Below are 70,570 nucleotides of genomic sequence, written 5' to 3' on the forward strand. Positions count from 1 at the left end.
CGGCCCGCGCATCCCCGTGTGGTGGTTTCTTTGCAGGAAGCCTTGGGCCTCGGGCTCAGCGGTGACAGAACATAAACAGGTGACTGTCACTGTGTTTCTGCAGCCTGTGTGACCTGGTCCTGCTGCCACCATCCAGTGTGCAGTCGGGAGGCACAGAGGGGCTTCTGCTGGGCGTGTGCTCTGTCCACGGGGCTGCGTGGACCCTGCGGGGCTCGGTCTCAAGGGCTCACACAGGACCCCGGGCCTTGGAGGAGCAGGGCCCAGTGAAGCCACCTCACCCACGGGTACTGGGGTCCACCCTGGGGTCAGCACCCAGGTGCCCACACCCGGACCTGGCTGCTGGACACCACAGGTGACAGTGGCCTTCAGCTGCGTGGAGCGCGGCTGTGCCGAGTGCCCAGGAAGGCTGGCGTTCAGGCCCTGCCCTCACCTCCCGGTGGGGAATGAGCACAGGCACCTGCAAGGCCCTTGCAGATGGGGGACCTGGGGGAGGGAGAGAGGGACAATGTGGGCGTCCCACTCTCAGTGGCACAGGGCCAGGAGACTGGGTTCCGATCCCGTCTCTGTGCAGAAACCAGCGTGAGCTCCCACTATACCAGTCGGGTCAGCTCATGACCCTGCTCAATATCCTTCTGTGGCTCCCTATTGCTCAAGGCTAAAAACCCAAACTATAAAATAATCTAAAAAGCCCACATGTGCCAGCTCCCGCTGCCTTTCCAAACCTCACGTCACACCAGTCTCTGCCCCCAAGGCCCCAGCCAGAGCCATGTTGCTCTTCCTGTCATTCCTCGCTTTCTCCACTCTCCTTCCAGCCTCAAGGTCATTGCTGGGAATGCCCTTCCTTCTGCCTTTGTCTGGTCATTTCCCACTCCCCTGCCAGGTCACCTCTCCAGGGTTCCTTCCTCTGAGAAGCCTCCCTGGATCTCTAAGGATTTTTTCCCTAGTTTCTCATGAAACCCGGAGGTCCTTGGCTGGTACTTGTCACCTTGCAATTGGACAGTTAGAGGTGCAACTAAGTTCTGGGAGGGCCGGGACGATGCTTTTGCTTCTCCCTGGGTCCCCAACACCAAGCAAAGGCCTGGCATATAGTAGGCGCTCAGTGATGCATGTTGGATGTATGAATGAGTGAAATGATGCTGTTATGATTTGGGGCAAGACGACCTCTCAGGACGGATACCCTCAGTGACGATTTGGGGAGCTACTCCATGCCAGGTGCTGGGGAAGCAGAGATAACTGTGCAGAGGGGAGGCAGATGTGTGAACAGGCCCCAGGCCACAGCTGGATGAGACTATGCTCCAAATCTGGGCACAGTGGTGCACGCCTATAATCCCAGTGACTTGGGAGGCTGAGGCAGGAGGATGGAAAGTTTAGGGCCAGCCTCAGCAATTTAGCAAGACCCTGTCTCAAAATAAAAACCAAAAAGGGCTGAGATGTGGCTCAGTGGTAAAACGCCCCTGGGTTCAATCCCCAATTAAGAAAGAAAGTCAGTGAGTCCAAAGGGCTCCACGTGACCTGAAGTTGGGAAGGTGGGACCAGGCTGAGGATGGGGGGGGGAGGGGGGGAGGGGGGGGCCAGGACAGAAAAAAATGGTGGCATTCTTGACCCAGGACCGAGACGGGAAAAAGGCCTGGGTGAGCGCCCCAACCCTGAGGTTCAGTGAGGTCCGTGACGTGGGGCCTCAATAGTGAAGTCACGCGTGCCACTGTGGGGTTCCAGACAGGGGTGACAGAAGTGTCCTCTGGGTAAAAGGGGAAGCCTGGCGGGCGGCTGGGCCCTGGCAGCACTGGCCTGGGTCTGGGAGCCCAGGGCGGGGGCCTTGCTAGGCCAGGACGGCCCCTGCCTCCGAGGCCTGCAGAAGCCTCCAGAGACTAGTTTCCCTCCCTGACGTCAACTTAAAGGTCACACGAGTCCCAGGTTTGCTCCAGGAGTGCCAAGACCCCTCGTCCTGTTACTTTACCCGGATCCCTTGGGGCCCCGGCTCCTGGCCAGGACCTCGCTGAGCCGTGGGAGCAGGGCTTCCCTGTCCCCAGCCCACCCCGCTCCAGCCACACAGGGCCCAGCGCCCACGTCTGGGGACTCAGAGAGGAAACGCGCCCTCAGAGGAGGGTGGGAGGGGAACTGGGGACAGCCGACTCCCGAGGCCCCCACACCACGTCGGCCGCCCCCTCCCCAGGGCTGGCCCTCTCTGGGCCCCAGCCCCGTGCTGATGAGCTGGGGTCGAGCCAGGCCGCTCCCTCCACGGCCCCGCGCTCCCTCAGGGACCCCAAGGCAGCAGACCCTTGGACGCCAGCCTGACCCTCCCTCTGGTCCTGGCCCCATGACTCCAGAAAACCCGCTTCCCCAGGCACCTGGGCTGCGGACCTTCCCCAGCTCCACCCAGACGGTGGCTCAGGTCCAAAGCCTGAAATTCGGTTCCCTTCCCTCTGTCTCTAGCCACAGCCAGCCTTCAGCAGGGCCTGCCCACCCTGCACATGTCCCCCCTTCCCCTCCTCTGTCTCCATGGCCTTTCCCCTGGGCACTTGCCATCCGCCCTTTTCCACCCCCAGCTTCTCCTCTCCGCCTGTCTAACCCACTCTCTACCTGCACCAAAGGAACAAAAACTGGGACCCAGAACCCAGAACCTGCAGCTCCCCCTCTGAAGAATCTCCAGGGCCTTCCTGTTTCCCTGAGGGGGGAAGTTTATAAACTCATAAGCAGAGTCTCACAGAGCACCACAGGGTGGAACACACTACGCCTCTGCGCTATCTCAGCCCTCTCCCTCTCATTCATTTCACAGGGCCACTCTGACCTTCTTTCTCTTCTTCATACAAGTCAAGCTCAGTCCTGTCCCAGGGTCTTTGCACACACTGTTCCTGCTGGTCAAAACGTCGTAGCCCACCCTCAGATGGAGTCATTCCGCTAACTTACTTAACCTCCACTTTTATCATCACACCAGACTCAGCCCAAGCGCTTCTCATGTTCTGAATCATTCGTTAATTCTTCTCATAGTGGGTTCTGTTTGTCATTTCAAATGTCACCTTCCCGTGGAGGCCTTCCCTGACCACCGTCCAACACAGACAACATAGCCCTGCTGCAAAGATGCCCCTGACTAAGTTGTGAACCTTAAAACACACGATTTTTATTCGTTGGTTCTATGCCAATCAAGCCAGAGCGTCCTTAAAACCAACCCCCTTGATTTAGATCCTTCATATATTTTTTTTAAATTTCTCTGTGTGTGCATTTTGTCCGTCTCTCCTGCTACAGGCTGAAAGCCCTGTCTGTCAGCTTGGCCCTCCTGTCCCTAGAGCTGGAGTGAGCTGCTGAGTGAGTGGAGGGTCACCTGCCCCAGGAGGCTTCTGAGGGGGGGACCCTCTCTAAAGGCCACCGCGGCAGGACAGACAGCCGGGAGGAATGGGTGCAATATTTCCTGTGGACACTGCCCCGAGGCCCAATCAGGGGAAGGGTTTCTAGAAGGCCGGGGTCAGGTCTTGTCCATCATCACGTAAATCCGAAAATAACAACTGGCGCGTTTGCCGCCAGCAGCCACCGGGCGGGCGGGCGGGCGGGCGTTCAGAGGCGCTCCCCCGGGAACTCAGCGGCCTCCCGCAGCTGCTCCGCGAGGCCACTGGACCCCGCTTGACAGATGTGGACAGTGGGGTTCCGAGAGTGGGGGCCGCACAGCGTGTGCCAGAGCCCGGCTCAGCCCCGGGTCACTGCGGATGGGTCCGGTCTCCCCTGAGGTCGGCTTCCACCCGCACACCTGGCCTCCGTATTCAGCAGGGGCTCAGTGCAGACAGCGCAGGTACTGTAGCCAGCAGGCACGCTTGGAAGTGCGCAGGTCGAAACCGATTGCTCTGGAAGGGCCAGTCCCCAGGGCAATGGTGTTTCAGAGGCTGAGGAGTGGGGACAGTGACACTGATCAAAGAAGCCATGAGCTGCGCTTCAGGAGCCCTGGGTGACAACAGCTCTGCCTACACCTCCCCTGTGCCAGGCAGTGGACTGAGAGTTCTCCATGCCTCCCCATGTCAGGTAGATGTGAACACTACCCCCTTCTTATAGGTGAGAAGGTGAGGCTCAGAGAGGTTAATTCACCTGTGCAAGGATCCCAGCACACAGCCGTGGCCAATCCTGCCACTTATTAGTCCTGGCACTTCTGGGAACTGCTGGCTGACTTTGAAAAGCTCCTTGCCTTCTCTGGGTTTTAGATTCTGTCTGTAAAGCTCAGGTTCCGACCAGATTCTATTTGGACCTGTCCAACTCTGACACAGTGGGGCAGGATGTAGCTGCTACTGTCTCCGGGGCCCCTCACTGCCTGGGTGCCACGGAGCCGGGTGGCCCTGTCCTGCCCAGGAGGCAGGGTCGACTGCCCCAGGTGACCAATCCTCGGGGCCCACACTCCTGGGCTGGCTGGAGGACAAATATGAGGCCACACAGGAACAGAGAGGGCGGGGGATCTCAGAGCACCTCAAGATCAACAGGGGACTCCTCATATCACAGGGGACTTGAAGGTAGGCAGAGCCTCTGAGTCACCCCACCCCGCCAGAGCGCAGCCAAAATGAGCCTCGGCAATCGGCCCCACGCTCTGAGCTTCCTGTGGTAATAAACCTGGTGTGTTCTCTACCTGTGTCGGTTCCTTTTGGGACAGGATCTTCGCATCTACCTGTCTACAGACTGTGATGGCCCAGCCCAGGTGCCCGCCCCACGACGGGTGGGCCTGCCGGATGCAGAGGGTAGGAGTCAAGGCCAAGTGCTCTCCGGGGAGTCTGCGGCGCTGCCCAGAAGCCAGCAGGTGGGGCAGTGGGCACGCCCTGGAGTGGGGGAGGGGACTAGAGAAGATAGACGCGTGGGACATGACCTCACCCCTGCAAATAGTCGAGTGGTGGCTGGAGGGGCCAATCGGTTTTAGGGCTGTGGCAGTACCTTTTGTCCCACTTTACCAGAGGTGTCACCTGTCAGGAAGGGCAAGCTGTCAGTGGACAGATGAATCCGGAACCACATGCCCAGCTTGGCGGGAGCTCTTGGCCTCAGGAGGCACAGGGGCCGGTGGCACTGGCTGACCTCGGCTATGAGGGTCACCTTGCCTCAGTTTCCACCGAACTCCTACCTCCCTGGGACAGAGGCAGTGGCTCTGGGGATCCATTCAGGAGACAACACGTGGTGGACGGAGCCTGGTCCCCTGTCACACCTTCCACGCCCCGTGGCCATGTGGGCTGGAGCAAGTGTCCTTCCCCCTTGGCCTCATTTTTTTTTTCCAGCTGTAAAATGAGGGGTGGGGTGACATCAGTGAGCTGACACTGTGCTGGGGGTCTCCAGAGGCATCTCAAGGGGTTACCAGGAGGACACACTCTGGGCACCCAAGTCCCCCCCACCCCAGTGCCTGCTCAGGGCTCTGCTCTTCCCTGGACATGAAATCCAGGTGGGGTTCAGGTACGACTTCCTCAAAAGAGCCGGGCGCAGTGGTGCAGGCCTGTCTGTAGTCCCAGCAACTCAGGAGGCCGAGGCAGAAGGATCACAAGTTCAAGGCCAGCCTCAGCAACTTAGGGAGGCTCTAAGCAAGCATCTCTGGGTTCAATCCTTCCTACTCCCCCCCAAAAAAATCCTCAAAAAGAAAAAGTTGTTTGCAGCCTGCCCCTGCTGGTAATGACTTGGGACATCCATTTGTCCTTCACAGTCTGTACTCGGCAGCTGTAAGTCCTGCCGGTGTCCTCGCAGGACTGGGGATGGAGCCTGGTCGGAGGGGGTCCTCTGGAGCCAGGATGAAGCCATCACCCTCCCTCTCTGGACACACAGTGTGGGGTGCTTCCCTGCTCTTTCCCAGCTATGTGGGGAGCAGAGGGCCGTGCTGCATTAACCACTGGATTCTTCTAGAATTAAAAGGTTTTTCTCTCTTTTATTCATGATTGGTGGAGAGGAAGCAAAAGGGTGGAAGAGGGATGGGAAATGAAGCATCCAAGTCTATAAAAGTAAAAAAAAAAAAAAAAGTAGTCATGCTGATCATCAGACGTATAACAACGATGAACCAGAAAGAAACACGGTTATCCAGAACACCAGGCTTTCACAAGAAACAAGGACAAGACGTCAAAACGATAATAGAGGAGAGATTTTTTTTCTTCAATCTCTTCGTAGACTTAAAGTGTCAGATCGGCCCACACTCACTCCAGTGGACCCTCTGGCCCTTACTCGTCCCTGTTTCCTAACAGAACATCACGCAGCCAGCCACCTCTCTGGCTGCCAATCATCAGAGAACCACACAGCCGGGTGGTGCTCTCAGGTGTGTGCACCTGTCATGACCACAGCCGCAGCCACGCATCAGGAGGGCCCCGCTGATGCTGACCTGGACGCATCGCCCAGAATCCTGAGCGGCAGGAGGGAGAGGACATTCTTCCTCCAGAAGGACGCACCTCCAGGTCCCAAGCCTAAAGGGCGGGGGAGGACGTGCAGGGCGCTCGACTCTCGGCCCCCAGTGACCTGGAGATGGAGGCAGGCCCAGGGGCCCCTCCCTGCCGACGTGCAGGCAGGCCTGCGGTGCACGTGGTCATCTGCCTGTCCGTGCTGCCCCGCCCTTCCCCACTGCCCCGTCACTGTCCTGGCCACGCTGTGACAGCTCACATAGCTATGCAGGGAGTTGGCATCCACTTATACACGCTGCCCGCTGCGACTCGCGGGTGGCTCTGGGCCAGGTGGGCTCATTGCATTTCCTCCCCAGTTGGGGTTGAAAGTGGCAGCTGGCACTGCCCCCTCCCTGCCTGGGCTCCAATCTCATTCCAGGCTCCAGGGGGCTCCCCAGAGTCTGCATCAGGATGAGGACAGGTGAGCAGACCCTTCTCCCTCCTTGGCCACCAGTTCCCTGCCAACAGGGACATTCCCACAATGCCTGGCCTGTGTACCTGCCACACACGGACAGGTGGCAGAGGCCAGAGGAGGAGCTCACTGTGAAGTGAGCTGGGAAGGGTGACCCGCAGGACTCTGCTGCCAGTCAGAGGCTCTGCCCCTCCCGGCCTCCCCTCCTCTCTGCCATCCCCGGCCCTGCCCAATGCAGAGCCTGCCCGGCTACACAGGGGGCTTCTCCCGCTCCTCACCAAGGAGCTGAGCCATCTGAGCTGGGGGATCCCTTCCGGCCCTGGGTCTGGTGGCTTAGGGCCAAATGCCAGCCACATGGTTCTGGACCCTGGTCCTTGCCTTGGTCCCCAACGTGCTTGGAACCAACCTCATGGGAGCTGGGATTCTGGAGGGTGAGGCCCCAGGACTGTAGCCCGTGCAGGGCACCTAGGTGCCCACACCGGAGCCCTCGTTCTCTGTGGCACTGGCTGCTTGACTGTCCACCACTGTACCTGGCCTGCTAATGCAGCTTTCCTGACCTCCTCAGGAGAGGACATGTCACAGAGCCAAGGCTCCAGGACTGCCCTGAATGAGTGAGCAAGTGAGCGGGAGGGACAGAGAGGTCTAGCCCCTGCATTCCCAGGTGACTGGCTCCAGCACACACTAGCTCTAGGGCCTTGGCCTCGTTACATAACCTCCTTAAGGCCTCTTCTCCTCAGTAGTATCCCCCACACGAAGCACTTATGAAGGAAGAATGAGATCATGCAACAAGTCACAAGTCACAGTGCCTGGCATGCAGTAAGCATTTAGTCTGTGCCGTTATCATTATTAATTAATGTCCTCTGGCCCTGGTAACAGCACTCTCCCTGGACAAGACTCATGGTCATCATCCATCTTTGGTTTCCCTGTTCTGCCCCAGGGTAGCCCTCAAATCACCATGGGGCAATGACCTTCTGGTGGCTCAGAGCTGGTTTCCAGTCCCAGACCCAGCATTTCCCAGCCCTGTATCCTTGAGAGAAGTACTTGAGCTCCATCCACAGTAGCCAAGTTATGGAACCAACTGGGTGCCCTTCCGTAGATGAATGAATAAAGAAAATGTGGTCCATAAAGAAGAATGAAATTATGGCATTTGCTGGTAAATGGATGGAACCGGAGACTATCATGCTAAGTGAAATAAGCCAATCCCCCTAAAACAAAGGCCAAATGTTCTTCCTGATACGAGTTGCTAACACAAAAGAAGGGGAGGAGAATAGAAGTTCATTGGATTAGACAAAGGGAGTGAAGGGAAGGGAGCAGGCATGGGAATAGAAAAGAGTACAATGAGTCAGACAGAATTTTCCTCTGTTCACATATGAATACATGACCAGTGAAACTCCCATCATGTACACCCACAAGAATGGGATCCTAATTAGAATAAGTTGTACTCCGTATGTATATATAATATGGAGATTCCTCAGAAAACTTGAAAAAGAACCACCATTTGACCCAGCTATCCCACTCCTTGTTTTATACCCAAAGGACTTAAAATCAGCATACTACAGTGACACAGCCACATCAATGTTTATAGCAGTGCCGCAGTCTGGCTGGGCACAAATCACAAGCCACTAAAGCAGGAACAAACTATTTCTGAACTCCACCAGCACACTCCACACACGCTCCCCGGGAACTCTCCCAAACGCCATTCACTTGGCTCCTCCAGGAACCACCAACTGGAAATCCCTCCTCCGGTCCTTCCCCAACCTGAGAACTCCAAAGTAGCAGGCCAAGGCGGACAGCAGGGGTCTAATATACACAGCTTAACCTAACCATTATCATCTCAATGGCTTGCTGGCGTCACCTCTCAATCACTCCCTTCTGGCAAAAATGCCATGGGTCATACTGATTGGCCCTGGCTCTCAACATAGCAGCTCAATTCACAGTAGCTGAACTATGGAACCAACCTAGGTGTCCGCCAATAGATGAATGGATAAAGAAAATGTGGTATATATATTTAATGGAATATTATTCAACTTTAAAGAAGAGAGAAATTATGGCATTTGCCAGCAAATGGATGGAGTTGGAGAACATCATACTAGGTGAAATAAGCCAATCCCACAAAACCAAAGGCGGAATGTTTTCTCTAATATGCTGATGCTAATTCACAATAAGGTGGGGGGGACACTAGGGAAGAATAGCCTTACCTTACTTAGGTAGAAGGAAGTGAAGGAAGGGGAGGGGAGGGGATGTGGGGATAGGAAAGACAGTAGAATGAAACATACATTATAACTGTATGTACACATGTGACTGCATGACCCATATGATTCTGCAACATGTACACTCAGAAAATGAGAAATTATATCCCATCTATGTATGATATATCAAAGTGCATGTGCATTCTACTGTCATGTATGACTAATCAAAACAAGTAGAAAATACTCTACTGTCACGTATATATAAAAAGAACAAAAAAAATTTTTTTAAATTACTCTGAGCTTCAAGGTCCTCATCAGGAAAAAGTGGGTCATGTGAGTTCAAAGTTCAGAACAGTGTTTCGGGCTGTAATGAGGGGCAAGGTGCCAGAAGGGACGGCAGAAGGGACCTCAAGCCACCACGATGGTGAAAAAGGAATCCTCTAGGGAGCGGGCGGGGGAGAAGCTGGGGTGTGACGAGGAGCAGGGGCAGCCAGAGAGGCTCTGGGAGAAGAACCGAGGGCTGGTCCGCGGTGGCGTGCCCCACCTCGCCGTCCCTCCTGACTGCCCCTTTCCTCCAAAGTACTATCCTACATGCTTTAGTGTCACCATGGGAACCTCCTCTGAGGACGGTCAGGGCAGTGCTGAAGGGGGCAGGAGCAGAATGCCCTCCCCTGAACCAGGGAGAGAACTTGTGTCCTCAGTCGTCTGGGACCGGATCCACTGCGGCCGTGGGCGGGGCTGTCCGTGGGCGGGGCCGGCCGTGGGCGGGGCTGTCCGTGGGCGGGGCTGTCCGTGGGCGGGGCTGTCCGTGGGCGGGGCCGGCCGTGGGCGGGGCCTTGTCCTGGGAGGTGAGAGGCAGAGGCTCTGGGCGCCTGGCCCTCTTGGTGCTGAACACCTCCAGCCTCTGTGCCTGCACCTATTTCTCCGGCAAGACACACCAGTCCGTTCCCTGCCCCAAGCAGCAGCCCTGGCAGCCAGCCAGACGATGGCCACAGGGATCAGATCAGAGCTGCCCTCTCCCCGCTCCCTGGGACCAGCCCTTCCAGGGCCCCCGGAGCTTCCGCAGGGGCTTCCTGCCTCCCCCAGGCCCCACCTTCAGCTTGTCCCACCCAGAGTTCTGCATCCTGCCTCTCCCTGCGCCCTGTGCCCTGAGGGCAGTGGCACCGCCATCTAAGTCTTGGCCTCCAGTCTGGCTCCGGCTCTTAGCTGTAGACCCTGCTGTCCCTGTCCTCATTCACCCTTTACACCAAAGCTTTGCACAGGAGGGTCACGAGACACCCCTTTGGAGACCACTTCCCGCGATTCCACAGCCCTCCCAGAGCAGAGGCTCTTCAGGGTGGCATCCAGCTCCACCCCGGCTTTGCTTTCCAGCCTTGTCTCTCCCTGCATCCTCCAGGTGAGCTTGTTCCAGCCATTCTAGACCACTCCTCCTTTCCCACAGTGGAGAGGGGGAAGCAGAGAGACAACCACCAGTCCTTCAGGTGCCCATTCTTGGATCATGCCGTTTCCTTGTCTTGTGTCCTTACCTACATTTCCATTTCCTGAAAACGTGCTGGTCATTCAGGGCCTCCCTCCAATGCCACTTCTTCTGTGAAGCCCCCCTGATCCTCCCTCACTTCTGCTCTTGTATTTTCTGCTTCTGTTTGGCATGTCCCTAGCCCTGGACAGCAGACCCTGTATCTCATCACCTTGTACCCCACAGCCCCTCACAGGGGCCTGGAGCAGCTCTGTACCCACTGGTGGGCCCTGGACTCTAGCTGATGTGGCCCGTGGACAGCCCAGGAGTCCAGCCACATGTCCCTGGGCTCTGCTGCTTAGTCGGGGTGGCAAGTGGGAAATGAGGGTTTACTTGGCTCCCCCAGCTGTGGGGTTTGCCCTGACGGGCAGGGTCCAGGAACGGGATTCTGAACAAACCTATGGAATCATCACGGGGGCATGACCCTCAAGAGCTGCGATGGAATGGCCATTTCTTTCTCCAGTCCTCCTCTGCTGGCCTCTCTGAGGCAGAGAGTCCAAAAGACAGGGAGAAATGACGCCACGCTGGGTGCCACTGTCTACCTGTGAGTCTACCTGGCTGGGTAGCTGTCCCACTTCCTCCTTTTGACTGACCCCAGGGTTCCATGGGCAATGGAGCTCCTGTGAAAATCCAGAGTCACCCCCGTGCCAACCGACATCTGCTACTCTATTCCCTCTGAGGACATGGTGAGACTTCAGTAGAGGGGACTTGAATGTGGCCTCTAACAAAAGTTCCACTCTCCAGTGGCTCCCAGCCCACATGGTGGCAGGACGGAGGGAGGTAAAAGGAGGGCAAGTCTTTCTTCATAAACCAGGGTCCCAAGGCTCCAGCCCTAAGTATCACCAGTGGGCTCCAATGTCCCCTGAAGGGGCCACCAGCACCCCTTCTTATAATTATTCCATGGTCCATGGCCCTTTGTTTATATCCACAGCCCTCTGCAGCCTACCTTCTACTAAAGAAGTTCACTGGATTAGACAAAGGGGACTGGGGGACAGGAAGGGTGATGAGACCCGGAAAGACAGTAGAATGAATGGGACGGAACTTTCCTACGTTCACATGATACACGACCAGTGGAACTCCCATCATGTACACCCACAAGAATGGGAAGTTATGTCCATGTTTGTATAATATGTCATTCTACTGCATATATACCTAGAAAGAGCAAATTAAAAATTAAAAATAAATAAATAACATACAATTGAGGTGACGTATTAAAAAATAGAACTGGGTGGCAGGTGAGCCTAACCCTCCCCAACACCTCCCATGGGGACAGCGTCCACCCTGTCCAGGAATTTTCTCAATAACTCCAGAAAGTCTTTATTTATACCTAAGAGATGAGCCAATGGAAGCTGAGGGAGGAGGTGGCGTTCCACTGGTGGAGTCCTGGGCACAGAGTACTGGGTACAAAAGAGGGCCCCTCACCCACAGTAAGTGCTGCTGCCCATCATGGGGGACAGGCGGGCATCTTGACCCATGTTGTCTGTTATGGGTAGCACCTGGGTGCTACTGCCACCGGAGCCACAGAACACAACAGCACCTGCCCACTGCCATCTTCCCGTCCAGTGGGGTGTGTGGAGACATTCCGGCAGATCCTGCTACTGGCCTTGAATGACTTCCCACATGACGTGCAGGTTGACTGTCCCCTGCCGTCTGTTAGATGGCGTCTACACCCTCACGTTACCATGGTAAAGACTGATGCTCGGACCAGCAAGGAGCTGCTGGCCGAGAGTCTGGCTGCTGCTTCTCACGGGGGCAGAGCAGTAGCAGGGACAATCCTGCGAGAGCTCAGGATACAGGGCCACCTGATGTGCCTGGGGGACTCATGGAAGGTGTCTAGAGTTGGTGACACTCACAGGGGCAGAGGATGGGCAGGGGGCAGTGTAGTACACAGGGGATCCAGTGTTGGAGTCTAGTGGCGCCTAAGCAGGCTTCGAGCCCTGGTCCTGGGTCCTAGGAGGACTGGCGTTGCGGCCACCAGCCCGAGGTGACTGGGAAAGGTCAGTGACAAGCAGAGATATGTCCTTGTTGGAGGAGAGTCAGGCCTGAAAGGTTCCTTAATATCTAATCCAACCACATCCCCTGATTGAACCCATGATTTAAACATGTTTTGTCTTGAAATATTTCAGATACCCAGACAGGCTTAAAATAATCTACCATTTGCCATAAAAGGAACGAAGTACTGACCCATCCTCTGACACGGATAAACCTTGAAAATACTGAATCCACAGAGACAGAAGGGAGGTCCGTGTCGGGCGGGAGGAGGGAACAGAGGATGGAGGGTGACCTCTAAAGAGAATGGTGTTTCTTTTGGGGGAAATTAAAATGTTCTAAAAATGCCAACGATGATGGTGGTACTCTGTGACCATACAGAAAACTGTTGAATTGTACACTTTAGATGGATGAAGTGTTCGACAGGTGAATTATATCCCAATAAAGTTTTCATAAAAAATGTATAACAGACCTGAAATACCAGCTAGCTAACTAACTACCAATACACTAGAAACCCCCGTAAACCTCAGTCTCCTCTTTGACCCTCCTCCCCATCAGATATGGTTGATCAGTCCTATGTACTTCTTATATGTTTATGACAAGCATGTATTTCCCCCCAAAAAAGTGCAAGGCCTTTTTTTGTGTGTGTGGTACTGGGGATTGAACCCAGGAGTGCTCTTCCACTGAGCTACATCCCCAGCCCTTCTCATTTTTTTTAAATTTTGAGACAGTCTTGCTAAGTTACTGAGGCTGGCCTTGAACTTGCGATCCTCCTGTCTCAGCCTCCCCAGTTTCTGGAATTTCAGGTGTACCCCAGCTGTCATACCCAGCACTTCATGTTTTTGACTTTATAAACAAATCATATTGTAAATATTCTCTTGTCATTGCTTATTTTCCTCCATAGGATGAAATTCATCCATAGAATATCTTGATGGTAGGTCTGGTGATTTGGGTTCACAGTGGTGGTATTTCTTTGATAAAAGTTCAGCAACTTAATACCCCCCAACATGTCTGTCCGTCTCCTGCTGATGAGTATGGGGCTGTTCTCTTCCTTTCCTTGATTCGGTAGTGGAAACCCCCTGGCCTCCTCCATGGGGGTAAATCTTCCCCTCACCAAATAGCTCTTGGCAGTCACTGGCCCCTTTGGATAAGCGAAGAAACGAAGGACCACAGCAAGGGGAACCTGCTCAGAGTCCCTCAGGGTCTGGGAATCATTCCCAGTCCAGGCCTCTCCTGGCCTTTCCGGAACCTTCCATTTCCCTTATTTTTATTTCCCTACAAATCGCCGAGACCACCCGGGTGTTATCAGAGCTGATCTAGGAGAAACACATTATCAGCGCGGCCCAGGAGGGCCGGGGATCTGGAAGTGCTTTCAGGAGGAAATGGGGAAGAAATGAGCCTCACAGAGTTCCCCAGGTGGCTCTAGCGCCTGGCTGGGGCCTGGAGGGAAGGGGCGCTTCCAGGGGCGGATGGTGAGCGCTCCTGCAGCCGGGCAGCGCCTGGTCTTCCCACGCCAGTCACCTGGCCCTCCTTCCCACGAGGGGCAGGAGCTGCAGCTGGGGGGCTTCTGGAAGTGCAGGGTCTTGCTCGAGGCAACACAAGAGCCCGAGCACCCCCAGGAGCTGCCAGTCAGGGCTTCTTGGTGGCTGTCTGATTTCTAAAGCACAATATCACTGCCCTGGTCCGCCAGGGTTCCCTTTCCCCTTGTCTCAAATGCCTCTAGAATCTATGTCAGGCGATTAAGGTGACAGCCAAGGAGCAACCTGCACAGGTGTGTCCCTCCTACACTGAGCACGCTTTACCCACAGAGCACAAACAGCAGAGCCAACAGAAGCACTGAGGCGGGAGGAGACGGTGGGGGGCCGCGTGACAGGTCTACAGAGGTTCAGAGCTCAGTGGGTAGAAATTAGGAACAGAGATGTGAGAACAGCAAGGAAAGAGTGTGCAGGTGGACCCCTGGGGGCCTGGCGGGCAGCGGACCAGACTCACGGAGAGGAAAGGAGGTCAGGAGGGGACGGATCAGAGCAGGCTGGAGAGAGAATGTGGGCCTGGCACTGGGGTGGGGAGGGGGCTGTGAGCGCCACGGAGCCATGGATGGTTTTTGAGCAGAGGAATGGAATCCATGAGACCCAGCAAATGATGGGGTGCAGAGGCCACGGTGAAAGAGGCATCAGGGCTGCTGCCGTGGGACGGAGCCTGGCCCTTGGGATGTCAGATGGGTCAGGACAAGGACAGTCTAATTGGAGGAGCGGACAGGGCAGGGATCCAGAAGGTGAAAGCACATCTCTTGGGCTGCAGAACAGGGGAGAGTCTGAATACCTGTGACAACAGCAACCAAATAGCAAGGTCCCTTCCCAGGTTGGTCCTGGGAATCCGCTTTAAGGAATAGCCAGGAATGGCTCCCAAGGAACTCATCTGTTATTCGGTGTAAAGCAGGGTTTCTGAGTCACCTGAACACAGTACTCCTTAGTGTGACCTCTCTCCCCAGAACACCTCAGATCTGCCACTCTCTCCTCTGTTAATGGCACCAAGGAATATTTTGGTCTGAGGTGTCCCTTTTCTGAGTCAGCTGGGTCTGGAACAAGGACAACCACAAAGGAAGGGTGTGTGGCCGTGGGCCTGCTCTGCCGCAGCAAAGGGAACTCAGAGGAGCCCAGTTTAGGTCGCAGGCCCTGGCCGCAGGCTCTGCCCATGTAAATGGCATGAGGCTGCGGGGGGCAAAATCTGGTGCCAGGAAAAATAAGGCAAAGCTGGCTTAAGAAGAGGGTTTGGGGTGTTGGGGGTGCATCTCTCACCACCTATGGAAAATACCCAGGGCTGAGGAGGCTGTTCCAACCTGGACATAAATAGAAGTTCATGAGAAAACACAGTCCTGTCCACCGGATCCCAGGCTCTCGTTGCTTGGAGGCATGCTCCACGTCACTGCTAGCTTTTGTTCTGGAGTGCAAACTGGACTGGGTCACATCCCTGCTCTTCAACCTTCCCTAATGCTCCATTATGTCCTGTGAGGAGAACACTTCCAGAAGGCAGGCACTACTGCTCCCGATACTGCACCCCTGGCAGACATTATTAAATGATCACCCATTTTCTGCTGACTTGGCACAACCTCCCTGGCAGCCATTACCAATCAACCATCCTTGGCATGAAAACCATTTGCCTCTCATTGAACAGAGAGAGCCAAACTCCTCAGCCTAGGTCTCTGCAATCTCTACATCTCTTTCCACCCTCATGTCCGCCCATCTGTTCCCCATCCCTGCCTGTGCTCGGAACCTTTCAACCTGCTTGGTCATCCCCAAACATATCCGCCTTGCTCTTACTCTGTTCCCCCACCTTCCATAGCAACAAAGTTCTATCTGCCTTGGTTACCCAGCCAAAATATCATCTGCCTCCCACGGTCCTGGGTAGGTACCAGGTGACTAGGTTCTGGCCAGTGATGTGAGCAGAAGTGAAATGTCTGCTCTTCAAGGTCTGCTCCTGAGGGTGGAGATGCAGGCCCCAATCCTGTCTCCTCTTGTGCTGGCCAGGGCACGGCAGGAACAAAAGAGCTGTCAGAGCCCAGAGATGGAAGCCGCAAGATGCAGAGAGTGGTCACCCCCAGTCCAGGACCATGCTCCTGCTAAGGAAGGGACACCTCTACCTTTGCTTTGTTGAAATCCCCATCTCTGGGGACGTTTACATGGTGACAGCTGAGTCTACACCCTGTCTAGACCCTGCCAACTGCTTCCTGGTTCCTCAGGACCAACCTCAGGGCCGTCTCTCCAGCGGAGTCTTGCTAGAGCCCCCAAACCCATGGGGTCTCCGGCTCTTCCTCTCCTCCTCCCCCCAGCACATCTGAGCCAGGGAAGGGCGCTGGCTGCTCCCAGAAGCCGGGCCGCAGGCGCCTTCTCGCCCCTCCATCTGGGTATGGCGCTGACACATGGAGCCACCCCACCATGCCCTGGTCCCGCTGCTGCAGCCCGCGCCCCTTACTTGGCAGCCAAGGTGCGACCCTGTCCTGCTCCACCCCTTAGAGCTGGGGCCCAGGCTGCAAAGTGACCATCCCTGCTGCCAGCCCGGCCTGGACGTGGTGAGGAGGCCCACCCAGCCCCAGCGTGGCGGGCTTGAAGGAGCTGCTTCCTTTCCAGCTGGAACCTGTATTGTCCCGCTCCTCCCTTGTTAATAAGAGCAGCGACAGAGAATGGGCGAACTTTCCCCATCTTTGTATTTGTCTCAAGAGGCCCAGGAAGTCCCACGGTGTGGACATCTGTTCCCAAGCCGCTTCGCCGGCCTCACCGGGCTTTGTACACGGCCCACACCTATTCCTCTATTCCTCGGAACTTCTGGACACTGTGACCCTCCTCATGGGGCGTGACCTTTGGCATCCCGTCGCCGGCCTGCTGGCCCATGGCTTCCCTGGCAGGCAGCGCCTGTGGCCCGGGACAGGACGAAGCCAGCTCTCAGCCAGGAGAGGGCTATTTTGGGACAGGGAGGCTCCCGAGAGGATGCTGGCCGGGTCAGGATAGGAGGGGAAGGAGGCAGGTTTTCTGCCCACGATTATGTGTCCCCAAGCCTCTGGATGCTACCCAGGGTCCCAGGGCTGCCACAAGGAAGAACACACCCACCGCAGGGCTCCGGCCTCTGCATGGCTGGCCACACAGACAAACAGGCCAGGGCTGGAGCTGCAGGCTGCATCCCAGCGGCCAGGGTGGGCAGGGGGAACTTTTTGTTTCTTTGGTTGGTCCCCATGCTGGTGATTTTAGCTTTCGGGGGCGTGGAGGGAAGAAGGCATGTGAGGCCAGATAACAGCTGGAGACCACAAGGAGGATCCAGTCATCAGCAGCGATTATTGGTCGGACTAAACATTCAGAGCATCTGTACACCGGGAACAAGACTGAGTGCTGGTGAGACTTTGTGTTCCCACGCGGCACTTCCCAATGGCATCGAGCCCATCTGCAAGCACCAGGAGCAGTAAAGCGGTAAAACTCTGATCCGATGTCACTAGTGAGAGAGATCCATGAGGCTACTACAAGGAGAGTGGGGTCCACTCAGACACTGAGCATTTTCAAGCGTTTTAGGATGTTAGCATGTAAGGGTTTTGAGGAGGGTCACCCGTCAATAGGAAGCACTCAGTACTGTGCTTGGCACATAGTAGGTGCTCAGTTAGGGAACAGCAACAGAGCTGCTGTGATGTACAGCGGGTTGGTTTTCATGTGGAGGAGGGTCCTTTACTGCAGGCCTGCGGGGGGCAGGTCCAGGGGTCCAGCAGGACCTAGCCCACCCTGGCATCTGTGCTCTGTGATTCCAAAGGGTCACATGCCCTTGTGCAACCTTTCTAGTCCTTGGCCTGACTTTCCAGAAAGCTGGGGAGCCCCTTAGCCCCCCTTTGATTCTGCCTCCTCATGGGCCTTTTCTTTAAAATTCCACTGGACTCTGATCATACAGTGGGCCAAACTGCCCTCTGGGAAATGCACGGAGGGGGCGGGAACAACCTCTGCCTGGCCGTAAGGGTGCAGCCTACATAGCTGGAACCCTAGGATATGGAGTCTGGTGCAGATTTCTGTGCACTTCAAGTCTAAGGGGCCTGGGGGAAATAAGAGCAATAACAGTGCTCCATACGGATCAGAGAGGCGTTGACGTCCAGCTGATTCCCCATCATGTCTCTAACACATATTTCCAAGGTGACTGTTATCCCTCTTTGTTTCATTCAAGTCTACTTGAGGCACGGGTGGTGGTGGGGGGGGGTGTCAAGAAGCTCTTTAAAGTGCACTCAGCTGGCAAATCTCAGAGATGGAATTCAAACCTGGATCTTTCATGACTCCAAATCTCCTGCCCTTAATCAGCACTCTACACTTTGAGCAAAAATCAGTTGCAATTGCTCAAGAGTTAACGGAGCAACAGACACCATTATTTGAAATGTGAGACGCTTGGAAGCGCACGGAGCCTGCTGCCCTGGTGGCGTCTGCACCTCATCTTGTTCACCTTAAGTTGCTCTCCAGGAAGTGTTCCCAGACCCCAGTCCCCAGCCCCAGAGGGAGTGAGGGAGCTTCCCAAGGCTTCTGGACACCCTTTTAATTAACCCACATGACCCCCTGCCTGGGGCCAGCTGCATCCCTTCACGGTCTCAGGACAGCCTGCCTCCTGGTGACTTCCAGCCGGCGGACTCACTCCCAGCCAGTGTGGCCTCTCCACGTCCCATATGCCTCACATCTGTCAGCCTCTCTTCCCTGGATTGAGGGCCTGTGTGAAGGTTTCTACAGCCCCAGCTCCTGGGGCCAGAGAGCCCAGAAGTCCCCTTCCAAGGCCACATACCCCACAGGTGCCAAGGAAACCACACTCCGGGCTGACAGAGACCCCGAGCAGGGCAACACTCCCTGAAATCACTTAAATGTATCATCTGGACTCCCCCAACCTTTTTCTTTTGGGGGGTTGTACCAGGGATTGAACTCAGGGGCACTCGACCACTGAGCCGCATCCCCAGCTCTATTGTGTATTTTACTTAGAGACGGAATCCTGCTGAGTTGCTTAGTGTCACTGAGGCTGGCTTTGAACTCAGGATCCCCCTGCCTCAGCCTCCCAAGCCGCTGGGATTGCAGGCGTGTGCCTGGCTCCCTCCACCTTTTTAAAGGCTTCCTTCCCTCTCCCAAAGGGGTACAGCCCACTTCAGTTACTCAAGGGAACAGCGTGACCTATTCATCTGCCATTCTCGTAGCTCAACACACACGGTCAGGATTCTGGAGAAGTTCTCATGAACTGTCACTCATCAGGGCTATTAACCACTGGACAATGCAGTTGAACCCAGCACCCAGCGTGGTGCCCAGCCCAGAGCAGACCCTCGGCACACAGCTTTAAGCACATGGGAAGATGGAGTGTGGAGGGGGCCTTACTGCACCAAGCGCCGTGGGCATCCCCTGTGAGGACCCTGCTCATGCCACACTAGTAACAGGCAAAAGCAGAGTTCGAATCCCAATTGGATGAGGTTAAATTTCTGCACAACCTGACCTGGCAACACTCAGCCGCATCTCTATCCCCTGTGGGTGCGCCGGCAGCTCCACAGGGGACACGGACCACCCCAAGCCACCTCACTAGGGCTCACCGTCTCATCACCAGAGTCAGTCATTCGTTCCAGCAGCAAACATGTTTGTGCACGCCCATGACGGGAGCACTAGAGAACATGGCAAGGGGGTCGGTCCTCACCCTCGGGGGCCCATCTGCCCTTGGGTTCTGCATATCATGATTTTCAAAATGTGACCATGTCCATCATCTTATCTGGCTTAATCACAGCCTGCTTCAAAGAGCGTGAGGCTCAGGAAGAAGAGCTCCTGAAGGGATGCGCGCCTGGATGGATGGAGAGCGGATGGAGGGGGACAGGTGGGCCCATGGGTGGCTGGATGGAAGGTCACCAACACGAGACTGTCGTTCCCATCTTTCAAAAGAAGAGATGGGCCGAGCTGGGTGGCAATGCGGCCTGGCCGCCGCGGAAGGACGTGGTGGGCGGCATGTGTGCCAGGGATGCGCGGCCGACCCGCCAGCGGGGCTCCTTACCTGGCGGGCAGTTACATGCTGGGGACATCTTCGGGGCCTCCCGGCGCCTCCGTGAGTGGAGCTTCCATTTCTGTACAAAGAGACAGACAAGAGGGGTCAGGGGAGCTCGTAAAGCCGGGCCTGGAGAGTGTCTGCACAGTGGGCAGGAGCGGGAGGGAGAAGGGCGCTTGGGGGGAGCGCAGGGCTCTGCAGGGATCAAAGGCTGCTGGTTAATGGCCCTCAGGCCACCAGGCCTGGGGTAATAAGAAGCAGAGGAGGCGGCTGGTAATGTCAGCGGCTCCCCTCTGGAGTGCTCCTAAAGAAGTCAACCCAGCCACCGGGCTCTGTGAACTGTCGGGGTCCCCAGGCCCCCCAGCCACGTGCACAATGACGTGCTCTTCTGGGTCTTCTGCTAATTGTTCCCCTTGTGGGACTGGACTTCTGATGGACCCCTGGGCAGGGACAGTGCCTTCTGCTCTTGCAGTTTCCTCCCGCAGGCGGCTCAGACAGGTGGGCAGAGGCGGGGGACAAGGGCGCTGGGCAGGCCCTGCATCCTCCACACCTCTTCCCAGAGGCTGAAATCACTGAGACCCCGTGGAAGGCCCCAAAGGGGCGGGGGCTCCAAAGAGGTAGCGCACCTCCAGCCGTGGGGACCAGCCGTCCAGTTGCTGCAGAATGGCCATGCGCGGCCGGCGGCCATGGTGCCCAGGTCCTGTGCGCTAGCTGTGCCAGGGCAAGGCTGGGGCCCGTGTGCGCCCTCAGCCTTGATCCTGGCAATGCGGCGGGCCAGACTAACACGGGGTCATCAGAAATGGCCCTGGGGACACTGCCTGGTTCACACACGGTTCTGGGACTCTGGGCTGGTAACAGTCCCAGCGGCACTGAAACCCCATGGAAAAGGCTGGAACATACAAGCATGGTGCCCGACTCCTAGGGCGTCCTCAATGCATGTGTCACTACTACTGCGCTCATGTGACAGGTGAGGGACCTGAAGACACCAAGGACCGCTTGAGCCAAGGTGACTGGGAGCAAAGGCGGGAGCTGGGTCCCAGCCACACGCTCTGGTGCTAGCGGGCAGTGGGCAGCCAGAAGCCCAGCCACATGGGCCCTTAAGCTATTTCACTTGGTTCCCACAGTGAGTTTTGGAATCCTTGTTTAATTTGTTGGTGACATTTTGAAGTAGGTGGTTCCCCCTGCAAATTTGTGTTTCTATTTTCTCTTAAAAAATCAGAAGATCTGCCCAGAAGGGGTCTGCACTCTGGCTGCCAAGGACTGGCCACATCCAGGCACTGCGGTCCCCCCCTTGACGGTGCTGGCCACTCTGGGTACCCGCTGGCCCCTAAGCATTTCTGTAGCATCCGCTCCCTCACTACCTGGTCATTTTGCCACTCAGATGGGGCCTCAAGAGAGGAAAGACTGTCACGTGGGAGGTGTCCTAGGAGTCGATGTTGGGTGTGGGGAGGGAAGGGTGGGAAGCTTCAAGAGGATTCATAGCACATCTGCTGACATCTGCTGAGCCACCACGTGGACTGGCGCTAAGCTGGATGCTTTGAGTAGGTTTAATAGGGACCTCGTTCAATACCTAAGGCAACAGAGACGTTCAATGATTTACCAAAAGTCACACAGCCAGCACATGGTGGATCCGAGCTGTGAACTCAGACCTTTTAAGGTAAAGTCTCATACCTTCTCGCCAGGCACTGCAACCTCAGTGGCTCAGTGGTTGAGTGCCATTGGGTTCAATCCCTGGTACCTCCCCCACCAAAATCCACTCCCTTCTGCTGTAGAAAGGGGTATGCAAATGTCCCTCATGAGGGAGCCCAGGATGGGATGGGTGGGGGGCCTCTGAGGGCAGAAGCGGGCGAGAGATCAAAGCAGACAGGAAGAAGCGGACACCCATGGGGAGGCCTCACTTGGAAGGGAGGCTGGGCACGCAGCACAGGGTGGATGGAGGTGGAGGCCAGGTGCAGCTGGGCAGAGTGGGCAAGCAGGTGACCTCCCAGGACAAAGTCTGGTGGCAGCCCGTGTGAGGCCCAGCTCTGAGCCTGGTACATTAGTGCCACTTTCCGGTTAGGAACCTCATGAATCTACTTCACCCCTTCCCACCCAGAACCTGCGGCCTGGCCCCCTGTGGGCACGTGACAGAGATCTGCTAAATGACGGAGCTGGTCAATGACGGACAGGACCCCGGCTGGCGTACGGAAGCAGCAGGGCCACTGTCCACTGGGCAAGGGCACTGCAGCAGCACACGGGGCTCCAGGGGTGACCACCGCTGCCCATGCCTGTCCATCAGTGCCCTGAGTGCCCTTCTCTCCTCTGCACCCCATCTAAGGCCCACCCCTCCCCGGGCCCAGGCCTCACTCTCCACCTGCCCAGGGACATGGAGCCAGCGAGTCCCCCGCCTCCTGTCTCATCAGTTTCCTCCTCCAGACCAGATCACTGATACCGGGGCCAGCACAGGCTTCTGCCCAGGACCCCCGGGGAACAGGCTCCATCAGGACGACACTGCTGAGCAGGTGGGAGAAGACACAGGGCAATCAGGGTGGCCGTTCCCAGAAAAGGACATGAGTCGGGTTTCCCTGCTGTCCCCACTCAGTGGTCACTATGCACACGTGGCACAAAAGGAGAGAATCCACCCCTCCTCAGGGCGCTTCGCCCTTCCCAGGAAGACTCGGCCGACAGCGCCCTGTGGCTGCCTCCTGCTTCTCTTCCTGCCCTTCTGGTCCCCTCTCATCTGGCTGCAGCCCTCCCTCCCCACGGAGGCTCCGACCCAGTGACCTCGTATTGCCCCGTCTGTCTGTCGGGTGGACGTCCCGCCCTCCTCGCCTCCTATCCTTCTGCCCTGGGCTCCCTCCTTCCACTGCGGCTGCTCCTCGGGCTCCATCCCTGGCTCCCGCTTGTCACTGACACCTAAATGTGGCAGGCTACAGGGCCCCCAGTGCAGGGCCTCACCCCTCTCCTCTAGACACTGGCTCCTTTGGGGACCTCACCTGGCCCTGAGGCTCCAGTGACATCTGGATGTGAGGGTGTGGCCGCCTCTGCATCCCCAGCCTGGACCTCTCCGTGGTCCTCCAGCGCAGCCGGCCGCCGGCCCCGCCCCCCGCCCCGTCCACTCAGCATCTCCCAATCTCAGATGAGCCCTCCCCAGGCCTGCGCCTCCAGAGACTTCCCTGTCCCTGGACCAAGAGCTGCTTGAAACCCCAGAATCCTCCAGGTGCCTCTCTGTCTCACCCACACCCTCCTGAGCCACTCCTGTTCCCTGCCTTCCACACACACCTGGGATTGGGTCCCTTCTCCCCACCCCACCACGGCCACCTCGGAGTCTCATCATCAATTACTGCAGAAGCCTTCTAAAGGAGCCCCTGCTCCTGCTCGGGTCCCACAGCCCGTCCTCAACAGCGGCAGCCAGGTGATCACACAGGCCTCTTACTCCACACACGCCACCAGCCTTCTCCGGCCTCAGGGCCTTTGCACTTACCGGTGTCTCTGGGATGCTTTTTCCTAGCTGTCCACCTGTGTGCTCCTAATGAGGGCTTCTTTGCCCCCCGCCCCACCGTGAGCTTCCTATCCCCTCCCTCTTGTTTCTCCTCCTTAGGAATTCAGTTCTACTTTGCTTTGGTTGTTTATGTTGCTGACAGCCTCTCTCCCCCATGAGAAGGTCAACTCCACAGGATGTGGGTTTTGTTCTGTTTCATTCACTAGCACATCCCTGGTGACTAGAGCAGGGCCTGGCACACAGTAGGTGCTCAGGAAGTGCTGGTGGTTTACAAATCAGGAGCTGTCCTGTTAAGTTCTGATTTCCCGTCTTGTACAGCAGGACGGTCTGGCAGCGGGCAGCTGTGGGCCATGCTCTGAGCAGGTGGCACTGCGTGGTGGCCGCCCCCCGTAGTGTCTGTGCCGCCCAGGTCACAGTGGCACTCCTGTATGGCCAGAGTTACCTGTTCAGGATGCCAGCTCGCGCCTCAGGCATCTGAGTTTGAGACCCAGGTGAGAATCCCCAGGTGAGCTCAGGGCTGGGTGGGTGGCTTTCTGGGCCCTAGGAAGACCCCCGTCACCAGGGCTGAGACGCCTTCCTGCTTTACCCCTGCTGGTGGCCGGGGGCCCCCTGGAATGCCCTGTGTGGCCCGAGCTGAAACACACCCGCCTGACGCGCAGCTATGAAGATGCCTGTATCAGTATCAAAGGGGGAAATGCCAGGCGGCCTCTCCTGGCCACAGAATGCAGCTGGCCCGCCCTGCCAGGGGCCACTCCCTCCCAGGCCCCGGCGGGGGCTCTTAAAGGGACCTGGCCTCGGCCTCTGTCATGCCTGGTGGGTCCCAGTCAGGGTAGGGAGGGGGTCCAGAGAGAGGCCGGGGACTCTGCACTCTACCCTGTGGCCTTTGGCCCAGTTGCATGGACGAGGGCCCCACCACGTGGGAGTATCACCCTGCCACCTGCCAAGTGCTGCTGTGTAGACTGAAGGAGATGACACAGTCCTGTGCCTGCGGTGGGAGCTGGAACACGTGGATAGTAACAAAGCTACCCACGGAGCACAGAGCCAGGCACTGCGCTAAGTGCGTTGGAAAAGAGTCACTTAATTAATTTTTTGTTGTTGTTGTTGTTCAAGGGATTGAACCCAGAGGCGGTTAACCACCGAGCCACATCTCCAATCCTTTTTATATTTCATCTAGAGACAGGGTCTTGCTAAGTTGCTTAGGGTCTCCTTAAGTTGCTGAGGCTGGCTTTGAACCTGCGATCCTCCTGCCTCAGCCTCCGGAGCTGCTGGGACGACAGGTGTGCACCACCACGACTGGCCTTCATTAATTTTTAAGAAACTAACTTCATGGTCTGCTTGGTTTTGCAGCCCTGGGGATTGGATCCAGAGCCTTGTGCAACATGGCAAGCGCTCTACCGCGGAGCCACAGCCCCTTGATAATTAATTCAGTGTTAGAGTGCGAAGCCACCTGCCCTTGGGACTGAGTTTGGGGTGAACTCCAAACGCCAAGGAAGCATCATGACGGAGCTTGGCCGTGGGGGCCTTGGGGTCTCGTCCCCATATAGTAAACAAGAGACCTAATCCCCGACCTCGATTTCCTCGCCCCTGCCATGGGGGTAACACTGGCCACAGGGGCAAGATGGGCAGGGAAGCCGAGAAGGGGAGCCGAGCGCCGGAGTGAGGCCGTGGAGCTGCACGCGCGCTCGTGGCCAGGCAAAGGCCACCTCTGTCTGGGGCTGCTGCCTCAGGGCCTACTAGGTCACACAGCCAGCACATGGTGGCCCTCCTGCCCGCACCCCCCGCTGGCCTGGCCCCATCACAGTGGTAGGGTCACCCACTTCCCTCCAGAGGAGGTGAGCGAGGGTCGTGCAGGGAGGACCCCGAGGATCAGCTGCTGAAAGAGGAGGAGCCCACGGACATGGCCACAGCAGGTGAGGCCCAGGGCCCCGCAGGCACCTCATCCCGACAGTGGACAGTGTTCTGCCACCTCCAGGGCCCTGTCGTCAGCTGGAGCCCCTGCTGGCCCTTTGAGGACGAGGCCGGGTCGGGTGGCCCTGGTCCACTCTAGAACCACACCCGACTTCCAGGCCTGGCCTCTGCCGTCCCAGGGGGAGGTGGGCTTTGGGTGGGGCTCAGCGGGATGGGGCTCGATGGTGACAGGAGCCTTCCAGTGAGGGACCTCTGGTGCTGGCTCCTGAGGCTGAAGGCTGGACCCCAGGGACCGCAGAAGCGGGCTGATCCTACAGGACGGGTTTGTGACGAGGCAGGCCATGTGCCACCCCATGCCCTCGGGCACAGGCGGGCAGCAGGGCAGAATCAAAGCAGAGGAAACTGGGCATCCAACCCGCGCCCACCCGGAGGACCCGCCCTGTCCCTCAGCCGGGTGCCGGGAGCTGCCCCCTTCCCTCCTCAGCCTTCTTTGTGCCATGGCCTTGGCTCCTGATCACAGGGCCATGAAACAGGGGCCAGGGGTCCCCCGGATGCCACAGGGTGCTGCCAACTGGGCTCCATCGAAACCATAGATAAACCCACCCCAGCTCCAATGAGTTCAGAAAGCTAGAGAAAGGAGGCTCAAGGCCTCCAGTTTTCTGGCCTTCGGATGGGAAAGTCCTTCCTTTGTGCTGACCCAAGGCAATGCTGCTGCTTCTGGGGATCAAGGAGCTGAGCCCTGCAGCTGGCTGTGGGTGGGAGCCAGCTCCGCATGGGGCGCAGGACCGCCAGGGTCTGGGGGTCAGGGCTCCCCTCTGGGCCTGTGCAGGATGAGGCCGGGACTCCGACCACAGAGTGGGAGGGGCTCGGGAGAGTCCTGGGCAGAGGCTGGAGCCTCTTCCCTGGGGACGTGCGTCTGAGCTGAGGAGGCACGGACTGTCCTCAGGGAGCCCGTGAGAGCTGCCCAGGAGCACGCACACGGAGGGGAGGCAGCCACCGTCACCAGGGATGTGACCCAGGGGGAGAGTGGCTGGGGGCCAGTCATGGACCAGTTGGGCTCATCATGAGGAAGTGGGAGCTGAGCTGGGGATACACAGCCGCCAGCAGCTGAGGGGACAGGGAAGGCCTGACAATGACACATTTCTTAGGAGCCAGGCAAGCCTCGTGCTGACATTCGCTCCTTCTGTGCCGACGGCGACCCATTTTATGAGCCAGGAAACTGAGGAGGAGAGAGGGGCAGCAGCCTGCAAGATGGCATGCAGCCAGGAGGGCCAGGGGCAGGATTCGAACCCAGGGAGCCTGGCTCAGAGCCCACACTCTCATTGTGTGTCTGTGACAGCTGGAGCTTGGCTCGTTCAAGGAGATTAAAATATCTATTACCAGAGTACTAGGCGCCGCTCAAAGCACTTTCTGTTTAACTTAATTCTAAAAACAACCCTTATAGGGAGAGACACTCTCATTAGCATCACTCCTAATTTTACATAGAGATCATTCAAGGCACAGAGAGGTTGAACAACTTGTTCAAGGTCACACAGCCAGCAATTAGCAGAGCTAGACTTAAACCCCACAAACTGACTCTAGAGGCTGTGGCCCCAGCTATGACTGCACAAGGCCATACGGCTGGGCTCTGAAAGCAAGAGCAGGTGAGTCAGGAGGCTGGACAGGGGGCCAAGGCTGGGAAGATCTGCCTCTGACCCAGAGCGACTGGTGTTACTACAGAGCTTTAATCAGGGAGATGATGGGATCGGGCTGCTGCTGGGTACGATGATAAAAGGGCTAGGACAGAGTGGGTGGAGGCGAGGGGTGGCTGGAGCCAGGAGGGACAGACAGTGATGGAGGGAAGAGGCTGAGAGGGCACGGTCAACCGGGCAGGGCTGAGGGCCCCGCTGACCCTGGGGACGGCGGGGAGGCTGGACTTCTGCTCAGTTTACAGCATGGAGTTCGAGGTGCTGTCAAGACCTGCGGGAGGTGTGGAGGCGGTCGGTTCCGAGGACACGGTCAGGAGCACAAGTAGTGATCCCCGCGTCACTGAGTGGGTGTGAGCCCCGGGACCGGGGCTGCTGCGGGGAAATCCTGGGGCAGCACGTGACTCCCTCAGCCCCTTCCTGCCGACACTCTGACTTTACAAAATGGGGAGAGGCTGGAGTGGCAGGTGATGTCCCATGTCACTAAGCCGCCTCCCATGCCCAGGGAACTTCAGGTGCCAGTCCAGGGGGAGGGACATGAAGAGCCTCTTTTAACCCCATGCCCTTCCTGTGTCCCTGTCACTAAGCCACCCAGCTTGCTGCAGTGACACCCCACCCCAAGGGCCGCGACGGCACTGGCTATGTGGGAGGTTGGAGGGTCCCTGTGGGGTGCGGCTGCTGGGGCCGGATGACACCCAGGGGAGCCGGGGACCCAGGAGCCCAGCCCTCCCCATTGGTCCTGGGCCTCAGTTTCCCTTGGAGGAGCAGCTGCGCCCCTCACCTCCGAGGACCCAACGAGCTGCTCTGGGTGCAGAATCCAACCAAGAGACGCAGGAGGAGGGCTGGGCTGGGGCTCGGGCAGGGCACTGGCCTGGCACGTGCTTCGTCCCAGCACCAGGAAGGAAAAAAAAAAAAAAAAAAGAGGTGGCAGAAGAACTTCCTAGGCCTTCTAGAAACCTCTCTTCCAAATGGCAGACCTCCTCGGCTTCGTTTTTCTGGGAAACAATTCAGGGAAGACCCTACTGCTCGCCCGTCTTGAACCCTCCAGCCTTCCAGACTGCTCAGCGCGTGCTAGGACCTGACTTCTCATGGCGACCCCCGTTGCTGCCACTCCTGGGCCCTCAAGCACCAGGGGACCCCCAGAGGGGTTTGGGTGACACTGCACAGGACGCTCCGGGCACCAGGCCACACACCAACTCTGGCCCAGGGCACCCAACCCCAGCGGCAGAGCACAATGCCCGCGGAGTGTGACCCCCAGGGCCCCACTCAGGTGGTGGGGAGGTGGCAGGCAGCGGTGGCTGGTCCAGGGGCAGCCTTTGCGGACGTCTGGAGACGAGGAGAAGGAAGGAGAGTCACTTGAAATGTCCAGTTGCCTCAGAACTTTGAATCCCATCTCATTTCTAAAAGGGGGCCTTCGAGCAACTGATCAGACAGACAGACAGACAGACATGACCCAGGAAGAAGGAGAAGGGAACAGAGGAAGGAGGAAAGTCAGGCTCCGGCAAGCAGAGAGAACCGGGGCTGCGGCTCCTCCAGACGCTCCTGCCCAGGGCCACACAGTGCCAGGCGCAGCTTCCGATCAGCCAAGAGACAGCCACGGGCCGGTCCCTTCCTGGAAGCCCCAGCATGCCACACACCAGGGCTGACAAGGACTCTACGGAGGTCCTTCACCAGGGCCCGATGACATGAATGATATCATCGGGGTTATTCTCACGATAAAGGTGTGGTGCAGGTCCCATGCCCAGTCAGTTCAGTAAACGCCATCTCTGTGGGAGGCAGATGCGGCAGAACGGTTCTGAGACCCTGGCTGACCAGATCAGCCTCTGCAGTCACAGGAGTGCGCGACTTCATGCACACAAGGTTATGCTGGTGGCTCAGAATGCCAACTTTGGGGCCACACGGCCTGGATTCAAGGCCTGTCTCTACTGCTCACTGGCCGTGTGACCTTGAGAAAGTTACTTAACCTCCCTGGGCCTTCAGTTTCTTTTCTGTAAAAAGGGAAAAGTTAAAAAAAATAAAATAAAAAGTAACCTCTGATAGGATCATAGTGAGGATTTTTGACGAGTGCCTGGTACATAGTAAGTGCTCAGTAAATATCAGCTATGAATAAAAGCTGTGGACCCAGAGCTGCCCCGTCTCATCCTCTCTGGTGACGAGTGAGGTGGAAAGGGTCACAGGTGAACACAGGTGCCCTCAATGATCTGTGAGGAGGATGAGGTCACCAGCATGCTGAGGCTCAAGTCCCACAGCTCTCTGCAGAGGTCCACGTGGTGTCAAAGCCACACACTGGCCTGCTGCACTGCTTTGCCCTCGCCCTCTGCCAAGAGAAAAAGGAAGCCGTGCCAGGCGGCCTGGGCAGGGGAAGAAGCGGCTCAGACCTCGGGAGTAGGGACAGTGCCCCAGCGGTTGGTCCATGTGGATGCACAGAGCCACCCTCTCCCTGCCAGGACCAGACAGCTGCCCCGACTTAGAGGAGTCAGTCATGTCACCGTCTGGCTGCTTGCTGCTGGGAAACCTCCCTTCCAGGTGACACTGCCCCCGAACTAATGCTGAGCCTAGAGCTGGGTCCCGGACTGGGGACAAGGGGGGCACAGCTGGCCACCAAGCCTTCCGTGGCCTCCATCAACAGAAACTGAAGGCCAGCTAATTGGTGAGGTCTGCCTCCTACCTGCAGAGTCCTGGGCTAGGCTCAATAAGACCCAGAGTGTCTTATTAGTCCCTGTCTCTGTCATCGGATTGCATATGACCACATGGAGAGATGAGACATTAAAGGCACCGTGGGGCTGGGGCTGAGCCGTGGGTGGCAGCAGACTTTACCTTGCTCGTTGACTGCAGTGGGCCCAGGGTGGCAGCCTGGCGCCTGGTGTGGGAAGGATCCTGAAGCCCATTTAGGTTCAGTGAGACAGTGCGTGCAGCGATTAGTAATGTCTGCCATGGGTCTGGGCAGGGAAGCCAAGAGCACTGAGCTCCTTCTGGGAGTTAAATGTCAGCCAGGAAGAGCCACAGGAAGTGGGAGCAGGGAGAGAGCTGGGCTGGGTTGGGGTGCTTTGAGAAGGCTTTTTCCAGGGAGGCCTTGGGTCAAATCTAGGATGATTCAGAATAAGGGGAAAGACACCTTCCTGGGAGTGATCCGATTGTAATAGATGGAACCTTGCTTTTGTCCCCACCTCCAGCTACATAATGAGGTCCTCTGTCTGGTTTGGAGTTACCTGCTATTTTTTTTTTTTTAAGGTCTCTGGAGAAGCCATAAGGCTGTAAGGATTCTCCATGACTTTACCCATCGCAAGTGTGCTTTGTATTACTTAGAATCATCAAGAGCTGAACACCAACTTGCCCCCTAGTTAGAAGTAGCTTCTGGGAGCATGGGGTCCAGCAGGATTCTAGGGCTGCTGGTGAGCCTGGCGGGGAGAGTGTGCTGCAATTGATTAGCAATGTCTGCTGAGGGCCCTGGAATGGGGAGCAGGGTACACTTGCCATGTGTTGGTCCCTGAGTTAAGTGGAAAGGAGAAAGGCTCACGGTCCACTGCCGGCTGGCTCTGACTCCCGGTTCCTCTGAAGCCAGCCCATGCATCCTTTGGATCTTTTCTTTCCCAGCCATAGAGTGAAGGAGGACCCGACTGGGGACTGCCACTGTGGTGTGCTGGGCTGCACTTGAGGGTGCCTGGACCTAGGGTCTGTCCACTTCCTGAGGTCCAGCCAGTGGTGGTTCTCCCACCAAAGACACTGCGCAAGCCACCCTGTGCCCGTCTTCATCCCACCACTTCAATCCCAGGGAACCTCATCCAGAGCCCGGCAAGCCACTGACTGCTCTCCTAAATTCTTCTTTGGAAAAGGACCCGAAAGAGGCCCCTGTGCCCTTGCTGTGACTCTAGGACATTCCTATCACCGTGGTTATTTTTAGGGCCCCGGGTCCTCAACATTTTAGCCTGGAAGTTCTGGCCACTTTTTTCTCCCAGGGGATCCTCAACGCCTGGAGGAAGGACTCACCAACAGTGTGGCGGCTGGTGATGTGGGTCTTCTTAACTATAAAGAGGCTAAGGAGAGCAGCCATCCTTCTGGAAGCTGTGAGGGTGGAAAGAGCTGTCCTGGTAACAGCCTCGCGTCGGCCCTGAAGGGCCCACCCTGGGACACCAGGGCATCTTATTGCCACTGTTGTTATCAGGGATGGGAATCCTGCCCGATAGCCCTTAAAACTGACCTGGGAGATGACTGCCCAGACTGTCCCCCACGCCCCCAGGCCCTTCCACGCGGATCTGGCTGGTTTCAAGTCCCTCCTCCTCTCGCTGCTCACCCACTGCCCAGTCCTAGGTGTCAACTGATTTTCTCCATTTGGGACATTCCACTTTCTTTCTTCACAGCAAGCAAATCAAATAACAGGCAGCTGGAGGGCTCGTTAAGGCTCCCCGACCAGGAGAGAGGGCTGGCGGGAGAGTTGGGGCCCCCGTCTGGAATCCACACTTCCAGCTCCCCCGTCCTCCTCGCCTGGCTCTGACCCACAGCCTCAGTGCTGAGCCCCTCACTTTTGCCTCGGCTCCTCTCCTACGAGGGCCCCCCAGACTGGCCAGGCCTCCAGCTCCCCTTCCGCCTGCCTTGCAGAGAGTGCAGCCCCAGCCTCCAGGCCACTGCGAAGGCCGGGCCTCACCAGGGTGTCCCTCCTGAGGCCCTCTACCCTCCTTCAGTGAGTGGCCAGGTCCTCAGGGCAGTGTCCCTGAGGCCCCCTGCCCCAGGCCTGGGCCGCACCCGGGTGCACGCATTTCCTCCTGCTAGCTCTTGCTGGGGGCACTTTCCCGTGTGGGCTCCCAGCTGCCATCCCCTGAGGTCCTTTCAGCAATCCCGGAGCGGGCAGGGCCTGCTTTTTACAGAAGAGAAACCTAAAGGGTCAGTTGGGGTGGCCTGGCTCGGCTAGGACCAGGGCCAGGCTAGAACCCTGTTCTTGGTCCTTTAGCTCACCGGCGTGCGCAGGCGCCGTGACCCTGCTGCGCTGCTGCAGCTTCTGACCCTCAAAGGGGAGCTGGTGTGACTGGAAATTAAAATCGGACTTTTCTTTAATTTCAATGTGACTAGTGGTTACTGTATGGGACCCCGTGACCCTCGTGTGGCCCTTCAGAAGCCCTAGAACTTAGCCACCCTCTCCACAGGCCAGGCCTTCACCCACAGGACAGCTCTGTCCCTTGGCTTCCAGCACCTTCTCTTAGAGAACCAGGTCCCACGACGGCAGCCACCCCGCCCAGGCACTCCCTGGGATCCTGTTTCCACTCCACTCCAGGTCACCATCCCCTCCGCCTGCGGTAGCACCCTGTTGGCTTGACCCCTCTGCTCTCATTCCAGGGACAGAAGCCCAGCAGTGGCCCCCGCTGCCCTTACGCAGCTCTGCCCCAGGGTCCTCTCCACCCAGGCACCTGTCTCTCTCCTGCCCTCCAGCCCGTGGGGGCTTGGAGTTTCTTCAGTGTCCAGAGGAAAACCCTGCTCTCTGGCTCCAGCCTCGGGAAGCGGGCGCTTGGCCCCTTAGCGGAAGCCCACACACTCGCCCTCTTCCCCTGGCAAACTTCTCTTCACCCTTCACATCTTCAAATCACTCCCCTGGAAGCCCACCGTAACCGCCACCAGCATCAAATGGCGTTGCGTGGAACACAGTGCCCAGTCCCCCTCTGTCATTATTTTCGACATGACGAGCTCACCTCCCGCTTTCTCTTTGGGTCCCATTTACCACTGAGTTTAAGAGGCAGACGGTGTCTCCCCCAGCGCCCGACCCCCAGCTGGCTCTCAGGAAGCTGCCAGGACACCAAAGAACCCTTTGTTCCAGGTCGGTCCGGAGGCTCGAGTCCTGGATCTCACCGTGTGACCCTGAGCCACCTACTGCCCTTCTCTGGGTCTCAGTTTTTTCATCAGGAAAGCAGGGGCCACTCTAGATGATCTCTGGGTGACGCTCAGCTCTGCAGATGAGATCTGGAGGTGGTGGGCGGGTGCTCGGGGAGGAAGAGTGGGCATGGCAGGTGGTTAGTCCCAAGACCCCCCCCCCCAGAGGAGAGCATGCGACTTGGTGGGGCTACATCTTCAGCAGAGAAAGCAGGAGCTGCCAAGGGCTGGGGCTCCCGTGACCAGCTGGAGGGACAGGAAAGGGATAGGGCGGAGAGGAAAAGTGAGATAGCTCCAGGGCCAGATGCTGGGCTGGCGACCGGGCTCAGGATACCTGGAGGCTGCACCGACTGGCTCCACCCTCCCCTCACACACTCACCAACCAGTGAAGGCCACTGGCTCCTGCTGCTCCGCCTGGGGGCAGGGGACCGTGGGCGGCCTGACTGAGTCCTCTGGATTCCCTGGGGCCTGGAGGGCGTGGGAATGAGCTGACAGCAGCAGTCCTGGTGGCATGACTAGCACCAGTCACTGCCCTGTGGCTGCCCTTCTGCTCTGGCCCAGTGAAGTTCAGGGCTCTCCCCCTACCTGACCAGCCTGGAGAACTCTGGCAAAGGAACCCCCAAAGAAATCAGGTTGTATGGAATTAAGTAGCCACAGCATTCACCACTGTTAGAGCCGGGCTCTGAGGTTTGCCATCATCATTACTATTCCAAAAGCTCAGAGAGGTCATCGAATTTGTCTCAGGTTTCACAGCTTCCAAAGTAGGAGAGCAGGAATAAAAACCCAGAGAGGCGAGATGCCACCACCCTGCCTTTCTCCACGGTTCGGTTCCACCCCACCTCCTACTAGGGACCAGACCTCCTCCCCCTTCTCCCCATGGAAACCTGCCACCGCCACCCTGTCCCAGGACCACTTTCCAGACTACTGCAGCCCTCACCTGCCTGTCCTTCCCTCCCACAGGGCTCTGGATCCTCTGTGGTGTCCAGATTCTAGCAAGGCCCAAACTTTCCTCTGGAAGCCCAAGGTGAAGGCCTGTCCCTCCTTCTGGGGAGGCACCATCTCTTCATGCACTCCCAAGAGTACCATGGCTGAGTGACGCTATCAGCTTTGGGTTTACTTGGATCAGGGAAATTTGGGGAATGGGAGAAAGCTCAGTATCATTTACCCAGTAGAAAAAAAAAGCTGGGGACCATTCCAAAGGCCCTGCATAAGAAACTCAGCTTAGAAACAAGACGATATGGGCTAGTTCATGCACAACCACAGCAGAGCCAGGAGACCCACACTAGGGCCCAAGCGGCCGGACCAATGAGCAAGGACGATCACAAACTCCCTCCACCCTCCACCCGGTGAGTACTGTCCCCTGGCCCCGCAGACCCTTGGATGACTCAGTTCCTCACTCCCTCTTCCCACTGTGGCAATAAAATAGGCAGCACCTAACCTGGAAGGGTGGAGGGAAGACCACGGGGGCTCAGCAGCCTAGGCCGGCTGCCACGCCTGGCATGCGACCCTCCGCGTGGCGTTGGGGCCTCGCACACCACCCCGGTGGGTCCGGGAGGATCAAGTGGAGCTGGCCCGCCTTCGTGCGCCCTGCCTTTCTCCACCTGCCTGGCGCGCCCAGGGCCAGACACTGGGGGCGCCTGCTGAGAGCGGAGCGGGGATCGAGCCCACGCCGACCAGGTTCTCCGGGTCCCTGGCCAGATGGCGTCGCCGTGTGCCCCCACCCCTCCCGCGGACAAGTCGCGCTAGCCCAGGGCGCACCCGGCGGCGCGGAGGGTGAGCACCCACCGGCACAGGCTGGTGGACAGTTTAGAGCCTGCGCAGGGGGGCGCCGCGGGGAGGGATAAAAGCCAGCAACAAAGAGCACAGACCTCGTCCAGCAGTTGGTTGACTCGTCCCAAAATAGCCGTCTCCATTTGCTGCTCCCCGCGCTCTGCTTCCAAGCGCAGCACCCGGGCCTGCAGCTCCGCGGTCCGAAAGTGGGCGAGCAGGCTGAAGGCCAGCGAGCAGAGGGTCAGCGCCAGCAACCCGCACGAACCTGGGCTGGGCAGCCGCGCGCAGCGCTCAGCTCGCGCCGCCGCCAGCACCACTGTCCCGGGCGCGCCCAGCTCTCCCGGGCCGCGGGCAGCCGCGGTGGCCGCTTTGCGGGCTCGCTCCGCTACCATCCCTTCGCGTCTTGAGAACCAATAAATAAATAAATAGAATAAATAAAAGTAAGAGCCGCTGCCGAAAGGCGCGATCCAAACTGTGGGGCAGGGGGAAAGGGCTTGTGCTGCTGGAAAACGTCCCTTTCCTTTGCTTCCGGCAAAGAGGACGGAAAAATTAGCAGTAGGAGGCGGAAAGCCGAAAATCACAACCAGCGGTAATCGGGGTACACCAAAGTGAGGAAAAAAAAGTTATTTGGAAGAACGCTCCAAGTCCAGGAAAGTGAAGGTAATCTGGCCGGCCCCCTGGCTGTCTTTCCCTTCAAGAGTCTGCAGAGTCCTCCAGCTGGTGCCGCGCTGTCGGTCCTTCTGGATGTCTTGCCTCTCCCGGGAGAGCCAGTTTCAGTCCCCGGGTGCAGGGGCGCACATGGAGGGCCCCATGGGCAGAGGTGGGTCGTGGCCGCTGCCGAGGAGCGCTGGGACAGATTCCGGCGCCTCTGTAACTTGACACACTCTCTGCGGCTGCACGGATCGGATGAGCAATCCGTGCTACTTCCCAAACTAATCTCTCCCGCCCCCTCCCTCCTCCTCCTCTCCACTCCCCCTCCACCTCCTGCTTGGATTTGTTTATTTATGCAAACTCGCCCCGGGTGGGGGGCGTGGTGTGCAGGCCCGCTATCCTAGTCCGCCCGCCCCGGGAGCCCCTCTCCCGCGCTCCCTGTCCTCTTTGAAGTGACACTTTGGGTTATTTATAGGCAGGAAGGGGGTGTGGAGTGGAGCTGGGGCTGCCCTTCTCTCCCTTTCTCCAGATTCACAGTGAGGGCCCATTTCGCCTTCCGCCAAAGTCAAGGGGCCAAGCCCCACTAGGCTCCATTTTCCAAGAAAATGGCAAAGCCGGTCTTGTAGACCCTGCAGGCATCCTGCTGAGCTCTTATCAGGGCGCCTGGGTGGAACTTTGCATCCCGTGCAGGACATTTGGATCCCTTCCTCTGCTCCTGCATCTAGTCAGCCTCTCACCCCTTTTCTGTCCGCCACCCATGGCACCTTGGGCTCCATTTCTCCTGAGTTCTAAGGTTCCACCAGCGCATCTGGGGGACAATAGAAGAGGTACCCCTTTCTTTTTTTCAGGATCAAGACCTTGTTAGTGCTCCTGCCCCTTATTTTAATTCCAGGATATCCAAGAGGCAGGTCACCCCTGCTTGGTGAGGTTCCTGATTTCTTCCCTTCTTGCCCATTCCAACCAGCCCTTTGCTACCAGATCAGACCAACCCACCATCCCAAGTCATCAAGGTGAGCAATTCCTATACCTGTGCATCCTCCAGCCCTGCAGGATTCTCACCTTAGGGCACTCCTTCCCCTCCTATTATCATTTCACATTTCCTTTCTTTTTTTAACCATGGGTTGAACCCAAGGGTGCTTAACTACTGAGCCACATTCCAGGTCTATTTAAATATTTTATTTAGAGACAGAGTCTTGTTAAGTTGCTTAGGGCCTTGCTATGTTGCCAAGGCTGTCTTTGAATTTGTGATCCTCCTGCCTCAGCTTCTGGAGCTGCTGGGATTGCAGGCATGTGCCATGGCACCAGGCTGCTGTCATTTCCTGTTGGTATGCCACGAGAAGAACTGGTGGTCTGAAGGGCATTTTGCATTTCATAGTTTGCGCTCATCTTGGTCACCTTCCCTACTTGAAGTAACATTTGTGTCCCAAGGGATTTAATCTCCTTGTGTCTCTTGACCTTCTTGCAGATGACATGGTGGGATTGAGTTTTTGGAGGAAGCTGGTCACTCAGGAACAGCAGGCTGAAGAGAGAAGCTGGCCTTTGAAATGTGCAATAGAGGTAGAGGTGACAGAGGTGTTGGAATTTCTTTTCATGACAACAGAATTGGCCATTACAAACTTCTCGCTTTACATATTGACTGGCGGAAGACTAATACACAATACAGTGTCACAGCACATCAAATATGCTGGGGTGTACTGAACTTGTAATGTAGTACTTCCATCATTTATGGTAAATGTTAGAACAATTGTTGAGTCAATCAAATAACATGGAGGGCTACAGGGATAGAAAGGGATATGCAGAAAGGGCTGGTGGCCAGGAGTTCTGGGTTCCAGTACCGAGGATTTCCTTGAGGTTCCTCCCAAAGGAAGACACCTCTATTCCCCCAACTCTGCATTAGAATGTACCAGTCAGGGTACCCTGAGGACCAGTCCTTGAGAACACAGTGGTATTGAAGACCACTAGGGGGAGCTGGAGAGTTTCTCTACCGGGAGGTAGAGGCCAGGAAATTTAGGGATTTGGGGCTTCCCAAATTCTTCCACCCTCCTTCCCAGCCAAACTGAAAGAAGAAATTAATCTGGGGAGTCAGTTTCATTTCTTCCTTGTTCTGCAAGCTGGTCTATTCCCATTCAGACTTTTGGGGCCCCCAGAAATGTAAAGGCAGTGAAACCTAAAAAGTTTGGGGCTGCAGCATTTTGGGGGTTAGGAACTGCAGGAAGAGAGAGCTGTGCTAGCCTGACCTGACTTCAGCACTGGAAACATGTCCAACCTTAGGGCTTCCCAGGGATCCCCGTGTTAGGACATCCAGGTGTAAATCCCACTTCTGTCAATACTTGAGTTACTGCCTCTGAGCCTCAGTTTCATCATTTATAAAATAGACACATATTAAAAATACCTACCTGTTTGGGAGGACTTCATGAAGAAATACATATAAAGCACTTAACATGGTTCTTGACACATAGTAGCCCTCGATAAATGGTATCTGCTTTGGAAATCACAGCTGCTAGGGCCAGCTAAGACTCTGCTACTTCTAAGAAACTGGTTGTGACATGGGAAACAAAGTTGGATCCTGGGAGAAAGCAAATGGGTCACAGTTAGCCTCTGTGTTCCCACAACCGGAGCTAGCAGTGTGCAGAAAGTGAGCCCGTCATCTGGATTGAGGGGCCCTATCCCCAGATGTCCCTCCCCTTCTTCCAACACTGTCTGAAATTCTTAACCTGGAGATTTTCACTTCAGCCTTAGCATTGCACACCCTAAATAAATGTCACAGCATTATCTTGAACCCCTTTTTCTTCAGAAGTGGGAACCAGGATCTGGGGACTCAGAGGTGAAACAGCCCTGCCTTCCGGGAGCTCAGAGTGGAAAATTTACCAGGTGGTATGAAGGCTATCCGGAGGAGCTTCAGGGGTCTCCAAGAAGAATGGCCTTGGCAGAGTCCCTAGGAAACAGAACTTCTTGTTTGTAGCAAGAAGCGAGGACCTTTAGTGCTAAGCCAAGGAATTTGTGATCTGTGGTCTTGGTTAGACTCTCAGACAAAAACCAGGGCCCTGGGCCCTGGTTTGGTGGAGTCCAGTGGCCACACAAGCCTAGACTTGCTGTGAATGAGAAAAGACCTTTGGGCTCCAGGTCTGTCAGGAACATCTGGGTTCCCTGACGGAAAACTAAGGGCAAGCCTACCGCATGCATACAGCATGTCCTTTTCTTCAAGAATCTTCTGCTTTTCTGCCTCTATACATTCGCTCCTGCTGGACCTTCTGCCAGGGAGGCCACTCTTCACTCTCCCCTTCTCTGCACTTGGCCTCAATAATTTAGCGAAGCCCTAAGCAACTCAGGGAGACCTCGTCTCTAAACGAAAAGATAAGACAGAGGCCGAGAATGTGGCTCAGTGGCTAAGGGCCCCTGGGTTCAATCCCCAGTACCAAAAATAAATAAATGAATGAATGAAATTCTGCCCTTTGCTGCAAGGACAGTTTTATCAAGAGAACCCCATTCCTCTCCCTGTGGTCGGGACCTTCTCCCAACCTTCCCAGCCCGTCTCCTGCTGTCTGTCTCTACGGCCTGCTTTCCAGTCTTCCCCAAACACGCCTCTCCCCCTCACTAAGTCAAAAGGGGCCCTTAAGCCTCCCGGGGACTGGCACAGTCCCTCAGTGGGGGCTTTTCTTCCCCTGGCTCCCGAATCCCACTGGAGGTCACAGGAGAGCAGATGTCTGTTGTTAGATGCAGCTCGAGCCTATCTCCCACTCTCCTAGAAACTGTGACTCAGTTTCCTTTGGGGAACCCTCTACCTTTCAGTCCGCATGACTGTGGTGGGTTTAACCCCACACTTGACCCTGTGGAGCATAAAAACTAACCAATACGCTTTTCCCATCTTCCCCAGCTCCAGGGACTGGGCCAGGGATGGGCCCATGGCTTATTTCAGGCCATGAGAAGGGGGCTGGAATGACTGGGGAGCCCTGGGGGGGGGGGTCTAAAATGGCAGCAGCTGTGGCTGCAGGGAACATCTGTCCCTGGGGGAAAATAAGACCAAGCCTGAGATCAAGCCAACCCGGAGACCATGGGAGATGAGTCCTGGAGATATCATGGCGTGGAGTCCCAGGCAGAGGCCTGCTGAGGCCTGAGCTCTCCGTCCTGTGAGTGGGTTTGCCCAAGCCAATTTGAATTTGGTTTCTTTTTTTGCAAACCCAAGAGTCTGGAGTCGCTGTGGAGGTCCTGCCCCACCTTACAGACTCCAAACTTTGTGGTAGGTGGGAGGAGTTTCCATGCTGCTCAGGAGAGCTGGGGGGGGTGTATTGGAGGTGCCTTCAGGAGAGAATCACTGCCCCCACCGCTGGCCCTGGGAGGACTCCCTTCCTGGCCTCCCTTCCCTCTCTGCCCACAGGTCTCCCCTGCAAACCTACAGCTCACATCCCCCTCCCCCATGTCTCCAGCTGCCTCCTGGGGAATGGGGAAACTCCTCCCCCACCTCCGCTAGCATCCTGCTGTGGCACAGGCTGGATGTTCCCTCTGTCCCCACCTCTCCTCCTCCACCACCAGGACTGGTCCCGTGGGCTACACTCCAGAGTTTCTTTCAGACCCGGTTCTGCCTCCTGATTCCCCACCCCTGACTAGCCCACCCCTCCCCGTGCCCAACCCCCACCCCTCCCACGCGCAGTGTGGCCTGGACTAGGGACCTGCCAGAGCCTCCCACGCGCACTCCACACTCCCGGATTCCTTTCCCAGGCTTTCTGGTGTCTGGCATGACAGCCAGCCCTCCTGCTCTGCCTGGGACTCCTGTGTGTGTTGAGGGCAGGAGAGCAGGGCCCTGGGCGCTGGTTTGGTGGAATCCAGTGGCCACACAAGCCTAGACTTGCTGTGAATGAGAAAAGACCTTTGGGCTCCAGGTCTGTCTGTCTTCTGGGGCCTGAGCTCTAGCCTTACCCCTCCGCGTGTGTCCCTCGGCTGTGAGTTTCTGGGGAGCCTGGCTGCCTCTGTGTCCACCTCTGTGCTCTCAGCAGTGCAGATGTCCTGGAACTGGACGTGGGACTGAAGGAGGTGCAAACTGACCAGTGCACAGGAGGATTCTAGTTCCAGCACTCTCCCTGGCCAGCCACTCCCTATCCCTGGCCGCCAGTGCTCTTATGTGACATGTGGAGATTGGTGGGCAAGGAAGGGAAAGGCCAAGTGGAGTGGGTAGGCGCCTCCCCAGCTCCATAGTCCATTCGTTCAACAAATATTCAGCCCTTCCTGGTGCTGGGCTCTGTGTTGCTTTGAACAAGGTGGGCTGGTGGTGCGGTGACGCTGCTAAGTGCCACAGCACAGGCAACAGTGTGGAAGAGGAGCCCTGCCAGGTCGGGCAGTTACCGCGGGATGAGCAGAGTTCCTGGGGATGCAGGGAAGACACCCCAGACAGGGACCCTGCCTGTGCAAAGGCCCCGAGGCACAAAAACCTGTGGTACTCTGGGGGAAGCCGCTGGGTTCATTGTGGCCGAAATGTGTCCTGAAAAAGGAAGGAGCCCAGCATCATTTGGACTTTGTCCTGAAGGCAAAGGGAGCCATCAAAGATGTGACGCTCCTCTGTTGGCCATGGGTGCTATTGATCTGTGCCAGATGTGGAGCACAAAGACTAGGAACTGAGGCTCAAGAGGAGCCAGGATGAACCAGGAGCAGCTCTCAGGAACTTGACTCCCCACTGCCTTAGAACAGGCTGGAAAACTTGCCCCGGGACAACAGTATACAGTGTCACTGAGGAGAACAGTTTGAGGCCTCGGGGCCCAGTCTGAGGATCCTGGTTGAGCTGCAGCCCAGACATGTGGAAATGCCTTTTCCCGAGTCCTCGCTTCTTCCCACACAGCCACGTGTTCAGTTCACTGGCTATGACCCTGCAGAAAACGGGGCTGGGGTCGAGGGGGGCAGGGCTGCAGATGTGCGGGGGAGGGCCCACTGGGCCCTGGGAGCCTTATGAACTGGAGCCAAAACAAATTCTCCAATTAAGAACAGAGCCGAACACTGATGAAATCACCCAGGGGACCCTCTTCCACGGGCCAGTGGAGGAATTTGAGTGCACATGGTGTCAGGCCATGAGTGACTTTGCATACATGTGGGTGTGAGCCTCTGCTGTCATTTACTCAGGGTCTCACTGAGTGGCTCACCTATATCTGCTCTGGTGTTTTAGGGCACAGGAGAGCATGCGCATTTCTGCAGGTGAGTGCCAGGGTGCAAATGTTGTGGCTGACCAGGGCTGTCCCCAGATATGCATGGCTGGCTCTGAGGGTGTGTGGGCGTGTGTGTTGGGAGGGTGTGCCCATGCAGGTACCCAGAAAGGGATGTGTGCTGACCCCTTTGCGTGTGGTCTTCTCTGGTCTAGAAGTTTATACAAGAACACACTCATGCTTCTGAATGATCAGGCCCCCAACACGTCTGGAAATCATAGCAGCAGCAAGGAGGACCGTATCTCTGTCACCTATAGCTGCACAACAAACAGCTACAACCCAGAGGCCTACACATTTATTGATTCTTTTCCTTTAATTCTGTGGGTTGACAGGGCTCAGCTGAGTGGTTCTTCTGCTATAAGTGCTGGTGTGGCTGGCTGCATGGTGGGAACTTGGCAGGGAGCTCTGCTGGGGCTGGGACATTTAGGATGGTTTCTCACCCTCTTTGCATGCTCTGGAATGTTCTGCAGTCTCTCCAGAGCTGCTTTACAGCATGGGTACTTGACTTTCAGAGGGAGAGCTCCAAGTTCCTCTGCATGTGTGACACGTGCTACGAGTTACATGGCCAAGCTTAGAACTACCTGGGTTGTGGATACTGTGACACTTGGTTACGTTGGAGGCCACGGATGTGTTTACAGGAGTAAATGCCTGGCAGGGTGGCTCATGGGCCTGTCTAGGACCACTTGGTCCTGAGACATGGACTAGTGGAATGTTGTGGTTAGCAAAGGCCATGCCCAGCTGCCATCCCTAGAGCCATGTCGGAGCCTTCCCAGCCCAGCTCTGTCTTGCTGACTCCCTCCAGGAGCAGCTGGAAGCCTCCATGAGCCTGTGTTCCTCTGCTCTCAGGGGGTTTCAGAATAATTCCACAGGACTCTCCCACTTGGCCTTATCCAGGGCCGGGAGCTGGGCCTCATTCTGTATTCACTGGGAGGCAATTCCAGGTAGGGCTCACTGTGAGTCCATTCCAGGAATGGACTCTGTTTACATCTGTGCAATCTTGAGCAAATTACTTAAACTCTGAGCTTAAACTCTGATCTCTGGGAAAACCACTTTCTATCTCCTGGAGTACGAGAATTGGATCCAACCATGTGTACAGAGTGCAGAGCCCCCAGTTCCATCTGTGGGAGCCACCATGATAACTGCAGGGACTTGGAATGCACGACGAAGATCAAACAAAACAGATCAAACAAGGGTCTCGCCTGCCGTTAAGCCTGTGGTCCTGGGGCTGGGAGGAAGGCCGCTGCTGGCTCATTCTAGGGTCTGGGCCACTGATCCATTCGTCAGCCCACATCTGTTACTGAGCTCCTAGTGGGACAAAACCCAGATCAGCTTCTCACAGGGTTCACAGTCCTGAGGGATGAGTGTGGGGCCTTCAGGAAAGAGCAGCATGAGCTGAGGGCCAGACAAGATGACCAGGGCCTTGGGACTTGGAAAAGGGGACTTGCATGAAGACTCAGAGTTAGGATAAAGGTTTCTGGAAGAGAAACTCTGGGCTGGGCCTTAGAGCATGGAAGGATCCAGATAGAGGAGAGCTCTGGGAGAAGAGAACAGAAGGTCCAAGCTTTTGTGGTCCATCTTTGCCATCAAATGACTGCAAATGACCGGGGTGCATCAGATGACCTCTTGATACCCAACAGCCTCAACCAGGAGCTCTCTGTGGCATGGTCTGGTCACACCAACACTCCATTCCCACACTGTTGACAGACATCTCTCAACTACAGAGCACCACCACACGCTTCTTACATTTCTCAAAATAGGAAGCTATTATCCCTCTAGTGAGATTAGCACTGGAGGATCATTTTGTTGATCCAGGGTGAATCTGAAACAAGGCACCCCCAAAACTCCAAGTCCTGGCTTCTCCCTTGCAAGCAGTGTGCCTTTCAGGAAATGTTTTGACCTCCCTAGAACTCAACCTCCTGTCGAGGGCAGGGGACTCCTCATTCCTACGCCAGGGAATGCTGCAACACCCAAATGAGATCATGTGCACAAGGCCCCAATAAAGCACAAAACCCAGAAGAGAGGAAGGCAAGGCCACGCTGCAGCCAGACGTCCGAAATCACCAGCAAACGCATCCATTAGGGCCCCTTTTGCAGCTTCTTGGAGGAAGTGCGTGCAGGAGGAGAGGGAGCGAAATGCAGGGCCTCAGAGCTGTGAGCCTGTGGAATCAGGGCTGGGAAGCTGGGCCTCAGCACAGAGAGGGTGGAAGGGCGTCCCCAGCATGTTCTCGGAGAAGCAGCCCAGGACCTGAGTTCCCATGACAGGGGGAGATGTGCTGGAAAGACAGGCACTGCCGTCTAAGAGACAGATGCTTTTGTTTGATGACAGATAACACAGAGCCGGATTCCTTGGCTGAAGCTGAGCCCTACTCACTAGGACCTGGGATTGAAGTCATGCCATGGGGTCCCTGCTTGTCTCGAGCCCCCAGCCCCGGACTCTCCCCGCCACTCTGAATCCTTTACCTTGAAATCTTTTCCTAGGAGTAGCTCTCCCTGTTTGGTGTGCAGAGGAGCCCCCACCCTGGCCCAGAAAGACCTTTATAAATCATTCAAGGCTCCACCGTGTGTGACACCGGCAGAAACCGAGCACAGAGAGGTCAGAGCCTCTTCCAAGGCCACCCAGCACACTGGTGTCAAATCCAGACTCCAGCCAGGTCCCTTCCCTGCCAGGTACCACACAGCTCCCAGGGTCAAACTCAGATTGTGGCCAGTAAATCCAGGGGAGGCTGTGCTGTCCCACTGAGCTTTCCTCCCTCTGGTTCCTCCCCAGCAGTAGCCGTGAAGGCAGAACAGCCTGGAACATTCGTTCCTGCAAACCTCATTACAAAAGCCTTTTCCCTCTTTTTCCTGAAGGCGGTTGCTTTGCTAAGGTCATTTCTGGAACGGGGAGGGGGTGCCCTATTCATCTTTCCTGGACGCCCCACCCCCCTCAGGAAATGAGGGGTCTTGCTTTCCTTGAGTGATCCGTTCCTGACGTGAGCTTGCTGCCGAGGCGGGTCTGCTGGAGCTCTATTAACTCAGGCCTTTCCTCAACTTTATAAGGCTCTGGGACAACATCTGGAAACAGATGTTTGCTCAGAGACGGAGCAGGAACAGGAGGCCTGGAGCCAAAACAAGCCTCAGCCCTCGGGAGGGGCAGTTGTGGTGAGGGCTCTGGCTGGGCACAGGGCACCGGGCTGGTGTGGGAGCTGTGCAGAGAGCAAGGAATGGCTCTCACTCTGGGCCTGGGCACAGGTGGCCTTTTGCTAAATGGCCTGGCCCATCGTGGATCTTTGATGGTTTCTGGGGGGGTTGGGCCTGCCCAGGGCTGGGACCCGTGCTGCAGGGGCAGGCCTGTCCCCACAGCTTCCCTTCCTGCTCCCACCTCATAGCCCAGGGTTAGGAGTCTAGCTCCTTGAACACATGAACTTTGTTACCCCCAAACAGTAAATTCCCATAGGTCTGGAGACTTGATCCAAGTCAAATTTGTTGCAGTTTCAAATGTGAAGCTCCAGGCTGGGCACAGGACAGCTCTTAGCAAAACAGTGCCAGTCGTGGTGGTGACAATAGTGATGGTGGTGATGGTGACGGTGGTGATGGTGATGGTGGTGATGGTGGTGGTGATGGTGATAGTGGTGATGGTGGTGGTGGTGAGCGAGGTGATGATGGTGGGTGGTGGTGAGCGTGGTAGTGATGGTGATAGTGCTGATGGTGGTGGTGGTGAGGGTGGTGATGATGGTGGGTGGTGGTGATGGTGGTGGTGGTGATGGTGGTGGTGGTGGTGGTGGTGGTGATGGTGGTGATGGTGGTGATGGTGGTGATGATGGTGGGTGGTGATGACGGTGGTTGTGGTGATGGTGGTGGTGATGATGGCGGGTGGTGGTGATGGTGGTGGTGATGGTGGTGGTGGTTTTGGTGATGGTGGTGGTGGTGAGGGTGGTGGTGGTGATGGTGGTGGTGGTGAGCGTGGTGATGATGGTGGGTGGTGGTGATGGTGGTGATGATGGTGATAGTGGTGATGGTGGTGGTGGTGAGCGTGGTGATGATGGTGGGTGGTGGTGATGATGGTGGATGGTGGTGATGGTGGTGGTGATGGTGATAGTGGTGATGGTGGTGGTGGTGAGAGTGGTGATGATGGTGGGTGGTGGTGGTGGTGGTGGTGGTGGTGAGAGTGGTGATGATGGTGGGTGGTGGTGGTGGTGGTGGTGATGGTGGTGGTGGTGGTGGTGATGGTGATAGTGGTGATGGTGGGTGGTGGTGATGGTGGTGGTGATGGTGATAGTGGTGATGGTGGTGGTGGTGAGGGTGGTGATGATGGTGGGTGGTGGTGATGGTGGTGGTGGTGATGGTGGTGGTGGTGATGGTGATGGTGGTGATGGTGATAGTGGTGATGGTGATGGTGATGGTGGTGGTGAGGGTGGTGGTGATGGTGATGGTGGTGGTGGTGATGGTGATGGTGGTGGTGGTGATGGTGATGGTGGTGGTGGTGATGGTGATGGTGGTGGTGGTGATGGTGGTGGTGGTGATAGTGATGATGGTGGGTGGTGATGATGGTGGGTGGTGGTGATGGTGGTGGTGGTGATGGTGATGGTGGTGGTGGTGATGGTGGTGGTGGTGATGGTGGTGGTGGTGATGGTGGTGGTGGTGATGGTGATGGTGGTGCTGGTGGAAGACGTGAATGTGGACACAAACTAAGGTCATCCCCTGTTCACCAAGTTTGCTCCAGTTCCATGTCTTTGCTAGGCACATGACCAAGCTGGGCCAAGCACAGAACCACACATCCCAATTCCTGTGATCTGAGCCCAAAGGGCAACCAAGCTCAATTTATCAGGGAACTTTCGTGGGGTTTTTTCAACTTGGTAGATGAAAATTCTTTCACTTTTGGGTCACTATACGGCCAGTATATGGAGCCACAAAACTCACATGGACGGGGTCTCTCTACAAAAAAAAGAAAGAAAAAGAAAAAGAATTAAATAAACGGGAGTAAAGCAGAGCTGGACAGAAAGAAAGCTTCCTAAGTATGTTCGGTGTTTGAGCGCCGTGGGCACAGTGGCTAGGAGAGTCCTACTCTTTCTGTAGTCCTACTCTTTGGGTGGGTGAGATATAAACCCCCAACCACATTTTTTTCCTTAAGTTCGTTGACTTGGGTTTCTGTCTCTTTCTGCCTGAGGGTTCTGACTGACCGCAAGCAGCAGGTGATCATGGGAGTGTAAAGGTCGCCGTGTAGGAGCGACCCCAGCAACATCAATGGTGAAGAGGGAGACGGAAATGGTAGAGGCCACATCAGCGATGGAGGGGGTTGCAAGATGCAGAGGTGACGGTGATCCTGGCCTAGATGACGGTGACATTGCCAGGGTGGTTCAGTTGATGATGGCAGTGACCTGGTGTTTGATTGTGATGATCACAGAGATGCTAAGCCCTCTTCGGCCTGTTCTGGATATGGAGACACACAGGCCCAGCTGGCTGAAGAAAGGATCATTAGAAAAGGGTCTTTAGGTGGGGCCAGGAGAACAGATTCTTCCAGAATGTCAGGCCCTGACCTTGTTCTTGCCTGGCTAATTCTCCTAGCTCAACCTGGGCCTGCAGAGGAGAGGAATAACAGATGGGGTCCCCTAGACCTTCAGAACCATATTAGAATGTTCTGGAACAAAGAGAATTGGGGATCCCCAACCCCTTCAGATCCTTTTGAGAATTTCAGTCAAAGGAGTAGCTAGGTTCAAACCGGAAAGATGAGTGTGGGGCGGGCCTGGGTTAGGAGTCTAACTCCTTGAAGTTCGACTCTGGCCCGAAGGAGAGCTGACCTGTGTCCTCTGCCTGACCATTTATACTTGGGCTGTACTTATCTGTGAATATTTGCTCACCACGGTCTACTCGGTGAAAATGAGCTGCTTCTGGAGAATAACAGGAGCTGATTTTTGCGAAGCATTTACTATGGGCCAGGCACTGTTCGAAGTGCTTTATATGCCTCACTGCACCTGATGAAACCCTTGCAGCAGCAGGGATTTCTGTTCCCCTAGATGACAGATGAGGAAACCCAGGTGCAGAGAGATTATGTAACTCACCAAGTCCTGCTGCTCAGAAGGGAGGGTGGAAAGCCACATGGTCTGGGCTCTGGGTGCCACCCCCACGCATCTCAGTTATAGGGAGCTTCTTCTCCCACACTTGAGCACACTTCCAATCTGGCTCCTTTCTCCATCTCCTGCTACTCAGGAGAGAACTTTCCAGAGTTCTCTCCTGAGCAGCAGGAGGAGGGTCTAAGACCAAGAGGGATGAAGTGCATTTGTGTGGGTCCCGTGGAAGAAGCTGTCTGCTTCAGGGAACTGATTGGCCCTAGCATCCCCCATGTAGGGTAGAGGGAGCGCTGACAGAGGAAGGCTGGGCTGCTGGGATGGCTGCCCCTTCCTTGGTCTCTCCTCCCAAACAGAAAGCTCCTGCCTGCCTCAGAAAGCTCAGAGCTCCAAGATTCTGCCACAAAATAAGGCATGAGTCACGGCTCCAGGGTCAGTCAAACCCGGGTGTCATTCTCACACTGCCTCGGGCTGGCAACTACTTCTCTAAGACTAGATTTCCACACCTGTAAAATCCAGGTAATAATACCTGTCTCCCAGATCATCTGGAACATTCATTGTGTCAAGGGCCTAGCCCACAGCTTGGCACGTAGGAAGCCTTCAATAAATGTCAGCCACGGTTATTCCAACAGCATTTGAATTCCCCAGACTTCAGTTCTCCCCCTTGTCAGTTTCCTTCTCATCCATGAACAAGATTTCTGCTCTGCTAAAGGGAGAGAGGCCCAGGAGGGAAAGATCAACCGGCTAAAGAAACCCAGACGTGAATTTAATAGCAGAAAGGGTCAGTACTGGCCCCCGAGCCTCCTCCCGCCCCCAGAAGTTACATAGTCCTGTGGCTGGATTTTTAAAAATAAACACATGCCATTTCCACAATGGAAAGTTTTCTTAAAAAAAAAAAAAAAGAAAGAAAGAAAGTAAAACATACTCCTGTCGTCTCTCTTGGCCAAAGAGGACTGAGAAAGATAAATTAAGCCTTTTCCTCAAACGCACCAGCTTCCAGCTCTAGGCCCCACCCTGCCTGGTTCTGGCTTTATTGGAGTCCCCTCCCCAGTGCCCCCTGGAATGCCCACCGGGAGTCTACCTGAGATATTATCTTTTTGTTGGGGGAGGGGCATAACACATGCCCAATTTTAGTTTTTTCTTCTTTTTAGTGGTGCCCCCTGCAGGGAGGAAGAGCCACTGCACTTCTTAATCCCATTGACTTTTCTTTAGTCTCCAACATGGTGCACGTCCACCCCTTGGTTGACCCACAGAGACCCCACCTGGTGAAATACTTGTCTAAGATCAACCAGCAAGTAAATGGCAGAGCCAGGACTAGAGGGTTTGTTTTCCTGGCCTAGAAACTCTCCCAAACACATCACCCTCTGCCCCACCAAAGCAGGGCTCGGAAATTCTGATGTCATCCAGTTGGTGTCCACATAATGAGGAAAGTTCTGGATTTGGAGTCAGAAGACAGGAGCTCTATTTGCTCTTCGCCTTCTGTGCCCCCTGGCATAACCCACAGGGATAAGAGTCCTAGCTCCTTAGGCTGGTGGTGACACAAAGGGCCTTGGACATGGAAGGGACTTGATACATATTTTCAAATTTAAAATCACATAAAACTGTCATTGTTTCCCATGGAACATTGTAGGGGGTCTTTTAACTTGTTTACTTAGATATGTGGGATTTTCTGGGGTATTTTTGTAATTTTTTGTTCTTTATTTTTTTATATAATGAACATACATTTCTTCTCTAATAAAAATATTTCTCTTAATTTTAAATGAAACTCAAACAAAATATCTGTGCTTCTCAACCACATTTCCTTTCTGAACATTCTTCCCCTCAGTTCAGAAAAAGCAAGACAATCATGCACAGCATGTCATTTTGGTCCATGACAGGCTGCATGGATAGCAGTGGTACCACGAGATGATGATGCCTGGTGCCATCATAGCCATCAGGGTGTGTGAATATACTTAGATGTTTGCACAATGATTAAATAGCAGTGCAGATCTCAGACTGTATCCCCATCATTACTGGATGCATGGTTGGGATCAAGCCTCTAATATCACGACACGTAGACAGCCACGTGCCTCACCTGATGTTGTGGCTTGGTTCCAAGGATGATGCACTCCGAGACAGGGAAGGGCATGCAGGGAGTATGTGAGAAGAACAGAACTGAGGTCGAAGTTCAACTGCAACGCAGCACCAAAAGAGAGCAAAGCCAAGCTCAGATGCCCCTCCGAGTTGCCCTTCAGAGTTTTAGTCAGCTTTTTTCCTGCTGGGACTAAAAGGTCTGACCAGAACAATTTTAGGGGAGAAAAAGTTTATTTTGGGGCTCACGGTTTCAGAGGTCTAAGTCTATAGACAGCTGGCTCGGATCCTTGGGGCCTGAGGAAGAGTGTGCCAGAGGGAAGCAGCTCACGTGATGATCAGAAAGCAAAGAAAAACTCCGCTCAGCAGATACACAATATACACCCAAAGCCACGCCCCCAATGCCCACCTCCTCTAGCCACACCCCACCCACCTCCAGTCACCACTCAGTTAATACCATCAGGGGATTGATTCATTGATTGGGTTAAGGCTCTCGTAATCCAAAAATTTCTCCTCTAAACTTTCTTGCATTGTCTCACACAAGAGCGTTTGGGGGACACCTCTCTTCCAAACCATAACACCCTAAAGAGAAGTAAGGTCACCTGTGCTAGACACTCATGTGTGGAGTCACTTCCACCGACTGCCCGGACTTGGAAACAGATCAAAGTGTTGGAAATACATCGGTTAGAATGTTTTGGGTAGCAAGGTATAGAAAGCCTGACCCATGTAGATTGGAACAATAAAGATTCACATGATTGAAAATGCCAGAGGAAGGTTTGGTTTCAGGCAAGTCTTGATCTAGAGTGCAGTGGTGTCATTAAGACTCAGTTTCTTCCTTCCTTACCTCCCTCTTTTTCTCTTTTCTACCTTTCTCCCTCCTTCCCTTACTACCCCTCCTGCTTCTTCCTGTAAGGCACCATCACTTTCAGCCCCATTTTCCAGTGGTCCCAAGATGATCCCCACAGTTCCCAGAGCTAAAAGCTTTCCCACACACATCCTGCCACCTTCCTTCAGCACCATGAGGAGTCCTCGGAGCCCTTCCAACTGGGCTAGCTCAGGTCACATGTCCACACATGTCCACATTGGGCTGGAGGAGGGAACGGGATCCCTGGCCTAGAGCGAGGACAGAACCCATTCTCCCAGCCACTGTCCTAGGGCAGAAAATAGAGCTATTAGGAATGGGTTCCAAGGGACCACCAGCCAACCCTGCATGTTCCATGGTGCTGTGGACCACATGATCTCTTGATCAGTAATAACACCTCAATAATACCTCAATAATAGCCGAAGTTCTGTGATGCCTCACAGCGAGGTACCATTATGGAGGCTCCCAGGACTCCCTGCTACCTGCCTATGGCTGTGGTAATGGCTGATTTTCTCCTCCGTGGTGTGGTGGGTGCTTTGATTTTCACTACACCTCAAATCTTCACACCTTGCTCACGGCACGGCACCCCAGATTCCCTCTGAGAATCAACCCACCTTCCGGCTCTGACCCTTGTGATTTGAATGGGGCCACGTGACCTAGGATTAGCCAATCAGCGCATCCCGGTTTCTTGGCTTCAGTGATTGGTTCAGAGAGAGACACATGATCCGGTCTGGACCAATGACCGCCAGGCGCAGGAGGAAAGGTTCTTGCTCCCTGTAGCTGGTGAACCCTGGAGGGAATAGCCTGGATCTGCTGACAGCTTTGAACCATCCTGTGAACGTGAAGACCACGGAAGGGAGGAGGGCTGAGAATGGACCAAGACTGCTCCCTAGTGACAGTTTGAAATCCTGGGACAAGTGTCACCTGAAGACAGAGCTATCCTGGACACCTAAGGAATACATTCAGGGATTTCTCTCTTGGCTAAAGCCACAGGAGCTGGTTTTCAGGCCCTGCAGAGGGCTGACAGCTGATTGGTCTGTGCAGAGCCTGACTTCGAGCCAGGGGGCCGTTTCCCTACCAAGTGCTTCTGCTTGAGCGTGTTGAAACTGGCGCCTGCTAAGAAGCAAAGCTGTTGTCTGTGGCGGGTCAGAGTCATCCTGTCTGGCCATCTGTCCTAGCCAGGTAGGAGCAAGGGTCCCTTCTGAAGAATAGGGGAGAAGGAGGTGCTCCAAAGGGAGCAGAAGCCAAAGGCAGGCAAGGTCACCCCCTTACGAAGGCATCACGGGAGCGCTACGTGGGTCACTCCCTGGGGAAATTAAGCCAGGCTGCTGGGAATGTTTCCCAAGAGAATGTGCACAGCGCGGCTGCCCGTTTCCTCTCGAGTCCTTCCTCAAATGGCTAAATAATCCAAAGGGCTTTGCTATGTGTTTTTCATTCCACATTCTATTTACCCGGCCTGTCTGTCCAGCCAGCCAAGTTCAGCCCGATAGACACATTCTTCTTGTGGAATTCAAGTTCATGGAATCCCATAACTCGGGATGACCACGTGTCAACTGTCCCACTGATCAGCAGCTGTCCCTGAGCAGCTTCTCCATCCAGCACATCCAGGAGTACCCAAGTTTGGTTGGACATTCTTGGAAGGGTTGCATCCTGATGCAATGCTTGCTTCTCAAAGAGATCAGAATTGGGAAAGTTAGGGTACTGAAAAACAAGCTATTATGCAGGGCCGAGAGGAGGAAGAGCCCGCGAGAGGAGGAACCTGCCCTGTGAGGAGCTGGGGAGAGGGGCCAGCGGGGGCTGGTCTGGCAGCATCCCCAGGGGCCTGCCTTAGGGCTTACCTTCCAGAGCTGAGGAACTTCACTCCAGGGAGAGGCTGGAAGGCTTTCTGGGTGGAGGAGACTGTGGGAGCAGAGACGTGCAGTGATGGGAGGCCTGTGTTGGTCCTTCCCTGTCTTCCTCCAACTGTTTCCATTGCTAAGTTTCTACTTCTGAAGCTTACAGGGGGTTATGAAAATATCACACTCAAGGAGTGAATGGTTGAAACTGGGCCTTCACAATCACATTATGGCTCTTATCTTTAATTACGTTCTTGTTCTTCTGGCCAGGATTCTCCTTTCTTTGAGCCAATCCAATAAGCTCAAAGCAAAACCAAGAACTGTATTTTTGGCAGCCACGCAGAGGTTTCTGAACCATCCTTCTAGGGGAAAACCTACTGGCAGCCCACACTTTATCTGTCACAATTGACCACGCTAGATTATATGAGTTCACGAGCAGGGCCTGTTAACCAACCGGCTCGATGTTGGAGGGGGCTGGGGCATGAGCCAAAAGAAGAATGAACCTGTTTCCAAAGGGAATAGTGGGGTGTTGGGAAGTAGGAGGTATGAGCTAAATGAAGATAAAGCCCAGGAAGGAGACAGGGTGCTGCAGAGGTGACGTGGCTTTAGGAGCTCTAGATAAGAGCACAGAAATGGAGTATTATATTGAAACCTGATAACTTCACTGTGTGACTTGGGACTGCCACTCAACATCTCTGTGCTTCATTTAGAAGGGATAAAAACATCAAAACCTCTGATAGTGAGGAATGAGGTATTAGAGACTGAGAATTGAATCATGAATCACCCAAAACTTAGTGGTTTGAAGCAGCTATAATTATTCATGATTTCTCATTTTCTACACAGGAGGAATTTAGGAGAGACCAGAGTTCCTGCTTGTGGTCTCCTATGAGGCTGCAGCCAGCTGTCAGATGGGACTAAATTTATCTGAGGCTTGGCGGGCTAGAGCCACTTCCAAGGTGTCTCTGAGGCTTTTGGTGACAGAACTTAGTTATTTTGTAATGGGCATCTCCACAATGCTGCCAAATCTCTTCATGACATGGCTGCTGGCTTCCCCAGGACCGGGATCCAAGAGATCAAGGTGGAGGCTGCAGCATCTCTGTGATCGACCCTCAGAAGCCACACTGGTCACCCAGGTCAGCCCCGATTCCACATGGGAAGGACCACCAAGGCACACAGATCAGGTTGTGAGGGCTATTGGGCGCCATCTTGGAATCCAACTTCCACAGTGCTCCCCCTGGTCCCTGGTGGTGCATGACCTGCCCACATGCAAAAGGACACTCACCCTTCTCGAGTTCCCGAAAGTCTCATTACAGTGTGTGCTAGCTAGAATGTCTCTCAAAGTCCGCGAGCTCAGAGGTGGGGACTGGGGAAGTGATTGGATCACAAGGGATCTGGCCTCATGGGTGGATTGCTGCACTGATGGCTGTGGACCACTGGAAGGTGGCACCTAGTTGGAGCAGGCGGGTCATTGGGAGCATGCCCTTGGGGACTCTATCTTGGCCTGTCCCTCTGTGTCTCTCATGAGATGGGGGACTTTCCTTTTCCATGCCCTTCCACCATGACGTTCTCTTGCCTCAGGCCCTAAGCAGTGGAGCCAGCCAGCCGTGGACTGAAACCATGGAAACCCTGAGCAAAAACAAACCTTTCCTCCCCCAAGGTCTTCTGGTCATGTGTTTTGGTCACAGCAACAAAAAGCCGACTAACACACAGTGCCAGCTCTGTGCAGGATCTTGTCACCACCAGCAGGCACGGGGCAAGGACGTTCCCCATCTGTTTCTGCAGAACAGTTGAGGATGCAGGGGCCTGAGCAGGTGAGGAGGGGGCCAAGGACAGGGGTTATCAATGTCTTCCAGAGAGTGGCCGGCGAGGTGCCGAGTCCCCACACATGGGTCTGAGAGGTAAGGAGGCCAGCGTGGCCCAAGAGGGTGCTTGCCAGCAACTGTCACCGAGTACAAAAAGGCACATTTTCTATTTCTAAATGGGTCTCGATTCATTCGATGGTTTCAAGTCCTTTTTTGGAAAATGAGAAAAATGAAATAGTAACCCAGAGTTATTCCCTGAATGTACAGGAAAATCACCCCACAGCCCCGAAGCTCAGAGGCTCTTATGGTCAGATGCATTCTGCAGAATGTTGATACCCACCGTGCAGACCAAGGCTCCCAGAGCCCCAGGATCGTTCTCTAGTATCAAAAAAAAAAAAAAAAAACCCACAAAAAAACCAGGTTTTTTTTTTTGTTGTTGTTGTTTTTCTTTTTGTTACCAGGGATTGAACCCAGGGTGCTTAATCTCTGTGCCACATCCCCAACCTTTTTTATTTTTTATTTTAAGACAGTGTCTCACTGAGTTGCTTATGGTCTCGCTAAGTTGCAGAGGCTGGCTTTGAATTCTTGATCCTCCTGCCTCAGCCTCCCGAGCTGCTGGGATGACAGGTGTGCACCACAGGGCTCACCTAATTCATGGCCTTTTAAGGCAAGAAAATGGTCTGAGACATTTGAAAAAACACACTCAGAGGGCAGGTGGTAGTAGAAAGGCCCAAAGCATTCAGGTGAGTACAGGGTTCCTTTTTTTTTTTTCTTTTCTTTTATTGGGAGTCAGGGTCACTCTATGTTGCCCAGGCTGACCTTGAATTCCTGGACTCAAGTGATCAGTCCTCCAACCTCAACCTCCTGCGTGCTGGAATTATAGGTGCTCACCACCACACTCTGCTTAATACACAGTGCCTTCTCCAGACAAGTATCTGGCTAAGAACCAAAGGGCAGTGACCTGGGGACCATGCAGTGGGCTCTTTCCTACAGAAGAGGATGAGGCAGGAAGTCCAAATGACTGGCGAACATTGACAGAACTCCTCCTCCAGCCAGGGGCTCTCCGCAGCCCTGTCCCAGGCCACTCTGCCATGGCTGGTCCCCGAGTCCCACTTCTCTTCTCTTTCCCTGGATGGGACTCACTCGTCTCATAATCCCTCGAGGTCCCCACGGCTTCCTCCTGCCTGGGGCAGCAGAACCACAGCCACCCTTCCCTGGGCCCTGCCTGCCGAGTGGCTCCTGTGCACAGGGCTGTGGAAGGATGGGGACGTGACCAGGGCGTGTGATCCCTGAAGCCACCTCTGTCCTTTGTGTTTCCAGGCCTCCTCTGCCACCGTGGGAGCAATGCAGTCACGTCAGTTGGATTCCCTCTCCTTTTCCACGGTGGCATCCAGGTAGCCAGTCTTCAGTGTCGTCTGCCATGTCTGTCACCATGGTGTCCTTGATCACGGATCCCTGCAGGTTGCTGGTGGAGGTGGCCTTTGTCCCTTGGCGAGCCTGTTACTAATTTGTCCTTTTTGTCTAGTTTCGGGCCGATCTTGGGAGTAGCATTTGGGAAATCTCTGCAAGGCTGCCTAAGACTTTGCTTCTAGAACTTTCTACAAAACCATTCCTTTCCTTGTGGTCTCGGCACTCCCTAGGGCTCTCTGGATAATGGGACCCAGGTCTCCTCCATTCTCGGATCCTCCAGCGTTTTCCGGAACCCTCTGCCTGAACCCATTACCGTCCACGCTCCTGTGGCATCTGGCCCTCCCCAGCTCCCCGCCCCAACCTCTAGGAATCAGCTCCTTTGAAAACTGCGTGATGGGTGCATCTCCCTTGCTCAGTTTCCCTCCGGATTTTGCTGAGGCGTCCCTTCTGCTGCCTTACCTGCCCGACACTTTCTACTCAAGGCCAGAGACACCTTGCTCTGCCTTCTGGCGTCATACCCCTTCCCCAAGCCAAGACAAAATGTGAGTGGGGTGAGAAGGAAGGGGCAAAGTGTGGGAAGCGGAGATGTCACCACGTGAAAACGATCATTAATACTTCAAGACTTGACCAGAAGTACCCCCTAGGTTTCCCCGAAACTCATACAAAATCCTGTAACGATGATGCCACTTGTCACAGACATGTTCCAAGTAAGAATCCGGACCCCGGTTCTGCTTGCCAAAATACAGAATTGGATCACCTCTTTGATTTGTGATTCTGGACATGGAAAGGTATGGGGGCGGCCGGGTCTGGCAGGAACCCATCACTTGGGTACACCGATGACAGCCAGGATGCCAAAGGGACCTGACACCAAGATGGACGGGGTGAAACTGGCAGGACCCCAGCGCCATCAGACGGTCCTGGGAGAGGAGGAGTGGCACGAGCCCTGGGTGGTGGCAATTTGCTGAGCACCCTTCCAGGAACTGTGGGAAGCTCAAGAAGAAGGGGACCTGGTCGGGGCTGAATCTGGAGGCTCAATTGTTGCCTTGGAGAAAATGTGGGAGAGAAAGTGATCCTGGGGAGGTGCCAGGAAACCCTGCCGGAGGACAGGGGCTGGGAGAACCGAGAACACTTGTTCTAGAGGAGAGACTCATGTCACTGAAGGGCTGTAGGACAGGGGAAGGCCGAGTTCTGGGATGTCCCATAGGACCTGAGGGACACGGAGTCAGGCTTCAGCGCCACCAAAGCAATCTTAAGGATTTGTTTGAAAATGGAGAGGCTCTGTAGGGAGAGTCCCCTGTGAGTGGTGCTGAGGCAGAGGATGGGTGAATCCTTGATGGTAAGAGACATTCCTGGGTAGAGCATGGGATGAGACCCCGGATGTTCCTGGCTCCTTGGGATGTTGGGGTTCCTCTCGCCCACCTCATTCATTTCAATCCCACTGATTCATGCCTTGTGGCAACTCAGACAGGTGCCGTCTGGAGACAGGACCAACCATGAAAAATGAGCTTGCGGAGAGAGAGTACGTGGGACACGGGGGCAGGGCTGGCCCTGCTGCAAGAACACACTGTCTCCTGGCCTCCTTCATATGTAAGCAATCACCTGGAAACTGACATCACTGTTCGCTCAGCTCACTGCAACCTTGTCTCCTCCTCTCTCCAAGAAAATCCAGGCCTTCAGGTAGGAATTCTCCGTTCCCAGGCGTCCTCACCCTCAGGTCTTGCCGCAGCCAGAAGCATCCCATCTCCCGCCCCCCTGGCCTCAGAGCATGTGGTGTCTTCCGTTCAAAGCCAACCACCCACCTGTGTCCTTGACCTCCGGTTCTCCTGTCTCCTCCAAGAGGCTGCCTCATCCATCATCCTTCCGCCCCTGGATCCTCACCTCTCCCAGCCCACAGGCTGCCTCTCCCCTGCCTCAGCAGACACTCAGCCTGGTTAGATCCCAAAATCTAAATCTTCCCCGTCCTCCTCTAGCTTCTGTCCAAGTCTCCCTTCTCCCTTTCTCCTCCAACCCCCTCATAAAAGCAGTCCACACCTGCTTGTCCCACTTACCCAGAGCTCAGCCGACTGCACACTGGTCCATGGGAATTGCTCTTCGTTTCTCTTTATGACCCCAGGGACCTCGGCTGATAAATACAATGGGCATTTCCAGTCCTTAGCTACTGGTTCTCACTGTTGCATTTTTACAAACTCTTGACTGTTTCTCTTCTGGAAGTCTCTCTCTTGACTCCTGTGATACCAGGATCGCTGGGCTCACCTCAGGCCTTGTGTCTTCTTTTCTGTCCACCCCAAGGGCTCCGTCATAGCAGGTTCCACAATGTCCCGCAAAGATGTCCACCTCCTGGAGTTCACCTCGCACGATCCCCTCCCACATTGCACCAGGGTTCAGGAATGCAACCAAGAGAAAGCAGTGGAAGTGACAGATAAGGCCATAAAAGACAGTGAGATTTCCAAACAAAACATCAGCTACGGGGGATCCTAGATGGCAGGCCAGAGGGAGGCAGCGTTCCGTGTGGCTCCGAGACCCGCGACTCAAGTAGTGAGAATGCTGCTTCTCTGCCAGCGATATTCCTGCCAGGGAGCAGGAAGCACCGAGCCAAGCAGGGCTCCAGGCTCAGGTCAGAGTAGGTCTCCCCACTCCTCGCCCACGCAGGACTCCCGGGTACCTGAGTGGGACCATTAGCAATGGCAGCACCTGCAAGAACTATTGGCCACCAACCCGAGCAGAAATCACGGATGCGGCTCCCACGCAGGACACCCGGCAGCTTCCCATGTGCAAGAACTCCAGCTGCCACTCCTGCGTGGACCCCCATCTACCAATGTGAGGCTCCCCCGGTCGCTGCCATCCTGCCATCTTGGGATTCTGCCATGGAGATAGTCCCCTACGTGCAGGAGATAGATAGTCCCCTATGTGCAGTGACTGCCTGCCTGCACCTGGAAACTTCACACAGACTCTGAAGTCAGCCAACAGCCACACACTGCACACCCCAGAGCTCCTCTCTGAATTTATAATCCAACACCATCGCCCGGCTCCCCAAACCAATGAAAGCAGTCACCTCCATCTTGGTCCACCTTCCTCACCATCTTCAGTGGGGAGCAACTCCTAAGTCGGAACTCTGGCTGGCCAAGTACCCAGTTTCTAACTCCCCCTCTCCACAGCAGCCACTACCCAGGCACAGTGACACCCTGGTAACCTTCACCACCCTGAGGGTGGAGATACCAGCTAACAACAGATGACCCCACCTATTGGATGAGAAGGGAAGCAGGAAAGATACTGATCTCCAACCAAAACAATCCGTTTCTTCCTTCAAGATTTTTTTTCCCCTCTCCCTCTCTATTCTCTCACCTCTCATCCCCAACAAATGTGAAACCAAGTACTTTGCATGAATTAGGATTTTGAGGACTGGGATGTCTGAATAGTATATTACAGTTGTGTTGTGTACTCTTTTTTTTCCCACCAATTTCTACTATTTTAACATTTTAAAATTTTTCTTACTATAGATGTGTGTTTGTTTTATGTTCTCTACTGTCTTCCCACTTACTTGTCTAGCCCAAATTACTGTCTTTCCCTTCTCCTGCTACTAATCTTCCGCTTTAGATTTCTCTTTCACACTTCCTAAGATATAATAACTCTATGTCCTCACCTCCTACCTCCTCAGCATATCATCCTGCTCCTCACCCCTGGTTCTTTGTCTACCATTAGTAACTGTAAACCCTTTACAAACCTACTGAGTATATTGTAGATGATAATTGAATTCACCATTTCTGTACATTGTGACCAATCTGTAAACATCTTAACATTTGTTTCTTAGGGTGTATATTGGGATCTGATAACATTCTCTTTGACCTCAAAGGAGAGATATTGGATCCCTACAGGGGCTCTATAAGCCTATAGGGTAAAAACGGTAAAAAATGCCTCAGATCCATAGTGCTATAAAGGAAGACACACAAGCAATATGAAAAGACAAGGGAAGAAAATCCCCCCCCCCAAATCAAGATACCACATTATTAGAATCCATGGCCAGCACAGCAGAAGAAATTACAGAGAAGGAGTTAAGGATGTACACAATTAAAATGCTCTGCAAATTAAAGGATGATATAAGAGAGCAAATACAGGCAGCAAAAGATCATTTTGACAAAGAATTACATAAACAAATACAGGAAGCAAAAGATTACTTCAATAGGGAGATAGAGGTTCTAAAAAAAAAAACAAATAGAAATCCTTGAAATGACAGAAAAAATAAACCAAATTAAAAGTTCAATTGAAAGCATCACCAATAGATTAGACCACTTGGAAGACAGGACCTCAGACAATGAAGATAATATATATAATCTTGAAAAGAATGTAGACAGCACAATGAAAATGGTAAGAAACCATGAGCAGAACTTTCAAGAAATATCGGATAGCATGAAAAGACCAAATTTAAGAGTTATTTGGATGGAGGAAGGCATAGAGTTCCAAACCAAAGGAATGCGCAACCTATTTAATGAAATAATATCAGAAAATTTTCCAAACATAAAAAACGAATTGGAAAACTAAATTCAGGAGGCTTACAGGATGCCAAATGTACAAAATCACAACAGACCCACACAAGGCACATTATAATGAAAATGCCTAACATACAGAATAAGGAGAGAATATTAAAAGCCACAAAAGAAAGGAATCAGATTACATTTAGGGGGAAACCAATTAGATTATGTTCAGATCTTTCAACCCAGACCCTGAAAGCTAGAAGATCCTGGAACAACATATATTAAGCTCCCAAAGAAAATGGATGCCAACCAAGAATCTTATATCCAGCAAAATTAAGCTTTAGATTTGATGATGAAATAAAAATCTTCCACGATAAAAAAAAGGTAAAAGATTTACAACTCAAAAGCCTGCTCTACAGAACATCCTTGGAAAATATTTCATGAAGAAGAAATGAAAAACAACAAAGAAAATCAGCAAAGGGAGGTATTAAACTAAAAGAAAAACTCATCAAAGGAGAAGCCAAGTCAAATTAAATACCAAAATAAACAAAAGTGGCTGGGAATATAAATCATGTCTCAATAATAACTCTGAATGTTAGTGGCCTAAACTCACCAATCAAAAGACATAGACTGGCAGATTGGATTTTTTTTTTAAAAAAGACCCAACAATATTCTGCCTCCAAGAGACTCATCTCATAGGAAAAGACATCCACAGACTGAAGATGAAAGGTTGGGAAAAATAATACCACTCACAGGGACTACAGAATCAAGCAGGGGTTTCCATCCCCATATCAAATAAAGTAGACTTCAAGCCAAAATTAATCCAAAGGGATAAAGAAGAATATTTCATACTGCTTAAGGGAACCATACATCAACAAGACATAACAATAATAAATTTATATGCCCCAAACAATGGAGAATTTACATTCATCAAACAAATTCTTCTCAAGTTCAAGAGTCAAATAGATCACAACACAATAATTCTAGGTGACTTTAACACATCTCTTTCACCACTGGATAGATCTTCCAAACAAAAGCTGAACAAAGAAACTATAGAACTCAATAATACAATCAATAACTTAGACCTAACTGACATATATAGAAAATTTCACCCTTCAATGAATGAGTACACTTTCTTCTCAGCAGCACATGGGTCCTTCTCTAAAATAGACTATATATTATGCCACAAAGCAACCCTTAGCAAATAGAAAAAAGAAGAGATATTACTCTGCATTCTATCAGATCATAATAAAATAAAAGTAGAAATCAATGATAAAATAAAAATTAAAAGCTAATTCAACACCTGGAGACTAAATAATATGCTACTGAATGAACAATGGGTTGCAAAAGACATCAAGGAGGAGATTAAAAAATTCTTAGAAGTGAATGAGAACACAGATATAACACATCAAAACCTCTGGGACACTATGAAGGCAGTACTAAGAGGAAAGTTCATTGCATGGAGTTCATTCCTTAAGAGAAGAAAAAGTCAACAAATAAATGACTTAACATTACATCTCAAAGCCTAGAAAAAAAAGAACAAATCAACACTCAACACCAAAAGCAGTAAGAAGACAGGAAATAATTAAAATCAGAGCTGAAATCAATGAAATTGAAACAATTGAAAATATTGACAAAACAAAAAGTTGGTTCTTTGAAAAAAATAAAGAGAACTGACAAACCCTTAACCATATTAATGAAAAGAAGGAGAGAGAAAACTCAAATTACTAACATCTGTGATGAAAAAGAAAATATCACAACAGATTACTATAGAAACACAAAAGATAATTAGAAATTATTTTGAAAACTTATACTCCAATAAAATAGAAAATATCAAAGGCATTGACAAATTTCTAGGGTTATATGATTTGCCCAAATTTAATCAAGGTGATATACATAATTTAAATAGATCAATTTCAAGCGATGAAATAGAAGACCCCATCAGAAGCCTACCAATCAAGAAAAGCCCAGGTCCTGATGGATACACAGCCAAGTTCTACAAGACCTTTAAAGAAGAACTAATACCAATATTCTTCAATTTATTTCAGGAAATAGAAAAAGGGGCAGCACTTCCAAACTCATTCTATGAGGCCAATATCACCTTGATTCCAAAACCAGGCAAAGACACATCAAAGAAAGAAAACTTCAGACAAATATCTCTAATGAACATAGATGCAAAAATTATCAATAAAATTCTGGCAAATCAAATATGAAAACATATCAAAAAGATAGTTCACCACAATCAAGGGGGGTTCATCCCAGGGATGCAAGTTTGGTTCAACATATGGAAATCAATCAATGTAATTCATCACATTATAGACTCAGAGATAAGAATCATATGATCATCTCAATAGATGCAGAAAAAAACATTTAACAAAATACAGCACCCCTTCAGTTCAAAACACTAGAAAAAGTAGGGATAACAGAAACATATCTCAACATTGTAAAGACTATCTATGCTAAGCCCCAGGCCAACATCATTCTAAATGGAGAAAAATTGAAAGCATCTCCTCTAAAAACTGGAACAAGACAGGGATGCCCTCTCTCACCACTTCTATTTCACATAGTTTCTTAAAACACTGGATAGAGCAATAAATTAAAGAGGTACAGATAGGAAAAGAAGAACTCAAATTAGCATTCTTTGCCAATGATATGATTCTATACTTAGAAGACCCCAAAAATTCCACCAGAAAACTTCTAGAAGTAGTAAATGAATTCAGCAAAGTAGCAGGACACAAAATCAACACCCATAAATCAAAGGCATTTCTGTATATCAGTGACAAATCCTCTGAAAGGGAAATGAGGAAAACTACCCCATTTACAATAGCCTCAAAAAAATAAAATAAAATACTTTGGGAATCAACCTAACAAAAGAGGTGAAAGACTTCTACAATGAAAATTACAGAAGGCTAAAGAAAGAAAGAAGACCTTAGAAGATGGAAAGATCTCCCTTGTTCTTGGATAGGCAGAATAAATATTGTCAAAATGACCATATTACCAAAAGCACTCTACATATTTAATGCGATTCCAATCAAAATCCCAATGACGTTCCTCATAGAAATAGAAAAAGCAGTTATGAAATTCATCTAGAAAAATAAGAAACTCAGAATAGCTAAAGCAATCCTTAGCAAGAAGAGTGAAGCAGATGGCATCACTATACCAGAACTTAAACTATACTACAGAGCAAAAGTAACAAAACAGCGTGTTATTGGCACCAAAATAGACTGGTAGACCAAGGTACAGAACAGAGGACACAGAGACTAATCCACAAAATTACAGTTATCTTATATTAGACAAAGGCACCAAAAACATACATTAGAGAAAAAAAAATAGCCTCTTCAACAAATGGTGCTGGAAAACTGGAAATCCATATACAACAAAATAAAATTAACCCCCCGTCTCTCACCATGCACAAAACTCAACTCAAACTGGATCAAGGACTTAGGAATTAAACTAGAGGCCCTGGGTCTAACAGAAGAAAAAGTAGCCCCAAACCTCTATCATATCAGATCAGGCCCCTCCTTCCATAATAAGACTTCTCTATAGCACAAGAATTAAGATCAAGAATTAATAAATGGGATGGATCCAACCAAAAAGCTTCTTCTCAGCAAAAGGAATAATCTGTGAGGTGAATACAATTAGAAATCAATGATAAAATAAAAATCATTTGGGATTGGGAGCAAATTTTTACCACTTGCACATCAGATAGAGCACTAATCTCTCGGGTATATAAAGAACTCAAAAAGCTAAACACCAAAAAAACCAAATAACTCAATCAATAAATAGGCCAAGGAATTGAACACACACTCCTCAGAAAAGGATATACAATCAATCAACAAATATATGAAAAAATATTCAACATGTCTAGCAATTAAAGAACTGCAAATCAAAACTACTCTAAGATTTCATCTCACTCCAGTCAGAATGGCAGTTATTAAGAATATAAACCACAATAAGTGTTGGCGAGGATGTGGGGGAAAAGGTACACTCATACATTGCTGGTGGGAGTGCAAAATGGTGCAGCCAATATGGAAATCAGTATGGAGATTCCTTGGAAAACAGGGAATGTGAACCATCTTTTGACCCAGCTATCCCACTTCTCGGTGTATACCCAAAGGACCTAAAACAGCATACTACAGGGACACAGCCACAGCAGTGTTTATTGCAGCACAATTCACAATAGCTAAACTGTGGAACCAGTCTAGATGTCCTTCAGTAGAAGAAAGGATAAAGAAAATGTGGTATATATACACAATGGAATATTACTCAGCAATAAAAGAGAAAAAAATCATGGTGTTTGCAGGTAAATGGATGGAGTTGGAGAAGATAATGCTAAGTGAAGTTAGCTAATCCCCCCCCAAAAAACAAATGCCAAATGTCTTCTCTGATATAAGGAGGCTGATTCATAGTGGGGTTGGGAAGAGTAGCAAAGGAGGATTAGACAAACTCTAGATAGGGCAAAGGGGTGGGAGGGGAAGGGAGGGGAAATGGGGGTAGGAAAGATGGTGGAATGAGATGGACATCATTACCCTATGTACATGTATGAAGACATGAATGGTGTGACTCTACTTTGTGTACAACCACAGAAGTGAAAAATTGTGCTGTATATGTGTCATAAGAATTGTAATGCATTCTGCTGTCATGTATGGAATAAAGAAAAGCCAGTGAGATTTCTGTCTTGGTCTTTTTCTCATTTGGACTTACAGATCATTCCTCTGGGAGAGGCCACATGACGTACACTGAGGACCCTCAGGCAGCCTAAGGAGGGGCCCCCTTGGCAAGGAATGCAGACTTCTAGCCCCAGACAGTGAGGAATTGGGCTCCAAGCAACGGCTGCATGAGTGAGCCTTCTTGCAGGTGGATCCTGCCCTAGATGAGGTGACCACAGCCCCACTCAGTAAGCTGACTGCCCCCGCAGGAGACACCTTGAGACACAACCAAACGGCCAAGCTGTTCCCAGATTCCTGGCCCTAGGAAGCAATGAGAAAGTGAACCACCAATGCTTGCTGCTTTAAACTACTTAGTTTGGGGGCCATTGTTACTCAGAAACCAGACCCCCTTTCCTTCACCCCCTTCACGAAGCTCCATGAAGGGTCACTGTTCCCTGGGATTCTCTGGTTCCTCACTCTGACGCTCCTGGGGCAGGCAGACACCATGGCTTGCCTATCCAGGAGTCTCCCAACCCTCTCCCATTTCTCCCTTGCTAGAAAAATCCACCTCCCACAGCTGAGGCTGAAATCCCTGGGTAGCTACTCTACCAGCCTCTCTTGCAGCTAGGGTGTGGGCACAGGGTCCACTCTTGGCCCCTCCTTGATAAGAGGAAATTAAGGAAAGTTCTCGTGTTGCCAGCTTTCACGCATGCTCGTAATGCCTGGAGCTGCACCCGCCATTCTGAGGAGTGTACCCTCCCGGCCACTGTCCTTCTTGGCCTCTCATGAGTGACCACTGGTGAACAGGCCCTTTCTGGGTGTTGAGCAGTTTTTACCAGCAATAGCTAAACTGTGGAACCAGTCTAGATGCCTGTTTCCAGCCTGTGCAATTTTGAAAGCCCAAAAGTTTAACCTTGAACAAAGGCCTCTGATGTCCAAGGTTGTGATGATTCCCCCTAGTGTGACTCCCTTAAAGACAGAGCAGTCTTGTTTATTTGATTCTGGGAAACTCCAGATATCAAGATTCACATTCATGGTTTTAATTTTAGAAACCTATTTTACATTTTCTGAATTTCTCTCTTGCCTCCTTTGGTCTCATTCCCTATTAGCTGCTATGTTTTTGGGGTAACTAAGCCTAACAGACTTAGGTGGGAGGACCATTTCTTCAAGTTTGTTTGTTTGTTTGTTTGTTTCCTGAATCACCATGTCTAATTAAAAAGATTTGCAGCTGGGTGCAGTGGCACACACCTATAATTCCAGCAGCTGGGGAGGATGAGGCAGGAGGATCTCAGGTTCAAAGCCAGCCTCAGCAAATTAGCAAGGCCCTAAGCAACTCAGTTAGACACTGTCTCTAAATAAAATATTAAAAAGGGCTGGGGATGTGGCTCTGTGTTTAAGGACCCCTGGGTTCAATCCTGGTACAGAAAGAAAGAAAGAAAGAAAGAAGGAAGGAAGGAAGGAAGGAAGGAAGGAAGGAAGGAAGGAAGGAAGGAAGGAAGGAAGGAAGGAAGGGAAAAAGATTTGCTTCAGTCTGTTCAGAGTTTTCAATAATCTATGTGATAACCACACCATCAATTTGATCCTGGCCACAGGCTCACATCTTTCTCTGACTATATTTAAAGATTTTTCTTCCTCATTGGTTTTCTGGGCTGATGATGTGGCTCAATGGTAGAGCTGCTTGCCTTGCATGACTGAGAGCCTGGATTCAATCCCCAATATTGGGGAAAAAAATTTAAAGCACCATTGTGATATGCCTTGGTATGATTTTGTTTGTTTGTTTGTTTGTTTGTTTGTTTGTTTTCTGGTTGAAATTATTTTTTTAAAAAAAATCTATTGGATTATAATTTTCTTTTTTTATTTATTTTTTTATTGTTGGTTGTTCAAAACATTACATAGTTCTTGATATATCATATTTCACATTTTGATTCAAGTGGGTTATGAACGCCCATTTTACCCTGTATACAGCTTGCAGAATCACATCGGTTACACTTCCATTGATTTACATATTGATATACTCATGTCTTTTGTATTCTGCTGCCTTTCCTATCCTCTACTATCCCCCCTCCCCTCCCCTCCCCTCCCCTCTTCTCTCTCTACCCCCACTACTGTAATTCATTCCTCCCCCTTGTATTATTTTTCCCTTTCCCCTCACTTCCTCTTGTATGTAATTTTGTATAACCCTGAGGGTCTCCTTCCATTTCCATGCAATTTCCCTTCTCTCTCCCTTTCCCTCCCACCTCTCTTCCTTGTTTAATGTTGGTCTTCTTCTCGTGCTCTTCTTCCCTAGTCTGTTCTTAGTTACTCTCCTTATATCAAAGAAGACATTTGGCATTTGTTTTTTAGGGCTTGGCTAGCTTCACTTAGCATAATCTGCTCTAATGCCATCCATTTCCCTCCAAATTCTATGATTTTGTCATTTTTTAATGCAGAGTAATACTCCATTGTGTATAAATGCCACATTTTTTTTTTATCCATTCGTCTATTGAAGGGCATCTAGGTTGCTTCCACAGTCTTGCTATTGTGAATTGTGCTGCTATGAACATCGATGTAGCAATGTCCCTGTAGCATGCTCTTTTTAGGTCTTTAGGGAATAGAACTTTGGCTTGAAATCTATTTTATTTGATATGAGTATGGACACTCCTGCTTGTTTCCACAGTCCATATGAGTGATATGATTTTTCCCAACCTTTCACCTTCAGTCTATGTATATCTTTTCCTATCAAATGCGTCTCTTGTAGGCAGCATATTGTTGGGTCTTGTTTTGTGATCCATTCAACTAGCCTGTGTCTCTTAATTGGTGAGTTTAAGCCATTAACATTTAGGGTTATTATTGAGATATGGTTTGTTCTTCCAGCCATATTTGTTTATTAATGCTACTAAACCTGATTTATTTTCCTCTTTGATTATTTTCCCCCCTTTACTGTCCTAAAGGTGCTGAGGATCGAACCCGGGCTGCACGCATGTCAGGCGAGCGCGCTACCGCTTGAGCCACATCCCCAGCCTGGATTATAATTTTCACCAAATTTGGAAAATAATTGGTCACTAGATTTTTCAAATATTTTTTTTGTCCTCCCCGACACACAACTCTTTCTCTTGGATTATAATGTATTTAAGGCCCTTTGTCCAACAAGTTTCTGATGCTTTGTTAAATGTTCTTCTCAGATTTATTTTCCTCTTTGGGCTTCAATTTGTCTTCAAGTTCACTGACTTTTTTTTTTTTTTTTAATGTCTGATTTGCTATTAAGCCTACCAGTGAGATTTTTACTTCCTAAATTTCTGGAATACACCTGTATTTTTCAGTTCTTAAATGTTTTGTGTGATATATATATATATATATATATATATATATATATATATATATATTCATTTTCTTTCCTCATAATGGTCATGTATTCCTTTAAATACTTGAGTCTATTTATGATGGCTATTTTAAGGGTCTCTTCTGAGAGTTCCATAAGTAGTCCCTGTTTCTATTGCCCAATTTTTCTCCTGGTTATGGGAACCATTTCTTTGCTGCTTATATGTAGTAATTATTGGTTGGAAGGTAGACATCTTAAATATCATGATAACTGAGTGTTGTTCTGTTTCTTTAAAGAGTATTAAGTTTTATTCCAGCAATTGACTTGGGGATGCTTGATCCTTTCAAGGCTTATCTTTAAACTGTGTTAGGCTGGATCTAGGGTGGCCTTCACTCTAGGCCTTGCTAGTTGAGCTTGACTCCTATAGTATGGCCATTCTGTTTCTACTGCATACTCTGGGCACCCAGTGAGGTCTCTCCACTCCGATTACCCTAAATATGAATACATCCCAACACTTAAGTTCAGAACATTGTTCAATTTACAACTCTCCAATAATGATTCTTTCCCCAGAATTTCTTCTTTGTCTGACCCCACAGACATGGACCATGAACAGGGACATAAAACCCACCCTGTACATGCACAGCTGAGTATTCAGCCAAAGACTCAAAATCACTCCTACGCTGTTTCTGAAGCTCTGTCTCTGCATAGCCCCTTCCTCTCCAGTATTCTGCCCTGCAAATCCCAGCTGCGTCCATTCTCTGAATTCTGATCTTTATCTCCTAAAACAGTGAGAGTTCTGTTCTGTCGTTCCCATTCCTGGAGCTGTGGTCAGCTCACTGCCTCTAGGCACACAATCAGATTGGTCAGAGTTCATTTTATTTGCTCTCCTTTTCCTTGGGAACAAGGCCTAGTTCTTCTGGTTATCTAGTATCAGAAGCCAGATGTTTCCTATATTTGATCCATCTTCCTACTTGTTAGGGTGGCTGGGGGCTGGCTAGGGATCAGTCACTCCACCAGAGTTTAAAGCAGAGATGTCCACAAGGGACCAATGTTCACCAGCCTTCCTTACGGATAGCTTCCTCCACTGTGTCTTTTACCACTTAGGTTAGAAGTAGCTGCCTTGCTGGGGATGTAGCTCCATTGGTAGAGTGCTTGCCTCGCATGCACCGGGCCCTGGGTTCAATCCCCAGCACCACACATTCAAAAAGGTAGCTGCCTCTTCCACCCCCACAGGTACTTGATAGTTGGATCTGTAGTCTCTCCTCCCTGCTGGCTAGGCAGCCAGTTCTTTCATAAGCCCAATCCTTTGTGTGTGTGTTTGTCAAACACCAGCCAAAGGCAGGCATTGCATCTAGTAACAAATTGTTTTCTCACCTCCTCCCCTGGGGCTATACATCTTCCAAATTCCAAGACTGCCTTCCCTGTTACGGCAGGACATACACTTACCGATGAGTGGAGATGGCAGATACATCCACGTTATGGATTCATTCCATAACGTGTAAAGATGATAAAGAAACCTAGAACCCACGTCAAAAACAGAAAAAAAGTAAAAAGTAAAATAAACAAATGTCCTTATCCTCAGACATTTATTTACTTCTAAGTGTGTTCTGTTCCCTGCTGCCTAAGACATCCTGATGAACCGTGGGTGCCACACCCGCTTCTGCGGTTTCTGAAGTCCAAGGCTTTGTCTGCAGCCTAGATCTTCTTCCTCAGAGGCGAGCTCAACTCAGCTGCCTGCTGGTCCTCCCCACTGAAGGCCCACCGCCTCCCAGGCACACTGGCCCTCCAGATCCAACGTCCAACACGGATCCTAATTTTTTCCTCCTTCTAAATGGCCTTTCCTTGAAATTCTCAAGCTTAGTCGGGGGTACTACCATCCATTTTCTTTCTTTCTTTTTTTTAAAAATTATTTTTTAGTTGTAGTTGGACACACTATCTTTACTTTATTTACTTATTTTATGTGGTGCTGAGGATCGAACCCCGGGCCTCACACGTGCTAGGTGAGTGCTCTACCGCTGAGCCCCAACCCCAGCCCCAACCATCCACTTTCTAATCCAAGCTGCCAAGTCTGGCTGACATTCTAGAATTCTCCCTTTCCTTCTCCTTATATCCATAAGTCGCCAGCCCCACTGTCTCTCAAGTCCATCCCTCTTCTCTGCCTTCCTCCTGTCTCTGCCCTCGGACAGGACCCTGATCTCTCTCTCTCTCTCTCTCTCCTGGTCTGTGCCAGCTGACTCCTGCTTCCAGGGCATCCTCCCCACAGCTTCTGCTCTTTCTGTGACACAAATCCATCTGCATCGCTTCTCTGCTTGAACAGCCCAGTGCCCCTCACTGTCTGCCCTGAGCAAAGCTCATGGGTTGCCGGGGTGGCCTTGCTGCCTGCCCCAGCTCCGCCTTTGCTGCTGCCTGGCTTCCGGTTCCTTCCCACATCACCACTCTCCGGTCTACTCACCCCCCTGCTTCTCTCCTTCGGGCCTTTGACCCTTTGAGTTCATGGCACGAGACGCCTCCTTGACACCCTGATCTTAACCCCAGCTTTCCTCCTACGGCATCTGTCAGTGCCCCAGCAGGGAGTTCCCGGTGACCCCACCTGCTCCGTGCAGTCATCCT

General features: G+C 52.8%; 1 protein-coding gene and 1 long non-coding RNA gene across 2 annotated transcripts; one reads left to right on the plus strand and one right to left on the minus strand.

Annotated features, from left to right (window-relative positions):
• Positions 1-19,841: 19,841 nt before the first annotated feature.
• On the minus strand, positions 19,842-35,634 carry LOC144375632 (collagen alpha-1(XIII) chain-like). The gene is made up of 2 exons (XM_078041086.1): positions 34,785-35,634; positions 19,842-20,065 (listed from the first exon to the last, which is right to left on the minus strand). Exons 1-2 carry the CDS (start codon positions 35,076-35,078, stop codon positions 19,880-19,882), a joined length of 480 nt encoding a protein of 159 aa, XP_077897212.1. The 5' UTR covers positions 35,079-35,634; the 3' UTR covers positions 19,842-19,879.
• Positions 35,635-54,874: 19,240 nt separating this feature from the next.
• On the plus strand, positions 54,875-64,129 carry LOC144375641 (uncharacterized). Its single transcript, XR_013435639.1, has 2 exons — positions 54,875-57,221; positions 57,834-64,129. It is a non-coding gene; the product is annotated as an uncharacterized LOC144375641 (long non-coding RNA).
• Positions 64,130-70,570: the final 6,441 nt, after the last annotated feature.

Source organism: Ictidomys tridecemlineatus, chromosome 1, assembly GCF_052094955.1.
Source record: "Ictidomys tridecemlineatus isolate mIctTri1 chromosome 1, mIctTri1.hap1, whole genome shotgun sequence".
Classification (NCBI taxonomy): Eukaryota; Metazoa; Chordata; class Mammalia; order Rodentia; family Sciuridae; genus Ictidomys; species Ictidomys tridecemlineatus.

Excerpts from the sequence above, each read along its gene's own strand:
- LOC144375632 (XM_078041086.1), bottom strand. The coding sequence starts at position 35,078 with ATGGTAGCGGAGCGAGCCCGCAAAGCGGCCACCGCGGCTGCCCGCGGC. Across the intron at positions 20,066-34,784 it reads TCAACCAACTGCTGGACGAG|AAATGGAAGCTCCACTCACG; the intron begins GTCTGTGCTCTT and ends CTCTTTGTACAG.